At 42.2% G+C, this 72,089-nt stretch overlaps 2 protein-coding genes across 2 annotated transcripts; both read left to right on the top strand.

The window, feature by feature from the left end:
• Positions 1–28,624: 28,624 nt before the first annotated feature.
• On the top strand, positions 28,625–52,826 carry LOC134638845 (glutathione hydrolase 5 proenzyme-like). The gene is made up of 12 exons (XM_063489766.1): positions 28,625–28,880; positions 41,415–41,542; positions 41,622–41,729; positions 44,688–44,865; positions 44,954–45,114; positions 45,342–45,488; positions 45,621–45,751; positions 47,405–47,589; positions 47,755–47,846; positions 52,150–52,256; positions 52,433–52,543; positions 52,629–52,826. Exons 1-12 carry the CDS (start codon positions 28,642–28,644, stop codon positions 52,764–52,766), a joined length of 1,725 nt encoding a protein of 574 aa, XP_063345836.1. The 5' UTR covers positions 28,625–28,641; the 3' UTR covers positions 52,767–52,826.
• On the top strand, positions 31,017–33,910 carry LOC134639169 (uncharacterized). Its single transcript, XM_063490262.1, has 10 exons — positions 31,017–31,098; positions 31,438–31,578; positions 31,719–31,858; positions 31,975–32,111; positions 32,217–32,310; positions 32,468–32,567; positions 32,689–32,942; positions 33,030–33,216; positions 33,380–33,507; positions 33,593–33,910. The coding sequence occupies exons 1-10, from the start codon at positions 31,017–31,019 to the stop codon at positions 33,908–33,910; spliced, it is 1,581 nt and encodes a 526-aa protein (XP_063346332.1).
• Positions 52,827–72,089: the final 19,263 nt, after the last annotated feature.

Below are 72,089 nucleotides of genomic sequence, written 5' to 3'. Positions count from 1 at the left end.
CATTGGAGATAAGGATTTTTGGGCACAAAGGCCAGATTTGGCCTGAGTGTGACTCTAGAGTTATCCCGCGTGAATTGGGTGCACTCTTTGTGTACTGACAGCGCATGAATATCACTGACACGCTTCGCAGATGCGAGAGCCAGGAGCAATGCAGTCTTCAAAGACAGGATTTTTCCACATGGTCTAGTGGTTCAAATGGTGGCTGTGAAACTGCCCCCAGCACCAGGGATAAATCCCACGTGGGAACTAGAGGTTTAGACACCGGGTGGAGCCGTCGTGCCCCTTTCATGAAACGGCAGACTAGCGGGTGATGGCTCACTGGGCCACCCACGAAGCCCACATGGCAGGCTGAAATGGCTGCTAGATATACTTTAATCGTGGAAAAGGCCTTTCATTTATCTAACAGTTCTTGGAGAAAGGAGAGAATTGTTGACACAGCGCACTGAAAGGAGAGAGTGTGAGACTTTCCACACCACTCCTCAAATACCCTCCACTTGTTCTCATACAAAGATCTTGTGGAGGGGGCTCTAGCACTCTGAATAGTGGCTATAACACCCTGGGGAAGTCCTGCCGTACTCAGATTCAACCTCTCACGGGCCAAGCCCACAGGGCGAGGCGCTCGGGGTGAGGGTGAAAAATCTCCCCCCTGGCTTGGGAGACTAGGTCTCGTCGGAGAGGGAGAGGCCAAGGTTCGCTCCACAAGAGGGGCATGATCTCCACTAACCAATGGGACCTCGTCCACCTTGGAGCGATCAATATCATTGTTAGCCCTCTCTCTCTCACTCTGGTTAGAGTGGGAGAAATTAAGGCCAGTGGAGGGAACGCATAAAGCAGAGCATGTGGCCAGTTGTGAGCTAATGCGTCTACCACTAGCGGAGCCTCCTGGTCCCTCAGGGAGAAATACAGTGGACACTGAGCGTTCTCTCTCGAGGCAAACAGATCGACCTGTGGGTGGCCAAAGCGGGTCCAGATTTGGGTCACCACATGTGGGTGCAGGGTCCAGTCCCCATACTGCGGGTTTCCCCTGGACATTAAGTCTGCTCCCAAGTTCAGAGCTCCTGGAATGTGAGTAGCTCTCAGTGACAACAGATTGATGCTGCTCCACATGATCAGTCTGCGAGCCAGCATGTGCAAAGGACGGGACCCTAACCCGCCCTGTCTGTTGATGTACGCCACAACAGTGGTGTTGTCTGTTCTGATCAGAACATGGTGGTTTCTCAACAGGGGAAGGAAGTGTCTCAGTGCTAGAAATGCTGCTAGCAATTCTAGCCAGTTTATGTGAGCACCCCTCTGTCGTGAATCCCAGCTGCCGCTCACTGCTCTGCCCTCATGAGTGGCACCCCAGCCCGTGAGACTCTCTCCGTGGTCACCACCTTTCTGGCTGTGACAGCCCCCAGTGACACCCCCTGAGTGAGAAATGTGGGATTTTTCCAACAGTGGAGTGCTGCAGCGCAGTCTGCTGTCACTCTGATATGGCGGTGGGTATGGCGCTTTCGATTCAGTCTCAGTGATGCAACCCATCGCTGAAATTCCCTCATATGCAGTCTGCCTAGTGGAATGACCGCCAGTGAAGATGCCATTAATCCCAGCATCTGCAGGCATTTTCTGAATGGGAGATATCTTCCCACCTGAAAAATGCCAGCATGTGATAGCATTTTTTTTACTCTGTCCACAGAGAGACACGTTCTGTACGAGGCGGAGTTCAGAGCTATTCCTATGAAAGAGATGGCCTGAGCTGGCTGCAGGACACTCTTTTCATAGTTAATGGTGAAACCCAGAGCCATCAGATGATCCGCTGTCAACCTGGTGTGCTCTCTTCCCATTATTTCTGACTCTGATAGCAGCAGCCAATCGTCTATGTACGTTGCTATGCGGATGCCCCGCCTCTTCAGTGGGGCTACGGCTGCCTCTGTGCACTTCACAAATACCCGAGGGCTCAGTGAGAGACCAAACGGCAGGACCTGGTACTCGTACATTCTGCCCTGAAACGCAAAGCGCAGGAATTTCCTGTGAGGCGGATAAATAGGGATGTGAAAATATGCGTCCTTCAGGTCTATTGATGTAAACCAGTCGCCTGGGCGCACTACATGCAGCAGAGTAGAGGTCGTCAACATTCTGAATTTGTATGACCTCAGATGCTGATTCAGAGCCCGTAGGTCCAGTATCGGACGCAGTCCCCCTCCCTTCTTGGGCACGAGAAAATACTTCGAGTAAAAGCCGCATTGGTCCTGGGGTATTTCTGGGGTATTTCTCGTACTGCTCCCTTTGATAGCAAGGTAGTTATTTCTTCTTGCAGGATCCTGGCTGATTCGCCTTTTGCAAGAGAGAAAATCACTCTGTGAAATCTGGGAGGGGTGGTTGCGAATTGCGAACAATAGCCTCTCTCTAATGTCCTCACAACCCATTCTGGCGCAGCAAGAGCTCGCCATCTCTCTATTCTTGCTGACAGCGGCCTCAAAGACAGGCACTCCACAGTAGACGGAGCTTTGGCTCCCTCTTGTGGCCGAAACTGGTCCTGCGGGCCAGACCCGACTGCGCACGCGCGGGCGGTCCGCGCTTGACCAGCGCTCATGGGGCCGGACACCACTGAGGGAATCAACCCCGGTGGTGTCTGGGTGCGTGGGGGCATTATGTTTTTCAACATACTTTCTGTGTTTTTCACACATTTTTCCCGTGCCCTCGGCAACATGCCTGGATGCAGCGGGTGTGTTTTTAATAAACAGTGTGTTTTTGTGAGACTGTGACATGCTTGATTCAGCTGAACAGTGTCTCGTCGTCTATTTTTTGAAATGCGCTCTGTGGGATCCAACTCGAGTCCCAGGCGCTGAAAGGTGGAGGCAGAACACACTTCTCTGAACAGGCTCCGGAACTGAGCCCTGGAGTGAACTTGGAGCCCGGGCTGATCCGGCTCCAATCTCCCCGCGGGGGATGTTAGGCAGCCCGCTTCTTCTTGCGGTCCGACTGCTTGGCTGGTGGTGGGGCACCCTGAGCGGCAGCAGGTGGGACATGTTTCCTGGGCCAGTGGGTCTTAGGGTTCTTCGATCCTAGGGGACCCTGGGCCGCGACCTGCAGGGCTGGGCGGCGAGGGATTTTAAACATCGGCACGCCGGCTGGACGGCTGGTGACCTGAGCGAACGTGCGGCGACTGGGTGGAGGCGGGGGTGCAGCCTGGGTCTCCCTAGGGAGACACAGCTGCAGGGCCTCTCCCTCTTTCTTTTTCTCCTTGCACCGTCTTTGCATGGTGGCAACGGCGGTCACAAAAAGGCCAGCGGGGTCGATGCTTTCATCCAGAATGTCACGTTTTTCTCTGTCCGAAAGCCCCGACAAGTTCAGCCATCTTGCCCTCTCCTGTAGGACGATGATGCTGAGAGCTCTGCCCGCCGCTTGTACTGCTGCTCTAGTGAGGTGGAGACACTGGTCCGTAACAACGCCCAGCTCTTCCCACAGCTCGCTAGCCTCCGGGTTCACAGCAGTCTGGTCCTGGAGCTTCGCCGAGTAGGCTAGCAGGAGCGATGAGGCGTTCAATGCCTGCACGGTGGTGGCAACTGATTTATACGCCTTGTCAGCCAGGGAGGACTGCAGGCGTTCGGCCTTGGAGGGCAGGGACGGACCAGATGACATGGAAAGTTTCTGGTTTGGGTGGAGATGAGAAGCCACCAGATTCTCCACTGTGGGAATTTGGTAGATGCCCTTCTCCTTCATTCCAGCGCAGTCAAACGCCGCCGCTCCCTGCACGGGGTTGGGTGACGAAAATGGCTTTGCCCAGCAGCGTGTGACCTCGTCCACGCATTTGGGGAAAAGCGGCAGTACCTGCTTAGTAGTGCGCTTTGCTTTGGGGACCCTTTTACCCTCGTATCGTGAGGTGGAGGTCTCCGTTGTCACCGCGGGCCATGGGATTGCCAGCTTTTCAGCTGCCCATTTTGCAACATCAAATAGCTCCATGCCGCGGGACTGTGTGCCGGGGTTATCACAATCGGCCCCTTGTGTCGAAGAATTCCGATCAGAGGGGGCAAAGAAAACGTCGTCATCCTCGTCCGAGACGAGATGTTCCGACGCTCCCTTGGAGGATTCACTGAGTAGCTCGTCATTAGCCTCGAGGGAATCAGACAACATAGCTTCGCAGCTGACCTCGGCATCATCCACCAGCGGGAGGACGATGTCCATCTCGTCGCCCCAGCTGGTGCCTGGTGTGGCGGACTCAATGTGCTCCATCGGTGGGCCGATTGGAGACAGCATTGGATCCTTCTTCGACAGGCTAGCCTGGCGGGCTAGCCTTCGGCGAAGGCTTTTTAGGGTGAAGCGAGCGCAGTGTTCGCATGAACCCGGTGTGGAGATAGCCGCTTGGGCGTGTTGCAGCCCGAGGCACATCACACACGCGTCATGTGTATCTGAACCTGAGATTTTGCAACCGCAGGGGCAAATTCTGGGCAGCGGTTTGCAGTCTGCCATATTAAGGAAGCTTAGTGTAGCTAGCTTGGAATGGCTGGACGGCTAACGCTGATCTTTTTTTTTTTTTTTTCCTCGGTCGGGTAGCTATGGTGAGCTAGTATGACCTAGCTAGTGTGGTGGCTAGCGCTTGTGCTACTTGGCTGTTGTGCTAGGTGCGTGGTGGCAGCTAACACACTCTCCGACCTGGCTCTGTGGTGAAGAGCAGGCGACTCGAAACGCGAACCGTGCTAGCGCCCGGTGACCAAGGTGTTAGCTTGCTCGCGTGGACAGTTAAGCTAGCACTCACGTTCACAGTCGGGAGAGATGAGGTTTCTAAGAAGCGAGAAGAGGAAATTGAATGACGGGTGACGCTGCGTCACACCCTTTTATAGGGATGAGGGTGGCCCCTCCCTGACGCAAGCGTCACGACTGCCAGCCAATGCTGGCTGGAGTAATGATATAGAGGCTTCTGAGGACAACGTTGAGAGAGCGTTCCCCATAGTGAGACACCGAAACGAATGTTTAAAAGAGAACTACAGAGTCCGACATTGTTTTGCCAAAGTTACACACCGATTCAATATTGATTTTAGTGACCTCCGATTGGCATAACCGGGTGTCATTACTGCCGATGGGAATTATGATTTTACTGTATTTACGTTTACCCTTAGCCAGCAGTTTTAAATTTCCTTCAATGTCGCCTGCTCTGGCCCCTGGAAGACAATTGACTATGGTTGCCGGTGTCTCTAGCTTCACATGTCTGAGAACAGAATCACCAATTACCAGAGTTTGACCCCCGGCGGGTGTGTCGCCGAGTGGGGAAAAACGGTTAGACACATGAACAGGTTGGTGGTGTACCTGGGGCTTCTGTTTAGGACTATGCTTCCTCCTCACTGTCACTCAGCCGCCTTCTTTCCCCAGCTGCTTGGGGTCTGCCGGGGAACAGCTAGCGGGGCCTACGCTATCTTCGGCTGCACCAGCTACAGGGGCCTGGCTAGCTACGGGTGAATGAAGGGTGCGAAGCCGAGTCTCCAATTCAGTAATCCTGGCCTCCAGAGCTGCAAATATGCTACATTTGTTACAGGTATCATGACTGCTAAAGGAGGCCGAGGAGTAGCTAAACATCTGACACAATGAGCAGGAAAGTGCAGGAGGGACAGGTGAAGTAGTCATGGTGCTAATGAGTCAGCTATGAGCTAAGCTAAGCTAGCGAAACAGTACAGAGACAGTGAGTGAATACTTTGGCTATAAATTAGGTAGTGAGTACACAGAAAGTGTGCTTCGGATGAAGCACGTGAAGATTATACTATGAAGAAAGAAAGTATTTAGAAGTTTTTAATTAAATTGCTAAGCAGATAAGCTACTCAGAAACACCACTGTGTTTGAGCAGGAACAGGAAGTGATACTCTACCGCAGAGCGAGCGAACACCAAGTGACGACAGCCACCAACAACTACAAACATGTTTAATGAATCATATTTCGTAACTTTAAATGCAAATATAAATTGTCATTTTTAAAATCCTATGCACAAGTTTTGCAAACAACAAAGTTATTTGCATCCATTTACCTTTTACCTTGATTTTTTAAATAACCATTTCAAACTATTTACAGAACAATCAGCTGTTCTGCATTCAATACGATGCCACACAAATTATTTGTGCCACTCCAAAAAAATAATTTCTGTCCACTATAAAGGAGAACATCACAGCCTGATACCTGCAGGTCTGACAGCAGCAGGTGTCACTCCTGTTTCTACCTGGAGACAGCAGTCGCCTCATTGTTCTAACACACAACACAAAACACAACACTACACACTAACTACACAAGATAACACATTAACTACACACTCCAAACACGCTAAACGTCACAAATCTCTCACATCTCAAAACTCGCTCTCTCTCTCTCGCTCTCTTGCCGTGACTCCTAAAACTTCCCCTGTTTTGTTTTGTTTTTGCTCATAAGCAGAGAGTGCTTGCTGGCGCTGTCCTTAGACAGTAAACGTGACGAAACTATTGAGGAAAAAACGGCGCCTATATATTGTTTATCATGACTCTGGTTTTACGTGGCCTATCAACACAATTTATAAACTGGTATATATCACCTTGTTGCTTTGTCTTTAAGTGGTCATGTGAATGGCTTACCACGACTACTTTATTCTTCCTCGGTCAAACAGCAGCACTCATGCGATTGTTTTGCCCCTTAGCTCCAGGTGTTGTGCTAGAAAGTGATCGTGATTATCGTCCGCGGTAGCGCGCGCAGCTGCTTAAAGCTGTAGCGTCCAGATTACTTACAGCTACTTCCGTGCAACTGATATGAGGTGCGGTAAGCTGAACACAGCTTCAACCGTCTGTTTGTTGAAAAATAGTAACGGACCGCGTTTCCTTGTTAGTAACTGTAACGGCGTTGTAACGATAGGAATAGTAATTAGTTAGATTACTCGTTACTGAAAAAAGTAACGCCGTTACTTTTAATGCCGTTATTCCCATCACTGACAAGCATTAACAAAATGAAAGAGATAGCAAATGGTTTTAATGAATTCTTCGTAAATATGGGGCCAAAACTGGCAGAGGAAATAAAGGTCGATGGAATAGAAAGGGACACTGGTGAAAATATTAAAAGGAATAGAAGCTCAGTATTTCTAAGAGCAGTGGAAGAGAATGAAATATATGACATCGTTAGAGGACTTAAGAACAAAACCAGTACAGATTGGAATGACATTGATATTGTAACAGTAAGAGAGTTACTGATTATTGATGGTATTGGAAAACCGTTAAAATACGTTTTCAACTTGTCTTTTCAAAAAGGTTTTTTTCCTCAAAAAATGAAAGTTGCTCAAGTTATTCCCATTTACAAAACAGGTGAAAAGCATCACTTTACAAATTACAGACCAGTGACTTTTTATAAAAAGTTAATAAAGATTTATAAAAAGATTTGACAGTTTTGTGGACAAATGTGAATTGCTGACAAATAGTCAGTAGGGGTTCAGAAACAACATACGTACATAATAAGAAGTACACACTTGGAGTTAAAAAAAAAAAAAAAAAAAAAACCTCTTTGATACTGTCAATCATGAAATTCTAATTAAAAAAAAGGAAAGTATGGGTTTAGGGGAGTGGTTTTGGACTGGATAAAAAGCTATGTAGTAAATATGCAACAATATGTACAAATAAATGAGTAGAAATCTAAATTGATGGATGTTGCTTGTGACTTACCTCAAAGATCAGTATTACGTCCAAAAGGATTCAAGGATTCTTTATTGTCATTCGCATCACGTTTACATGAGGTGGAATGAAATTACGTGCACATTGTCCAGGAGCAAAAGAAACAGAGTAACGAAGAAACAGAATAAAAAGAAAACAGAATAACAAGTAATAAGTATTACAAATAAATTAGGTGCAACAACCTGAGTATTATAAATGCAAGTATTAAAGTAATACAAATAAAATAAATAGAGTGCAACAACCTGAGTACCAGTATGGAGTATAGATATAGAAATGTAGGTATAAATACTTTAGCAGCAAACGGCATGATGTCTAGCATAGATAAAGTGACGGTGTCAGTAGTGATTAGGTGCTACAATAATAGTTCTTGTCCATTATTGACTGAGAAGTCTCACAGTTTCTGGAATGAAGCTGTTTCTCATTCTGGTGGTTTTGCATTTAATGCTCCTCAGCCTCCTGCCTGAGGGGCAGGAGGTTTATTATGTATATAAATGATATTTGCCAAGTATCGAAGATTCTAAAGTTTGTAATATTTGCAGATGACACAAATATATTTGTGCGCCAACGTTTTCGGTGACGTCCGTTACCCACCAGCTCCATAGCAGACCGGGAGGTCAAAGGTCACTAGTGCCTGGCGAGAACAGCAAACTCCCGGCATATCGTTTTCAACCCCCCCCCCCCCCCCCCCCCCCCCCCCGTGGTCTTTCGCTACTCAGGTTAAACATGATATATAAGTCTCCTAAATAACTTCGAAATGTTAATGTTTGGTTTATTTCAGTGTTTTATTTGTTCCTGAGTAAATCGGTTTGGCTGAGATATATTTCAATTCAGGAGGAAACATTTTCACCGGGAACAAAAACAGCATGTGGAGATTCTGAAGGCTGTTTCAAAATGATAGATTATATTTTAAATATTTGTTCGGTTCTCTTCCAAACCCCAGCAGCTGTCTATTGTAATTTTTGAGTGTCTACTAAAATAAAAGTAAAAGCGTTCTAACATCTCACCTCCTTGTTTTTATTAAGGCATACATGTACACTATTTTTATTAATAGAGATTTCGCTACTGAGGTTAAACATGATATATAAGTCACTTACATAACTTCTAAATGTTAATGTTTGGTTTATTTCAGTGTTGTATTTGTTCCTGAGTAAATCGGTTTGGCTGAGTTTAAAGTTAAGCTTTATTACTCAAAACTTTAAACTCGGCAACTCAAGTACGGACTTGTGTCCTTGAGAATTGAGAAAGGGCGCAGACCCATCCTTCAAATTCGGGGAAATGAAGGACGCATTTGGAGCAGCCATTAAATTGGGACAGCCTTCGTCGCGTCGCTGTGATGTTATCGGCCTTCAAATGCGGCCTTGAAGGATGCAGACCCCTGTGTTAAATAATCAATCCTATTTTATCACTGTACCATATCACCCCATTAGAGCACTTCATTCTCAGACTGCAGGCTTACTTGGGATTCCTACTTTTAAAAATATGGCTTAAAACCTATATTTTATAGTTAGGGCTGGATCAGGTCACCTTGAACCCTCTCTTATAATGATAATTATTTAAGATTTGTACATTTGATACATTAACACATCTCTGAGCACCCGGTGCTTAAAATATAGAAAAACAAAACCAAAATACTTCAAGCTGTTTCAAGTTGCATAACAAAAACCTTTTGCATTAGCGTCATGACAGTTTTTAAAAAGAAAATTCAGAGTTCTGGATAAAATAATGGAGTTTCAGTTATCATAAACATCTGTCAAACATCTTAGTCTGCTTATAAAATTTGGGAAAGTCTGCAGTCAGCTGAGAATGAAGAAGTTACTTGAATAAGCGAAAAAACATTTCTCCCACTGAAAATGCTACGTCATGAACAGAGTCAACTTGCTGGGATTTCCTTACCTGGATGATTGAGCATGCATTATGCGATTCTAATTCAGTGTTTTGAAAACTATGAATAGTAATTAAAAGGAAACAATGATAATAATTTTGTTATTAGCAGTACTATCAATATTTTGTTTAAAGACATGTTTAAACTTTCTAAGACAATGATTTGTTTGAATGCATGGTGAGAGGTAAACTTGTTCTTAGAGTACAGATGCATTTGAAACATTCATAGACATGATTTACGCACAGCTCTGCGTGTACACTCTGCTTGCAAAGGAGTTCCAATAATGTTCTTCTCATTCTTCTCACATCAATGATGTGTGGGTTGTATTTCTTTTTTCTGTCACTCAAGGCTTTTGTTGTATTTCACACTGGATTCCTCCTTCCTGTTTGGCCCAAGCTGTCCTGAAACATTTGTGCACATGACTTATGCACAGATTTGTGTGTGCGTCCTTTTTATGAATGAGGTCCAATCATTTTTTTCTTGTTCTTCTCACACTGATGAGTCTGAATTGTACTTTTGTCCTGTCATTCAAGGCTTTTATTGTATTTTCTCTCTGACACAAAAACTTATTTAACCATGAAGTGACTGTGGACTACTGCATGCTGAGAATTCAGGGTTGAAAAGTGGAGTGATTTCCAATTATGCATACATATTGATAAATATAAAATTATTTATAAAATGTGGTGTAGGAACAGTTCATTACTGGTTAACTGAATGACCGCTATTGTTGTGTACAGTTTGTCACGGTCTGTGTTGGCAGACCGTGGGGAGGTGGGGAAACAGGACCCAAACGCCGGACTCTTCAGTGCAACAGTGTTTATTTACAAGGTGGTGAAGTAAACAACAATAAATCCCCTAGTGTCCCAGACTCCGTGTCGTGTCTTCTTCCCAAAAAGTCCCAGTGAAGTGCTCTCTGCTCCTGTGTCTCTGCACTCCCCGTGCTCACTGCTCTCTCTCGTCCCACATTCCTCCTGAGGGAAAACAATAGAGGCAGTCGTAAACACACTTATCTCAGCAGGCATACACTCACAGACGTTCCAACTATACTAGAAGACTCACGTGAAGTCAAACGCAATAATCCAGCGTCGGTGGAAGCTCCATCGCTCATCTAAATAGCTCCCCCGACGAGCCCAGATGAGGAGCAGGTATGCGACAAGGACTTCAGGTGTGGCCAGCCCTCAAGTCAGGCCACGCCCCCAGGGCTGAAGGTGCCTGTAACTTGGCCACAGAAGAAAGGCAACACACACACACATACCTGCCTACAAAAAGATGCGCACAGGGGCAGTGCAGAGAACACACCAAATAATAATAGTAATGACAATAATAATAATAATGATAATACTAATAACAATAATAGTCATAGTCCCCACTGCCCACGGACCCCGAGTCCCCAGAGCCGGATCCGTGACACAGTTATTGGATCAAGCAATTCAAAAAAAAAAATTCAGACACTTATGCACAGTGCCTAGAAAACTGTGCCATACCCCTTATTAGACAATAATGCATGTATACAATATTCTGAACAGAAAAAGCAAATAAATGCAATGAAATAAATAAAAATAAAAAGCAAAGGCAAGTATAATATGCAAAATGTTTAACTAGCTATGAATGGACAAGATTTAAAAATTACAATCTCCCTTTGAAATAAATTAGAATCGAAATAGATAGAAATTTTAATTATATAGCACATAATGTAACAAATGTCATCTCAGACCATTAAAGGTCAGGAAATTAGAGTATACTCAAAACATGAGTCAAGGTAGGAGTTACTTTCCAGAACTGACTGTCCATTATTCATTTGATCAGAAAGCAAATAGATTGAGCTTCCTGGGGAAATTTGAGGTTATGAAGAAGCACACTGACTTTATGGGAACTCTATAGCCAACCATCAAACTGGCCAGAGAAGGGTTTCCTATTCCTCAAGTTCCAGGTTAACACATCCCACAAGGGGCGGTTCTAGCCTGTTTGGTGCCCTGGGTGAACAATCCCTGTTTATTTATTTTTTATTTTGCGAGCTGGTTATTAGATGCTGCTCCAGCCAGCCAGAGAATCCCCTGCCGTCCCGCTCCTCTCCACCCTGTGCAGCAAGCAGCAGGTGCACCTCGTAAATGAAGGGCACCCTTACGCCTCGCAAATGGGCAATAGAAAACTGTTTGGTGCCTATGCAATCCCCAAAATGCGCTGGCATGATGTCGGGGCAACATGAGTGTGAGCAACTTTTTTTTTTGCTGATGCCATGATGCCGCCCTGGGCAACTGCCCATGTCACCAATATGGAAAATCACTACTGCATCCAATGCATTGCTTAAATGTCGCTGTGAAATAATGATGAGTTTGTCTTTTACAGAGTTATATATTAATATTATAGATAAAAATGGAAACCTGCTTAAAACCGGTGATAATGTGAAATTTGAGAAACTGGCTGACACTTAGAAGATGATTGCAGAGCAGGGACCAGCTGTGTTTTACAAAATAATTTGCAAGTGATCCCAAAACTTTAACAAGTAGTGTTTTTATATAGGTTGTATATGACAGGTTGTCAACTCGTAGCTGCACTGAATAGTAGCTGTCAGAGGTGGAACTGAGGTGGAACACAACTTCAGTGCTCAAAGTGCTCTCACCACCAACCTCTCTCTCCAAAGATAAGAATAAAAACAGCATTAGCTTGGAGTGAGTTAAGCAGCAAAAGGCAAGGAGCCAGGCTTCACTAACTGAAACTAGTTCAACAATCCAGCAAAGACCGAAGGTTAACCACTACCTTACGTAGTAATGGTAACGAGGTCATCAGCAACAGGTGCACAAATTACAGAAAAGCAAAAAGAAAAAAAAAGGAAAAAAAGAAAAAAAAACATGAGCCTAATGCAGGGAGAAGTGACGGACCATGACAAGAACGCCGCTTAATACCATAAGTTAAATATGATGGATCCAACATAATGGTCTGGAGGTGCTTTGGAGGTGTTAAAATGGGCTATTTGTATGTAATGGAAGGTAACTTAAGTTAGGAAAGTCATCACTAAATTTTGCAACACCATGTGGACAGCACTTGATTGGGCCCAATTTCATCTTACAGCAAGATAATGACCTAAAACAAACCTCAGCAATATTTAAAAAAATAATCAGATGGCTACAATTCTGATTGTAATGGAGTGGCCAGCACAGTCTCCGGATTTAAATCCTATTAAGGCATTGGAACAGCTCGAACTGTATGGCAGGGAGGAAGACTCCATCATGCCAATCCATCTTGCGGAATTTACTCCAGGAAGCATGGGGTGAAATCTCATCAGATTACCTTGAAAAATTGACACTTAGAATGCCTAAAGTCTGCCAGGCTGTAATTACTGAAAGAGGTGTTTGTTTTGATGACGGCAAAGTTGGAAGAACACATTCATGATTTGATTTCCATTCAAATCATTATTTCTAACTCTGACAATGTCAGCATTTCCTGCGAATTTGCTAAATTTCCTATTCAGACAAACTTCATGTTTGATCCCAAACATATGACCAGTAGTATCTATATATCTCTATCTCTTTAGATAGAAACTAAATAGAAAAAAGTCTTTATTATACTTCATTGCGGATGCAGACACAGACAACTGGAGACACAAACACTGAGAAACTGTTCTTGGTTCACCAACTGTGGTGCTCGTGTAGTTGGTGCGCTTCCCCACAACATCCCTCATGTTTAACATTTACACAGGGCCTGATAACTCCCTGGAACTTAGCTTCTGGCAAAAGCGTGGTGATACAGAACTTTAGGATTTGTGAATGCACAAATATTTTACAACTTTACTCTTAAAAAACAGCTATTCACAAGGTCAAGGAATTTGTCTTCATGACATGCTGTTCTTTAATCTCCTACTCTTGCCATCCATCCTTTCCTTTAGTAGCTGTTGTGTGATAGCTTCACAAGTCTTGACTAAAAAAATGTTTGACGTCCACGCAGACCAGTTGGGCCTCTCAAATGAACATTCAGAAGAAACACAACTTTGAGTGTGTTAATGCATGAACTTCACATCAACTTCTTTGAATACACAGAATTCAAAGAAATATAACAGAGTGACTACACAGCTGTGTTGTCTCCAGTCATCTATGTCTGCAACAATGCTGATTTACTAGTTGATTGTATCGCACCTTTTTCTTTCCTCTACATGAGCTGTGGGCAGTAGTTGTAGTCGTGCACTGTGCTCAGTGTACCTTTTAGAGGAAGTAGCTTGTGTGTGTCAAAAAAGGTGTAGGTATGCATATTGTGCGCATTGATATTGGTCGCTATGGTTATTGTAACTGTGGGTGTTCTTGTAGGGCTGCTTGTGAGCATGCACAAATGTGCCATTGGTACTTCCTCAAAAGCTGCAGTTGCTGCAGCCTCTGAGAAATGTTCAGAGATTGGACAGTACATTACAGAGCCTCGCAAGGGACGTTGAAGAAAAAAAAAATTGAACATGTATTTTGCGAAATGAAGATAGTACTTAGTGGAAGGGAAAAAACTCGTGGCAAGGTATACGTCCATCTGGTGGTCTTGGTTGCATTCATTAACAACCATCTGCAGCACTCTGGACAGCTTTACAGGTACCGATGGAAGCATGATAAATGCAAAGAAAAAGTTTTTCTCAAGATCTTGCAAAACTTTTATGGGATCTTGCTAAAGTAAGTTTTGACATAATTTGTTTTGTTTAGTGTGGTGCACAATAGCAATGTTCTAAGATCATACTTAATACATACTAAAATGACTTAGAGAAGTCCTTCACCAGTCCTATTGTCATGGATGTATCCTATTATCTTTTTTTTCTCTACAGGGTGGACCCACGTCCCTTTTTTGGGCTGTGCCCGGGTGGACCACATGGAGTAAGGCCCGTTAACAAACACTGAAACCCAATTAAACCAGACTAGGAACAGATGTTTTTAACAAACTAAAATAGTAAGGCACATCAGCTCCTTTGCTGGCAACTCCCAATATACCAGCAGTCTAGTGGATCAGAAGGTTAACATTGACTTACAATGTCTAGTGATTTAAGCTACATTTGGAGGGTGCTCAAGCCTGGTCTAAACTTGCCTATGACTTGCAGGATCACCTTACCCTGCAGGATCCTTTTGGGATCTCAGTCCTCCTTCTGTGCCTGATTGAAGAAATCAAGCTCATCTGTTTTTCATTTGCAGATTAGCTGGCCACTGTTTATGCTGAAAACAAACCTTCAGTCGTTCCCTGAGTGTTGAACTAACTGTTGAAGTGAAACCTTCTGGAATCAACAAGACTGTTTTCCCATTGTTGCCTTAATGATTACTTAACTTTAACTGTTTTCTCCTCTGTGCATATCCCACGAAGGCTGGAAACAACAATACTGCAAGAGCATATAGGAAAAGAGACAACACATAACAACAATGCTCAGTGGCTCATGGAGATAAGAGTAAGCTACAGCAGCTCCCCTGAACAAACTCCAGTGATCATCACAGTGACAGACATCCAAGAAAGACTCTCAAGCATGAAGAGCTGGACAGCACCAGGCCCTGACATGATTCACGCCTAGTGGCTAAAGAAGCCAACTGCACTCCATGAGCACCTGGCTGAACAAATAAACCAGCTGCTGTTGGATAAGACAAAGGGGACAGGCCTGATCCCCAATAATCCCCAGAAGGAACTGCTTCCATCCAGCAGCCAGCCAATAAACTGCCTCAGCACAGCTGGAAGCTCCAATCAGGTATCATAGCAGCTAAGATGCACAGGCACATGGTTCAATACATGAGCAGGGCCCAGAAAGGAATTCTCAGAAACATGAGATGGGCTAAACACCAGCTCCTGGTAGATAGAGCAGTCACTTACTATAACTGTAAGACCAAACTGACTAACCTGTGCACCACCTGGATTGATTTCACAAAGGATTATGACTCTATTATTGACTCTGTTATTATTGATTATTATTGATTTACTGATCAGAGAGAGGGAAGGGAGTCAGAACTGAGGGGATTGCACTACTAGAAGGCAACATTGTCGCTATCAAGGATAGTTATGAGTTTGAATCCCCCAGGCAAATGACAAATATGAAGAGGCCACCAGGAAAGCCGGAACCACCAAATACCTGCAGAGAGTGAGGCAAGTGAGGAGTAGTCTGCTGAATAGGAAAAACAAGATGAAACAGGATGAAAGGGTTTCACTCCAAATCCAGCACCCTGAGACTGTAGGCTAAGGAGGAGGAAGGAGGCCGAGGACTAGTGAGTGTCAGAAACATCATCCAAGATGAAACAACAGAGATCCATGAGTACATCAGGAAGATGGCTAAAACTGATCATGTGCTTAGTTTATACTTCAGCCAGTAGAAACTTGAGGAAGAGAGGAGCCATCATGGAAGGACAGGCCCCTCTACTTCATGTAACACAGGCAGATAGGAGATGTGGCTGACATTCAGAAAATTTACCAATGGCTGGATAAACCTGGTCTGAAAGACAACACAGAGGCATGAATCATGGGAGCACGGGAAAAAGCCTGAGCACAAGATCAATAGAGGCTGGCGTCTAGCACACCAGGCAAGACCTCAGGTGCAGGCTGTGTGATCCCAGGAATGACATCTGAGATCTCTGTACAGAAGAACACAGTCCTACAAACAGCGATGATACTGCGCTGGACCCTCAAGTTCCCAGGCCTCTGGGACAGGACCTGGGCTTGAAGGAGAAAAGGCCACCTACAGGGTGAATGGGGAATATTTATATATGACAGTGAAGAAAAGATTATTCCAGATGTGTTGAAATATGATGCTGATAAATAGTTATTTAGCCCAAATATTTTTCCATTCTCAGACAATCACATGTCCCTGATGCTATCCACACTTTGAGCAAACCAGTTGTCCTATTATCATAAACATGCATATTTGTGAACACTATGCATTGCATATTTCTATTTATTTAGTTTATATATACAACACATTTACAACACATATAGATATAATATGCTCTGAAAGATAAAGAAAATATATTAAAATACCGCACTTTGAATGGAGTTCATGATGGTTGTGTTGGCAAATCTGAAGCTAACAAAATACATTTAAGCTAAATACAGCTCACATAGGTTTCATCTTAAATACAAAATATTGTTTCAGTTTTTATTTTTCCTAAAGTTTAGTTTTAAATTTCAGCTAACTGCATTTTTCACCCTTGAGTTTTAATTTCAGTTTTAGATCACTATAAATAATTCATATTTAAGCAGTCCTGACAGATACCCGAACATTCAGCTGCACTTGATATTAGCCCAACTGAAGATCTTAATTTGCTGTGGTAACGTGTCTGCCCTCGCTCCCTTCCACAGACGGATTTACAAAGATCTCGGTCAGACAGTGAACCAACATCACTGCCCTGAGACTAGGTCGTGAGGCAAAGTGCTTTACGGTTTGGGTGAGGAAGATCAGCGCGTGGCTCATGAACATCGCATAGAGAACAGCAGGAAGTCGCTAAAGCAGCGATATGGGCCGTCGATGCTGCATTTTTTTCAGTTGGAAAACGATGTGCACACAGTCCCTGTTGGGATCACGTACAGGGAGGAAAAAGCTGAGTTAAGCGAGGCCCAGCCAACATTTATATGTGGGGCCCATATGGTTTGGAAATGGGCTGAAAAATGGGCCCCATATAGGATTGTCCGCGGGTTCCGTAATGGCCCCATATTAAATGCCCAACTCGGTGTTATATTGGTAAAATCTGGGAACTAAATGTGCCCCAAATGGGCAAAGTACACAGAAACCCACCCGGGCCCCATCTTTCAAGTTTTTGTGGGTACCATGTGGGTACCACAAAGGCTAAAAAGTGGGTTTTAAGTGGGATTGTCCGCGGGTTCCATAATGGCCCCATTTTATAAGCCCATCTCGGTGTTATATTGGTAAAATCTGGGAACTAAATGTGCCCCAACTAGGCAAAGTACACAGAAACCCACCTGGGCCCCATCTTTCAAGTTTTTGTGGGTACCATGTGGGTACCACAAAGGCTAAAAAGTGGGTTTTAAGTGGGATTGTCCGCGGGTTCCATAATGGCCCCATATTAAATGCCCATCTCGGTGTTATATTGGTAAAATCTGGGAACTAAATGTGCCCCAACTGGGCAAAGTACACAGAAACCCACCCGGGCCCCATCTTTCAAGTTTTTGTGGGTACCATGTGGGTACCACAAAGGCTAAAAAGTGGGTTTTAAGTGGGATTGTCCGCGGGTTCCATAATGGCCCCATTTTATAAGCCCATCTCGGTGTTATATTGGTAAAATCTGGGAACTAAATGTGCCCCAACTGGGCAAAGTACACAGAAACCCACCTGGGCCCCATCTTTCAAGTTTTTGTGGGTACCATGTGGGTACCACAAAGGCTAAAAAGTGGGTTTTAAGTGGGATTGTCCGCGGGTTCCATAATGGCCCCATTTTATAAGCCCATCTCGGTGTTATATTGGTAAAATCTGGGAACTAAATGTGCCCCAACTGGGCAAAGTACACAGAAACCCACCTGGGCCCCATCTTTCAAGTTTTTGTGGGTACCATGTGGGTACCACAAAGGCTAAAAAGTGGGTTTTAAGTGGGATTGTCCGCGGGTTCCATAATGGCCCCATTTTATAAGCCCATCTCGGTGTTATATTGGTAAAATCTGGGAACTAAATGTGCCCCAACTGGGCAAAGTACACAGAAACCCACCCGGGCCCCATTTTTCAAGTTCTTAGTGGGTACAACATGAGGAAAACATGAGCTAAAAAGTTGGAATGGCATTATCAGTGGGTTCTGTAGTTGCATCTTACTTCTAGTTTGAATTGGCTAATTTCTGGCACTGAATGGGCCCCATGTAGTAAAACAGTCACAAAATCAATTTTTCAGACGGCTAATATGGGTTCTGTGACACAAAGACACCAAATATATTAAAGCTGACCGCAAACAAAAACTAGTTTGTAAATAAAACCATTTCAAAAATCACGAGGGTACACAAAACAACAGTTTTCACATTTATTTTGTCCAACAACTGTGATTTTACGTAACTGTATTCCAAAGTGCGTAAACTTTAAAAAAAACTAGAAATGTCAAACTACATCAAAATTCCTTAGATATTCAGAACTGTTGCAACAGTGAGAAAAAGTCAGATGGAAAACTCAAAAGCTTATCTTAAATCAGCAGGGTTTCTTTTTTGTTTTTTTACAGAGCCGTAAGTCTATTTTGTACCCTTGCAGCCCTCGGTCCTCCTCTGTCTTTAGCTCCAGTGAACCACTTGGACAGAGCCTTCTCTGCTTCTTGCAAGTTGACTTCTGATGTTAAATAATTCTTCTTCAGTGCCTCTGAAAATGAAGAAGAAAAATGGGCAAGCCAAAGTAAAGTTAATCTTAGTTTACTTAATTTGGTGATGATTTGCAAAGAACAATGTTTATTTCACTTTATTGCCTCAATAAAATATATATAAATTGCATGATAACCAATCTCAGTTACACTTTCAAATACTTTATTAAAAAAGTTTAGTTTTCTAAAGTTCAAATGTCTCAAGTGAAACTAACTTACCATACACAACATTAAAAAGACGCAAATCTCTGAACTTTTTTTTCCCATGTCGGCCAAGCATACTGTACTCCACAGCCAGCTCAGGTGATATGAGGAATTTCATCATCCTTCTTGTGGCATCGTCTACACTTGTTCCCCCTGTATCTGCTACCATGGCAACCTGAGGGGAACATACAAAAAGGACAGATTAGATACTAGCATCTGGTTAGGATGCCTCCCTGGTGAGGTGTTTTGGGCACGTCCCACCAGGAAGAGACCCAGAACAACCAGGACATGCTGGAGGGACAATGTTTTTCGGCTGGCCTGGGAATGCCTTGGGCCAAGTGCCTGGAGAGAGCGAAGTCTGGGCCTCTCTACTTAGTACCGGATTGGGTCGAGTGGCAGCAGCCTAAGCTTAAGATAATGGACCGGAATGGAGGATAAATGGACGCTTTACATATTGCTTAATGTTTACTGTGTTGTGATAACAAAAAAACATATGGTAGTAAACACAAGCTAAACTAAAAAAATTAATTGCGGTTCCTTAACCCTTTATCCCCAATAATGTTACGCAGGATAACCGGAATTATATATTGTTTTAGCTGTAAAAGTGTCATCAAATCAGCTGTGAGTGTGTGTGCTTTTGTCCCTTTTTTTCAGTATTACTACTACTTTACACATCTGGTAGGTTTTTTCCTCTACTGTATACTATATGAATGTAATCAAGGATTAATAACAGGAAAAAAAAAAGAAATTGAAATTTTGCCATTTTTACTGAAGGCAATCAAAATGTACATGAATAAAATATTTAAATTAGTCAATTCAAATTAATAACTCTAAAACACTGAATAAAATCAAGTATTTGACCCTATGGTTTATTTCTCTTTTCTTCTAAAAGTCCAGGCTTGACGAGACAGGTTTTCCCAAACCTGTCGCTGGCGACTTTTTGGGGGCTAAAGGGTTAAAATAAATAGGAATTGGCCAAAATTTGTATAAACTATCGTAGCAGAACAAAAGTGAAAAAAAAAATCTTTATCTGTTATCAGAATCAAATATTTGATTAGAATAAAAAATTTAACTTTCTGGAAGATTTCTCGTTACATCTGTCATAAAAGTAACAACATCTCAGAAAAGAAACATGATACCAACAGAAAAATATGATAGCAGTGTGATGTGATGGTCCCTGGCCAGATTTTTACACATATTATAAGCCCTGTGACACAAAAACCACTGAACTCTGACACGCACAGACTGTTTTCCTTCGTGGTAATGAAGAAAAATGCTGGTCTGGTATGTAAAAGGGAATTTATTCTTCCAGGACCTGAAGCTCCGTAATGCAGCCCTCCAACAGCCAAACCTATCTGTTCTCTGATTGTCTTGATGCATGATCAATCATCCAGGTAAGTAAATCTCCAAAAGTTGATTCTGTTCATCTGGACGTAGCGCTTTTTCTCCCACTGAAAACGCTACGTCCAGATGAACAGAATCAACTTCTGGAGATGTTCTCTGATTGGATTGTTTAATTGGTGATTGACATGAAATTGACCAATCAGCTGAAAGGAAGAAAAATAGGGTCAAAATTTGGATGTGTAAGTATAAATCCACACACAGCCAGGAAAGCCGAGCGCAGAGTTGTTTGTAGCACCAATTCAGCCAGAGTGGAGCCAGATGGATTTTCCATCCATCCACACTGTAAAGTCTATAAACCAGCAAGTGATAAATTAACAGTGTTGTTGGTATTTTCTAAAACAGTTGTATGCAATAGGAATTGCTGTTTATAGTCCTCCTGTATATCTGCATGTTGCCTCCCAATTAAAACCTGTGATAATGGAGATTCAAATTCATGTCATACCTATACCAACAGTTATCAAGTATCCGGATCGACCTTTACTGATGTGCTTAAAGAAAAAATTGTTATTTCCATGTATTTTCCTGTTCTGCCTTCAATTTTGAGGACTTCCCCCCACATTTCTAGTTGTGACAGTGCACTACAACAAAAAAATCTGCTGTGATTTACATTTGTTGAATGAGCAATTTTGTAAAATAGTATATTTTTGTATGCACAGTTTACAAATCTGTCCTGTACAGCATGGACTGATTGCATGCTAAAAAGTTGTTGCTTAAAAATAAAACAATAAATTTTTAATTAATTAATTAATTAATTAATTAATATCAGCACAAAGCCTTGTTATTAATTAGATGTACAATTTCTATAGAAGATAAAAAAACTCAGTTCATTTTTGATCATATCAATACCAGCATATTACACAACTAGTGATGGGATTTCTGGCTCTTTTTAGAGAACCGGCTCTTTCGGCTCCGAACCGGCACTTCAGGTTGTTTTGTTGCTTTAATTAATTTACTATTAACAACAATATAAAATTACGCACAAAAGGAATTACTAATGTAAAAAAAGAAATGTGGTTGTATTTTTATATGTTTATATATAAATATATATGGTGGCCCCTAGAGACAAAGCATGTACAAATCCTAAAACACATTTCTAGCGTTAACTGAACTTCCAAAACAGAGCTACCTAGATAACTTAAATTACGCAATTGAAAGCATATGTGTATTATTTGTGTATTTATACACAAGCACTCATATATATTCAAATAATTCCAAAAACTGTTCATTTACCTGTTACTACCACACACCAAATCTGGTCGTTGGTACTTCCTGGCTTGTGTAGCCACTAGGTAACAAAAGCGCAACACTGTCCCCTAGCATCCTGGAGCACTTCTGTTGTGTTTTGTATGTGCTTCGGAGTTTGCACGTGCTTTGTCTCTAGTGGGCACCGTATATATACTTTTTTTATTCTCTCCACATAAAATGTAATAAATAAATCATATAATACAAAAAACAACTATTTACATTTCAACTTTTAACTATTTAAATTTTCAGCTTTTTCCTTTTAAACAAATTTAAAGTGAAACAACACAAAACACTGCAAACCACAACACAATTAAATATAAATTAAAATATGAAAACAAAAAGAAGATGCACATTCTCTGTCATATAGGCCTGCATGAATAAACTTTCTGAATCCTTTATCATCCGCAATTGAAAATAGTTGTGGATGATTACTATACCTTTCTAATGTGACATTGTTGTCCCTGGCTCTCTTTCTCTCTCTCTCCCTCCTGCTCTGTTACTGTGCTACTGCAAGTGTAACTACCGCCCCTCCCCCTTCTTCCCAGCGCAAAGCACAAGGCTCGTGTGCGGAGTGAAGCGGAAAAAAAGTGCGAGAGAGAGAGAAAAAAAAAAACACGCTCGCGTCGTTCACTTCAAAGAGTCGGCTCTAACAGCTGTTTCGTTTCGACCAACACATCACCAACAACCATGATGAAAAACGCTCATCTGCTTCCATCACGATCAGCTGATTAACATTGAGCTGCTGCAGTCAACACCATCAAACTAACTTAGTGTTTAATGTTATGTTATTTAATGCTTTTATTTTTAAATCTTTACCAGAGCTTAAAACTGTAGATGTTCACACCTGGTGTTAGAAAACCGAGCTCACAGCAAATTTAAATTTTTATTGGTTACCGTGTTTATTACCACTTTTATCAGGCATGTACTTCCTATAAAATATAGATTTGATAAGTTACCGGTTTATTGAAATCAGCTAGTGAACACATCGATCACTTTATTGAACTACACGCCTTGCACTCTTGTGAGCTCTGGTTACTAACAGCAGGTGTGAATGTTTGGAGTCCAAAACGCAGATAAAGAGTAGAATAACAAGGCAATGTAAAATCAGTTTAATGCAGTTTGCAGTAGCAGCTCAGATGGAAATCAGCCAATTGTGAGGAGAGCAGAAGACCAAAACTGTCAGAGTTGTGGGACAAGTGAAGAGAACACTGTTGGCATTATTGTTAGCATAAAAGATGGAAATTTAAATAAATGTTAAATTTTAAAATTGATCATTGCCTCCTGTGCCTATATATATATATATATATATATATATATATATATATATATATATATATATATATATATATATATACACATATACTGAACACCAGTAAAAAAAAAAAAATGAAGTAATGCACTCCTTTCAAGGATGCCCCAAAGACCATCACTTTTCAAAAACAATAATAATCATAAGTAATACAAATAATATGAAAGTTACTTACATGCCAAAGATGGTGCTTGTGATCTTGAAGAATCTAAACGTGATAAGGAAATGAAAGAAAGTGCATGAGAAAAAAAAATACAAACATTTTCGTTTTTTCCCAGGATAATTCTATATAAAAGATTCTCTTACTAATGCACAAAATGAACAGTGTAATTAGAAGTTTGAAAGGCACTGCATGTGTTTATATGGTAAACTGACTAATTCAAGCAGCAAACACTAGCAGTGCAAAAATATATCTAACTAGCTGACAGACTTTAAAGTCACAGGAAGATATATCAAAATGGTGACTTATGCCAGAACAAATGACTTGACAGACATAAATCCTAAATTCCTTTAAGTAAAAAAATGGTGACATAGTAATAAGTGGTCCCTAGTGGTTTTCAAATTATTACATGGTTTGTTAATTTTTTATTAAATTATTAAGAAGCCAGATGACTTCAAAACATTTCCAAATTACTATAAAGCACTATCCAAACTTCAAAACAAGTGGCAAAATCTCCAAATTAAAAGTACTCGCAAACTATAAAAATTTGATTATACTTAAAAATATGCAAAAACTAATTTAGTGGAATTTTTACCTGCTCAAGAATACATTAAACATGCAATATTTAACTGAAAAGAACAAAATTTGTGTACTTTTAGAAAGGATTATTAAATATTTGGGGATACTAGCCATAAAGAGGGTCTCATACATTTACGGGCATCTAATTTCCTGGATTTAATGGTTTAAAAGTTTAATAGGTCTTTGAACTTGATAATAAAATTGAGTCCATTATTAGCAAAAAGAATAAAAAAAGAGCAAAAAAATGCTTAATGTATAATAATTGTTTTAAACTTAAGCTTTGTAATTGTAGCAGATTTCATTATGTCTGTAATTTTTTATTTAGCCCCACAGTAGTAAAAGCCATCAATGGGAGTTAGATTTATTACTAGTATTTTACACAGCATTCAGCTATAGTAACATGTTCTGCATTTTCCTACTTCACCATCTGATCTGAACAGCTGCACTCTCTTAATTAATTAATTAATAACCTAACATTTCTCAGTAACAACTAACTAGATAGAACAGCACAGTATCTAAGAGAGTGATCAGACAGTGTTTGAGCTAAAGAAGCTGTGTGTTTCTTTTGGGGGCTTTTTGCACACTGATCCACCACCGCTTTCCTATAGTACAATGCATATCTGGTAAAATTACCGTAAACGTGACCAGTAGGTTCATGTTCAGATCAGAAAACTGTTTCAGCTGCAGGCATCTACTCCTGTAATTTAAACAATCACCTCATACACCTCATCTTTTACACCCCTATAAGGTGAGCTTGCTACACTGCACATGAATATTACCTAACATGGTATGACTAGCTGTTCAAACATTTAAGATACTGTTCAGCCATTTTGTTTACTGGGTAGTGCATAATGGCCGAGTTAGCTGAGCGGGAATCCACTAAAGCCAAAAAAATAATATATATTTTTTTAATTAATTACAAAAACCTTATAGGAAAACCTAAGAAACAGTTGCAGAAGCACAGGAAAAAAAACTGCCGTGTACGTTATAGTATGTAAATTCAAAAACTGTATAGAGAGAATGGCGCAATGAAAACAGAATAAGATAAGCTGAACTTTATTGAGTAGAATATAGGCAGTAAGAGTTTTGTAATTAACTTTAAATTATGTTTGCCAAAGACAATGCAGTAAATTAACCCAGTTCTACCTGCTAGCTAAAGATGTTATGCTTCTCCCCCTTATACCGTTTAGGACGACTATAGAAAGTTACTAAAATAACCATTGATGAAAACTTAGAAAACTTTAAGTATTTACCTTTGTCATAGTTTTCGATTCTTTGGTATCCTTTTGTCTTCCACATTCTCAAACACCAGGGAGAGAAAAGGCCGCAACTGACGAAAGACCGCGAAGACTAGACGCTAGGCGGTGCAATCTGCTCCTCCCTCTTTTTAAACGAGCCAATAGGAGCTGCTCACATTAAAAACAACTTTATTTAAAAAGTCATTTTACACCTGATACAAAAATTTTAAAAGTCAAACAATGCACAAGTTTAAAAGAACAATTTTATTTTAAAAAGTTATTTAAGCATAGGGATGGTTAATATGTTTAAAAAAAATAATATATAATATTTATCAAATAATTGTCACCCAAATCAACATCATAATAAAAATATAATTAATAAAATATAATGATAAGAAGAACAATAACAGTTTACCTAAAAGCTCTTCTAACATTAGACTGCTTTTGTAAAGTTTCAATAGTGTCAATACACCATAAGGACAAGGGAGTTTCACAGTTGAAGTGTGACTGCTTGAAAGACCCCATTCCCTCTCCTTTCCAGTAGTTCAAAGAAAATATAAATTATTTCTGGTTATATAATTTGAGGTCACAAGTTTGAAGAGTAACATTTTAACAGATCGGTAATATACTTCAGGAGCTTTACTGGATCTGATTAACCAAAACTTCCAACTTCCATGTAGCTAACTGTCTTTTCTCTAATACAGTAGAGTGTCTCTGATCTACTAAAAATCCTCAATTGCATGTTTGCTCAAGTAAATAGTCTTAATTGTTTGAACAACCAGTAATCCTTAATTTGCAAATGCCAAATCTGGATTTTGTCTGTGTAATTCACTTTTATCTTAGGTTTTTTATTTGTATTTTATACTTTTTTTTCTACTCTTGTGTCCGTTTTAATCACTTATTATTGCTGCTGTGACAAGTGAATTTACCTAAGAAGAGTCATGAAGTCGTTATTTTATCTTATCTGAGCCTCACCATGCAGCCTACCATGCAGATTGCAGATTACTTAAAATGAAATCTAAAATTAAAAAGTAACTGTTTCAAACCAGTTATTTGGAATAGTGTGCAGAGTGTTTTGAGTAACATTGAATGTTCAAAAACATCAAAGTTCCTATAGTCTCACTTAACAGCTGGGTTGTAGTGTCTGATAACACATAACATCTTGAGGTCTCAACGTGGACTTTAAGTACATTCGCTAGCCAAGGCTAAATACTGAGAGGGCCAAAAATGAATGGTAAAGAACATCTGACTGTATGTAAGGATAGCAAAAGTGATAGACTGAGGTTGTGCCAAATATGTTAAAGTTTGGGTAATTCGTTAGTGAATGGTACCCCATGGGTGCCGTCTGCAGGTTATAAAAGAGAGTTATGTTCATACTTTCTTTTGAGATTCTTTTTACAATTTGACTTTCAGAACTCCCTGGGTTGTGTGCAATCTGTGGTGGGCTTTTTTGGAATAAATCCTCCTTTATTCAAATAACACTTTCTCAGGCTCTTCACAGAAGAAGAATCCTCACATAAGCATGTGCTACCATTTTGAACCAATGTACACATTTACCATCACTGACCCAACTAGGACCTACATTGGATGCCCACCCATTTGGATTTAATGTTAGAAACCCACGTGGGTCCCATATATTCTAAACAATCTTGAGCCCATGTAAAATATATGCCCATATTAACTTAACATGACCCATTTGGGGCCCACATAGACATGTTTTCAGGGTCTGACTTGTATTTGCCTATGTGTGAACCATATAGTTTGACCAGGTAGGCCCCACCTGTGTCATCAGTACTAAAGAAATATACTGATTACCTAACTTTGCCCCACCTGGGGCACACAGCAAATGCTTTTCTTTAAATGACTGTGTTTTCCCATGTCTAACCCAGGTGAAAAACCCAAGTGGGTCCTACGTGTGTTTCCCATTTTGAACCAACTGAAGTGTTTCCCATGTTTGACCCAGCCAGGACCTACTATATGTTTCCACTTGGTTTTGCCCATATGGCTTTCATGTGAGAAGCCCAAGTGGGTCCCATATATACTAAACAATCTTGAGCCCACGTAAAATATATGCCCATATTAACTTAACATAACCCATATGGGGCCCACATAGACATGTTTTCAGGGTCTGACTTGCATTTGCCCATGTGCGACCCATATAGTTTGTCCAGGTGGGCCCCACCTGTGTTTTCAGTGCTAAAAAATATATTGATTACCTCACTTTTCCCCATATGGGGCCCACATAGACATGTTTTCAGGGTCTGACTTGCATTTGCCCATGTGCGACCCATATAGTTTGACCAGATGGGCCCCACCTATATCATCAGTGCTAAAAAAATATATTGATTACTTCACTTTGCCCCACCTGGGGCCCACATAGACATGTTTTCAGGGTCTGACTTGCATTTGCCCATGTGTGACCCATATAGTTTGACCAGGTGGGCCCCACCTGTGTCATCTATACTAAAACATATATTGATTACCTCACTTTGCCCCACCTGGGGCACACAACAAAAGCCTATCCTTAAATGACTGTGTTTGCCCATGTCTATCCCAGGTGGAAAACTTCACTTTGCCCCACCTGGGGCCCACATAGACATGTTTTCAGGGTCTGACTTGCATTTGCCCATGTGTGACCCATATAGTTTGACCAGGTGGGCCCCACCTGTGTTTTCAGTGCTAAAAAATATATTGATTACCTCACCTTTGCCCCACCTGGGGCCCACATAGACATGTTTTCAGGGTCTGACTTGCATTTGCCCATGTGTGACCCATATAGTTTGACCAGGCGGGCCCCACCTGTGTTTTCAGTGCTAAAAAATATATTGATTACCTCACTTTTCCCCATATGGGGCCCACATAGACATGTTTTCAGGGTCTGACTTGCATTTGCCCATGTGCGACCCATATAGTTTGACCAGGTGGGCCCCACCTATATCATCAGTGCTAAAAAAATATATTGATTACTTCACTTTGCCCCACCTGGGGCCCACATAGACATGTTTTCAGGGTCTGACTTGCATTTGCCCATGTGTGACCCATATAGTTTGACCAGGTGGGCCCCACCTGTGTCATCTATACTAAAACATATATTGATTACCTCACTTTACCCCACCTGGGGCACACAACAAAAGCCTATCCTTAAATGACTGTGTTTGCCCATGTCTATCCCAGGTGGAAAACCCAAGTGGGTCCTACATGTGTTTCCCATTTTGGACCAAGTTAAGTGTTTCCCATGTTTGACCCAGCTAGGACCTACTAAAAGTGCCCACTTGGGATTGCCCATATGGGTTTAATGTGAAGAACCCAAGTAGGCCCCATACAAAAAGCCCAGTTTGAGCCCATGCCCACATGGAACCCATCCAGCCCGAGCAAAAACCAGGTGGGGCCCATATATACATGTTGGCTGGGGGTTAACCCAGTATCTTGCAGAGATGAGTAAAAAATGTCAGCGCTACCGGACCCCTCTCTGTGTAGCGTGCGCAAAGAGAGGTAGGGGAAGCAGCATTAAACGACGTAGCAGCTACTCTGCTTACCAATGAACAAACACACGTCTCCGCTAGTACTACGCTTCACCCACCATTACCCACACAGCGGATATATGTGCGCAATGCGTCGCTGTGCTATCTGGGGAATCAACAAGCTGTAAACTTTCAGAGGAAGTGAACTACCGACGGTTACGCAGAGAAAAAAGCAGCAATGTTTGCGTACGAGGACTTAGAGGGGGCAAATACGAGTCGTTCTCGCTCCCCCAAAGTTCCCATATTAGTAACAGTTTTGGTTTGTGTATTGGTAGGTGTAGCTGGTCTAATTATAGGTGATGTTATTGGGTATAGGAAAGATAAAAATATTTATGACCCGTCGCGCAAGGGCCCTGATTGCCCTTTCTCAAAAGCTGCAGTGGCCGCAGACTCCGAGAAATGTTCAGAGATTGGACGGTGAGTAACATTTTAAACTTCTGACACGTTTTCACATTACACATAATATTATGCACTGTCCCAAATGCAAACTTTAGCGATAAAAGATCTTTGAGAACTGCGTAACCAGCGTCTCACCATGGAAGTGTGCGATGCCCCACCGCCCGTCCCCTCCTCTACATCTATTTACAAAATGACTACTCATAACTAATGAGTAGTCGTTTGTCTTCTAATTTGTCGTTCTTTACGAAACCAATGTGCCATTTCATAAAAGGCAAAATTCGGTGTGATCTGCATGATATTAATTAAATTGTCTTGTCTTATTTACATAGAATCACACAAAAGCGTGAACTATATTTTTTTCTCCAACCACACACCCATATTTTGTTTTTAAACTCCATTGCGGTTTATTTCACACCTCAAACATTTAGTAAACAATTAAACAAATAAAAGTAAACCGCAATAAATCACAGGTATTAATAAAAGAAACTACTAACTCTTTTACGCTACGTCCACACCTACGCGGGTATTTTTGAAAACGCAGCTGTTTTTATGCGTTTGGACCTTTCGTTCACACGTAAACGACGTTTCGAATCACCGAAAATTGAGATTTTTTAAAACTCCGTTTTTGCGTTTACATGTGGACGAGGAATACAGAGTTCGTCAAGCAACGTCAAAGGTATGTGCCTTTTTTCACGTCAGGCTGTGCGCCACGTTATTGTTTACATGAGATGAATTTCTACAATCGCGGATAGAGACAAAATACTGTTACTGTTAATCTGACTATCTGCAGTTTTTACACGCTAACATACAAGGGCGGATCTAGAGAAGTTTTCTTGGGGTGGCATAAGGGTGGCAAAGAAATCAAATGGGGTGGCAAAATCGAAGCCTTTTTTTTCAAACACATATGAAGGTGCACAGTAAATTTCCCAGTGTTAAATCAGCAGTGTTAAAGTGTATTTACTCTAATAGAGTCATTATAACAACAGCTGGAGCAAAACACCCCCCAGTGTGGGTGATGATTCGTGGAGTTAAAAGAGGCAGTGTCAACGTTACTCTAGAAAGCTCCTCCCACCACAGACTCGTTTTCAAACCAAGAGGATTTTTCACGACGCCATTTTCTTCACATCAGTTGCAGGGTAAGTTGTTCATATTTACTTATTAAACCAACAATTCGACATTTTAAGCACAGGTAGCACGTTAAAATAAGGTTACATTCCTTTTGTCCATGTTTATTATATATTTCATTTTGTACCAGAAGCAAATGTGACACTGTCTGTATGCTAATGTACGGTTGTTAATTAGCTAAAAAAGTTGACTGATATCAGTGTTGGACTGTAAGGCTTGTTATCAAAATTTATTTCAGTGTGCAGTGGTGATTGTGTTGTGTTCTAGCATGTTCGAAATTCCATTAAATTAAACCCTCCATGTGTTGGGATCTACATGTTAACATTAGCTAGCTAACTAGCATTTTGGCTAACCTCAGTGCGCGGGCAATTCGTTAGTTATCATTAAATTTTAAATTAGGTAACCCAAGCATCAACTAATTAAAAGTTTACACTAAATGTTACATCTTTCTTTTTTTCTTTTTTTGATACCTAGGTACCAGATATAGCGGTCGTTTTCAGTAAGGTTATTGTCTTATTTTAACTCGGCTGTCTTTAGTGATTTTACAGTTACAGGATTACAACAAGCAGGTGTTATAAGCTTGATAAAGTATCCAAAATGTCCAGGAATCAGTTTTTAATGCTTTTGTTTTAATAGTTTGAACTTAGAATGACAGCATTTGTACTTATTGTGAGTTGATGGCATTGACAAAAGTTACCCCGCTCCTTTTTCCATTTTGGTTACCAGACTGTTCAGTATGTTAAACTAAAGATGAACAAACTACTGACTCCCTAGTGCTAAGTTAGATCAGACAAATGGTAAAAAGTAGTAGGAATTATTTTAGTTTTGTATTGAGGATTATATCTCTTGTAGATGAAATACTCATTTAGTATAGGGCTAAAAACTACCGCCAAAGAGCCGAAACACCTTGTTACACTGACATAAGGCTGTTTTGCTGGTATTTATGGGACTGTTTTAATATTCACATTTTCTGTTTACTGTAGTTCAATGAAGAGCACTGACTATAAGAAATTAATGTCTACAGGAAGCATGCTGCTTAAAGCAAAACTCGGAGGTGTGCAGAAATTTGTTAGAGTATCTGAGCCAAGCCTTAAGGAGTTTTTGATTGCCGGTAAGAAACCAACATTGTATTGTAAAAGATGTACAAGGGGCTTTGAGTTCTTTTTATTATTTAGTCTCTTCAAACTGCATTTTATGATTAATTGAAAATGATCTGTGTTTTGGAAGCATCTTAGTTATGAATGTCTATTTAGTGGGGAAAAAACTGCATAATGTGAGTGTCACCCATTTTAATCTACCACTTATCAAGCATGTTAGTGGCACTTAATAATTTAGCTTTTATTTATCTGACTCACTTTTGAAAAAGTATCTTGAAATGATCTTCATTTTAAGCTACAAAACATTGTCAGATAATCTTTTTGTTTACACAAAGTTGTGTGCTTGTTTCCAGCATTTGCAAAGTTTGGTGTGCCAGCCGTAACAGAAGGAGTGAAAGTTTTTGATAGTTCAGGGACTGAGTTGGATGAGGATGTATTTGAGGATATAGTAACAGATCCCTCAACCGGGGTACTAACCATCAAATATGAAACAGGTTTGTTTGAGTGATGTGTGTTTCATTGGATGTCTTTTTTTGTGTGTGTGTGTCATTATTACATTGTTTAATCAAAGAGTGTATAAAATGAGTCTATGGAGGGACCATGTAAACTGATTTGTTTTGCTCCTATTTTTGAGGTCTGGAAACATCTGCTGCAGAAGTGTCTCCTGAGCGATTCCAGTTATCATCGCCACATTCATCAGATTCACAGGATACGGCCATCCTTTCACACAGCCCTTTGAGGAAGCGTCAGAAGCTGGATGCAGAAGCTAAGCAAGTAAGAGTTAACAGATTTCCACATTCTTCTAATAGTGTCATTTTTGTTTGTAGTTTAAGTGTTCTGAACTGTAGTGGTTATATCAACATGTAGAATGTTTTTATTGTGTTTTCCAGTTGGTGGAATCGATTCTCACCAGCAAACCTGGTGGAGAACGTATAATAAATGAATACAATCGGACCAAGTCCCTGGTTGATGAAACCAGAAGAAAAATGGTCAACATACTGGTAGCTGACATGACAGAAAAAAATGGGTAATTTATTTCTGGCCCTGTGATTTTTACTATCATTTTCAAATTATTTTAAATTTCTATTAATTCCAGAGAAGCTGACTAGTTCTTTTCCTTTTGATCTTGCAGTACATCACCACCACGGCAGGTAAAAGAAATGTATGCCAGAGGAATTGTAACCTTTTTCCCTTACCTCAGTGACCCGTACTCAAAAAATGGCTATGTAAGTAGCTAACAGAAATAACTGATACAACTAAAATCAACTAAAATCAAAAATTTTAAATCCTGCCAAAATATATGTCCTTATCAACTGTTCAAGGTTACAGAACTTACTGATAAATTAATTTAAAAAAAAATGTCTGTATATGTCACTCTCCAAGGAACATTATTATGATGGAGAGAGTGGCACTGGGTACTTGGCCTGGAGGATTAAGACCATACAGAGATGCACTGCTAAAGAGAGGCGATTATCATCTGGAGGTAATTCATAATTCAGTGGAAATATATAATACAGTTCCAAATTGTGGTTCTGTATTAATAATGGTTATCAAATGTTGTTATTAGTTTTAATAAAGTTGTATTTCATATTGTCTCGCACCAGGAGATGGATCATCGGGTGAAGACCAGTGTGGTGGACCAACTGTCAGACGAGAGTTGCAGTTTGTTACAGAGAACGTGCTGAGTGAGGATGAGTGTAAGGAAGCAATCTCTCTGATGAAACATTCAGCTGATGAAGACACAGTCAAGAAGAAGATGAAGTTGACATTTGTTTATCGACACAACATGGTCCTTGACCCCCTGCTGTCAAGCAACATACTGTCTGTTTTTCCACGTTTCAAAGATATCAAAGGCTTGGTGAATATTTGTCATTACGTTGACAATGTAAACACTTTTTATTTTTTGCAGATAGCAGATATTCTTTATTCTCTATCCTTGTTACAGATCGAACAGGATTTTGTACTGATGTTTGGTGAGGATGTATCTGGCAGGTTGCTGGAGAGGTGGCCAACAACATTCAAAAGAAAGATTATCCAACAAGGCAGAAAGCTTCCTTCTACCAGTGACCTGGAAGAACTCTTGCTGGCAGCTGACTCTCCTGAGGATGCCACTGAAGTTAATGCTGACAGTGGTGAGCTGTTTCTTTGATTATCACATTCACAGGATGTTTGTCACAGAACAGCTGTCCTTTTGTATTTTGGGTCTACTCAAACATTTTGTCAATGCAGATGCATTGAAATTTGTTATTGATGATGATGATGATTCAACTTTATTAAAAAAAAAAAAATTTGCAGGCTGGGACAGTGACCTCTCAGCGATTCTATTGCTATTACATCTGATTCCACCATCTGGTCAGGGTCGGAAGAGACCAGGAAAGGTGTCAGCTTCTCAAGCAGAAAGGCATCTTGTGGTTTTCAAGAAGGTTTGTGTTTTTCTATTTTTATGGTATGAATTACCAGTTTAAGAAACACTTGATTCTTATTGCCTGTCTGTATTTGTCTTTTCAGACTGGAACAAATATCCAAGAGCACCTTGATGCCATCACTACCAGCACTCAACCCTACCTCCTGGCTGTTGGGGTGAAAAAGAATGACATCCACCGGTTCTTCATTATTCTTGACAAGAATGCCATACCATGCAAGTCTACCTCTTCACTTGGTGCTTTTGATGAACTGTTTAAAGCACATTTTGTGTTTGGCACATCTTACAACACCATGCTTCACAACATGTACACGTTCATCCAAACCACTGTGTACAATATAGATGTTGGCAAAGTCAAAGAAAGTCCCAGAGTTGCTGAAATAAGGACAAGGTTGCTTCGTTAGGGCTTGAAGGTTAATTCTCCATCATGAAGTGTTTTGTCTGTCAGGCAGAGTTTAGTGGTTCAAACATGCTTGTTAGGCATTTACGGTTAGTTCATGGTTACTTACCTGGAAGAAATCTTCGCCTTAAATGTGCCCAGCGTGACTGTGGCTGTGTGTTTGGCACTTTTTCAGGTTTTAGAAAACATTTAAATACCAAACACCTTAACTATTTCAACCAACAGGCTGACACTGATGTTAATTTACAGCCTGATGTGGCAGTTAGAGAAGTTAGCACTACAGGGGAGGTGGTGTCAACTAACGTAGAAGAAACACCCACAACATCTGAAATGTTGAAAAGTTCAAATAAGAGCACTTTGGATATGTGTGCCTCTACTGTTGCACAGCTCAGGGCAGCTGGATTAAGCCAATCTACTGTGAATAGTTTTGTCTCCTCAATGGAGGAAGTGTTTTTTGAGATTCATACTCAGGCTAAAGATGCAGCTTTACAGAGCTTACCTTCACAGGACACTACAAGTAAAAAAAAATTAGAGCAGTCATTCGAAAACTTTGAAAACCCATTCACACTGTTAAATTCAGAAGCTAAACGAAATAGGCACTTTAAACAAAAATGGGCAATTGTTGAACCTGTTGAAATGGTGCTTGGCACAAGATTTGACAGTAGAAGAAACAAGATCACAGGGACTTTTGATCAAGTCATTGTAACTGATAGGTTTGCATATGTTCCTATTTTGGAAACACTGAAAACTATCTTTCAAAACCACCATGTTCTTGACATGTTCAAGTCGAGGAATATGTCCAGAGAAGGTGTGTATGCAGACTTAATCGATGCTGCCTATGTTAAAAGATGTCCCCTATTTTCTGCAGAAAAAGATGCCTTACAAATTCAACTGTTTTATGATGACTTTGAAACTGCAAATCCCCTGGGATCTAAAAAGGGTGTACATAAATTAGGTGCAATATACTTTACACTAAGGAATTTTCCTCCAATCTTTAATTCGTTGTTGGTCAATATTCATTTATGTGCTCTTTTTCATGCACAAGACTCAAAGCGTTATGGCTTTAATTCAATCCTTGAGCCACTTGTCAATGATCTGAAAGTTCTTGAGACAGAGGGACTGAAACTTCCCATGTTTAAACACTTGGTTCATGGCACTGTAATCCAGGTCACTGGGGACAATCTTGGCTTGCATAGTCTGTTTGGGTTCGTGGAGTCATTTGCAGCTCGATATTGTTGTCGTTTTTGTCTGCTTGAGAAAGATTGTTTTCAAAGTGTGTTCTGTGAAGATGATTCTGGTGTTGTACTAAGAACTCTTGATATGCATAAGCAGCACTGTGAAAGTGTACAAAGAGATCCTACGCTACCTCATGTATGTGGTGTGAAACGCACTTGTCTCTTGAATTCACTTAAATATTTCAACACAGCCAACAATTTTTCTGTAGATATCATGCATGACATTTTGGAGGGAGTTGCTCAGTTAGAGGTGAAACTTGTGCTGCAGTACATTCAGGAAAACTTCCTAAGTGCTGAACAACTTGCTGGTAGAATACATGCCTTTGACTATGGCTTCAATCAGCAGCGAAATCGCCCACCAAGGGTAAAGTTGTTTGATGGCAGTAATGATTTAGGACTAAATGCAATTCAATGTTGGTGCTTATTGCGTAATGTACCTTTGATGTTTGGCGATTTAGTACAGGTGGGTGATAGCTACTGGCATCTTCTACTTCTGCTTCTACAAATTGTCAATATTGTGTTTTCACCAGTGCTGTCAGAAGGTATGACCATCTACCTCAAACATTTAATTATTGATCATCATAAGCTCTTTAAGCAGTTATTTCCTACACTCAGTCTCCTACCAAAGCATCACTTCATGATACATTACCCTCGCTGTATACGAAATATTGGCCCAATTCTGCACATGTGGTGCATGCGTTACGAAGCCAAACATAACTTCTTTAAGAAGCAATTAAAAAGCTTTAAAAACATTACAATGACATTGGCCAAGAAACACCAAAGTTGTATGGCCATGTATTGGGAGTCTTTTAGCCTTGAAAGATTAGCTTTAGGACCAGGAAAGATGGTGACACTTGGAGAGCTGAAAGAAGGTCCAGAAATTGCTTTAAAATTTGGAGCTGCGTTGTCTACCAGTGTTTTTTCAGCTAAGTGGATAAAACATCATGGTACAGAGTACCGCCCTGACTTTATCATCTGTACAGAGGTAGTGTCTGAGATTCCGGTGTTTTATAAGATCAAAAGTATTGTTGTGAAAGATGACATTGTATTGCTCTGTGGAAAACTGATGGAAACCCTGTGTTTTGATGACCATTATCATGCATTTAAGGTCAGAATGCATCCCAATATGGTGCTGAAGGTGTTGAACATAAAAGAGCTGTGTTACTTCAAACCATTTGATCTTCAAATGAAGTATGGCACTTCTGATTCCTCCCTGTATGTGGTTCCATATTGTCATTTTATGCCGAACTAAATTCATTGTTTTAAAGTGTTTTATGTTTTATGTGTTTTGTGTGTGTAGTGTTTTATGTACACTACATGAGATGTTTTAATATTTTGAGCCTGACATCAAAATAAAGCTGTTAAATGTATTATCTAGTTGTGGTTTTTGCTTACTTGTTTTATATGTAAACGCATTATTAAAAACCAGGTTTTCATGCTGTAAAACAGTAAATTGAGTGTAAAGGTAACACTACAGGAAGAGTTTTAGTAACACTACTTGGTGTAAAATGAATTTAAAATTTTACTCTATGAGAGCTAATTTTTCACAAGAGATTAGTGTATGAATAACACAGTACAGAGTAACATCAACTCTCATCAGAGTTGTTTGAGCCCCCAGTGTTAATTTAAAATAACTCAATTCAGTGTTAAAAATCTGTGGAATTTTACTCAAATAGAGTTCATTTATCACTATGATAGAGTAAATAATATGACACTACTAGTAGTGTTAGGTTCATTTAACACTCCGCGGTGTTACTCAGTGTTAAATTTTTACTCTATTGAGAGTTAATTTTACTCTAAAATTTTAACACTATAGAAAGAGTTGATTTAACACCAATTCCGAATGGGACCAAATAGACTCGGGACCAGTGTTAAATTTAACTCTTTAAGTGTTATTTTAACACTTCGAATTTTACTGTGTGGTTACATATGGTTAAAATAATTCAAATGCAGTAAGTATACACGTTTTTCATATAAATATAGTTAGGGCTGGGCGATATATCGAGTTTTTTAAAAATATCAATATATTTTTATACGAGATATAAAATGTGACAATATCCTTTATATCGATATAGTATATGTTACGTTATAATTATAGTTGTGGAGCCACAAGTTTGCCTCTCTTTCGTCCACTTTTGTCTCTACTCAACGTTACTCTGCCTCGTCTCCCACCTTTACTGAACACAACTCCCCCTCCTCCCCTATTGCTTCACCTGCAGATACACCTGCATGTGCATCTACGCTGTATGTTAATAAAAGTGCCTGTGTGACATCTGGGACACCGCTTTGACCAAGAACTCTCTTTTTGTTCTTACTTTATGGCTTAAAAATAAATATGGAGATATATATCGTATATCGCCATCCAGCTAAAAAATATCGAGATATGAATTTTGCGTCATATCGCCCAGTCCTAAATATAGTCTATAACTTAATTATTGTCTGTATTAGTAACACATTAGTAACACATTAGTAACACTTTAGTTACATAAAACATGTGAGTTTTGAATCTATGTACTGCATAGCCTGTATAATAAATAAATATGTAGCCCAATAAGTATAAAATCCAGAAAGCTACACAACATGGGGCGGTTCATTTACAAACACAAGTCTAACTTTAGTTTCACACTGTTTTTTGTTAGAAAACAATCGTATTGTTACATGCAATATAACATTTACATGCAATACATTAGTGTAATTTAAATTACACAAAATGTCAGAAATCTGCACTGTCATGAACAAAAATTTAAACCTAATTTTTCATGATTTGTTGGATTAACCCACTGAGGTCTGAAATACAACCGACCATTTTTGACTCCTTTTGAGTTTACATTTGTACTTCACCCTCAAATTGTTTAATTAAATTTTGTCCCCCTTGCCTTGTTTGGTATCATTCTTTTCAGCTCAACTGAATTTAGTTGTTTTTTTCACTGACATACTGCATTAGTACTACAGATCTGAAATATCACAAAGAACTTAAAATCCTAGTAGTATTTTTCACAGTAGAAAAAAACACAGACATATTGAGTAAATTTTTATAGCTTGAAATGCAAATATAAAATGTACATTTTGTAAACATATACAACCATTTACCTATAAATGCAGCCAATATACCTGCTGTTTTGTTCATTTTGTACAACAATTTAAAAATATTACTAAAACTAAAATGAGAGAACAATCAGGTGTCGCAATAAGATGCCCCACAAATGATGTGTGCCAGTAAAAAAAACAGTTTGTCCACCAAAAGACAGAGGAGAACAGCACAGGGATAAACCTGCAGGCCTGACAACAGGAGATGTATCACTCTGCTGGTTTTCTACTTAGTGACAGCGTTTACACTGCAAATGTGCCTTAGTGACATTCATTAGTGCCCTCACTGACACACAAATCAGAACAACGACTACACAACAGAACAACTACACAAGACAACACAATACACTAAGTATACACTCCACACTAAACGTCACAAATCTCCAACATCTAAAAAACTAAAAACTCTCTCTCTCTCTCTCTCTCTCTCTCTCTCACTCGCTCGCTCTGTCTCGCTGCCGTTACCGTCACTCCCAAAACTCTCCCTCTTCCTAAACAACCGAATCCCACGTGTTGACTTTTTTTTAATTGTTCGAGATGGTACATTTTTCCACCGATAGGAAAGAGGTGGCTTTTTTCCTTTCTGTCCTTAGAAAACGCTTAAAACACACACACACACAACACACACACAAACATGAGGACAGTATTTAGAAAAAAGCGTGGCTTATATATATTATCATAACTCTGGATTTACTGGCCTGTAATTAAAATTTAAAAACTTTGAAGTCCGAACTTTCAATGTGGGCTGAAACAGAGACTCAGCGTGGCTGCAGCTTGTTGCTATGTCAGCTTACATCAGTCATGTGATTTGGCGGTGCAGCGTGTCCGTGGACCACGGAGGGTTAATAACACTCACCTTCCTTCCATTTCCAGACTGTAACATCCAACCACCTGTGTAAAATCCGAAATTCCCATGGTGTTGTTCAAAATGTGCTCTGGCACAATCATAAGCATTGCTTGCTACTGAACACAAGAAAAAAGCCGGTCCTGCTATGGGCTGAACCATTTGTTAATGATGGAGGGGGGAAACAATCTGCAATATATTCAGTTTTAGCATTTATATTCACTGTTGACTGTAACTGCGCTCAAACTGTTAATGCTATCTTATTTTAATAAACAACACTGTCATATGCAAAACTGGGGTGGCACGGGATTATTTTAGGTTGGCACTTGCCACCCCATGCCACCCTTCTAGATCCGCCCCTGCTAACATATACACATGCAGTTACTGTCCCTCCATTCAACATGGAATTTGTAAGTGTTTTGGGGTTTTGTACGTGTTTTGGAGTTTGTACGAACCCAGCGCGTGTTCCAGACCCAGGGCAGACCTACCTTGGCACTTGTGCAGGTGAAGCCAAAGGGAAGATATTGCGTCCCAATATTTTCTAGTCTTTGGCTTGGAAGGAAGTTGGTTTGGAAACATATTCAGCGATGCTTCATCTCCTGCTTTGCGTTTGTGTTTGCGTTTTTGCGTTTGCTAGCAGTGTCCAAGCAAACTTTTTTTTTCTTTTCATACCCCCCACCTCAATGGCTCGTGGCAGGCAACACACTTTGACTTGTAATGGTGCACAGTGCGGTCATATTAATTGATTAATTTATCTATTAAAAATGTCCTTCATCCATCAAGGTCTCCAAGGTCAATCTAAATTATTTATTGGTCGAAAATGGAGAAAAAGCCTTATAACCTAGAAACTATGATTCTTACAATGTGGTGTGTATTGTCAACAGAAAGTACGGTATAAAGATTAAAAATATTTGACCTCTGACCTCTTCTTCGAGGTCAATGAATTGATCTGAAGGTCATAATGCTAGTAATGCTATTTAGAACTATTTAAAAACTATGTTTCTTACTACTGATTGGAATTCAAACTCTTTTAAGAGAGCTGGTTCTTACGGCTCAGTTCACTGAAAAGAGTTAGGGGACCTTGCTTCTATCGGATATTTATATAGAGATCCTCTAGCTTCAAACTGTATTACCCTTCGAGGACCTGTAGTTCAAAAAGCGCCCCTCCGACAGCCAAACCCATCTGTTCTCTAATTGGATTGTTAAATTTGTGATTGACATGACATTGACCAATCAGATGAAAGGAAGAAAAATAGGGTCATAATTCATACTTGTAACTTGAAACTTGAGTGCAGAGTTTCACACGTATTTTTTGGCTAAGTCCACACACAAATCCTTTTTTACGCACACACAAATTCTTTTTACACATACAAAACTTTTTTACACGCACACAAAATCTTTTTACACATACAAATCTTGATTTACAAGTACAAAAAATTTATGACCACAATTTGAGCTTAAATTCAGTTAATTTAAACCTCGTAATTTCCCATCTTATTTTACGTCTTTTTCCTTCAACTTTCTGCTGGAATATTTTTCTGTTTATTTGTTCGAAACAGTATGTAAACATTTTACTTCCACTTTTTTAACTTGCCAACACAATGCAACCGTCTTTTCAGCTTTGTTGCATACAAACTTTAGCTTTCCCACTAATGTATAAATCTTTGGATCAAAATAAGGTTGGTCCTCCTTATTCACTTAAATTCAGTGCAGGTTCAGTGCAATTAACAAAACCTAACACAGGATTAAATCCACAGAGCACTGCTTTCACTTTTAAATTGTTGTTTGAATTGCTTTTCTACTGAAACTGAGCACTCAAAGTGCATAGTTCCTCTCCAGCATCAAACCCTATGCAAAAAAGCTTTGTGTGATATTTGACATATTTAACTTAGTGGTTAAACACAGCTCCATCTCTGCTCCATATCGAACTGAGGCCTTTTCTTTCCGTGAGAGATGGTGAAATTGTAATTCATGCACTCATTTCCTCCCACTTGGACTGTTTCTGTTGACTTTACACTGGTCTCAGTCAGTCCTCTCTGCCCTGTCTCCAACTTGTCCACAGTCCTGATGCTATCCTCCTCACAGACACCTGAAAAAGTGGTTTTATACATTTCAAGATCAGGTTAATTTAATTTGGGACATGATTGAGATTAAGATTCAATGAACTGTGCATCCTTAGCACATGCAATAACAACAAAGACAACACATCGCTGTATTATTCAGTCATGGCAATTTAATTGTGGGACATTATAATTTTAATAAAGATTAAAATTAAATTAATTGTGCACCCCGAACACACATGATAACAATAACACTAAAGTGATAACGATGAACTCTTTCAGGGACATTCTCCAAAAAGGCGGCTCTGCAGTAGATGCTGCAATTGCTGCGCTGCTGTGCACCTCCATCATCAACCCACAGAGTGCGGGGATCGGAGGCGGGGTCATATTCACTGTGATGGACAGCTCCGGTAACAAGACACCCTCGCTCATCTTAGCTCAGCCCTGCTGGGGAATAACATAATACTGTAATATGTCATCTTTTCAAAGGTAAAGTGAAAATCATCACCTCCAGAGAGACTGTCCCCAGCAACGTGACCTCTGACCTGCTTAAGTCGTGTCCTAACACCACAGAGTGGACCGTGGAGTGGAAGCAAGGTGGGCTGTTTTTCTGCCATAATGCTAATATTTATAATATAATAGTCTAATCTGCTCTTGGACTCACCTTTATGCCACAGTTCATTTATTCTGTACAGGTGACTGCTAATGCACACTGTGAGTCATGTCTTTCCTCAAGAAAGCAAAACTGGGATAATAAAAAAGAAAAGAAAAAAGAGATCAAGCAAACCACTACAGAGGGTTTGGCTGTCAGCAGTTATTAAAGACAATGAGTCAGTTTCATATGTGACACTATCAGAATAATCTTACATAAATTAACAACATGACATATATTGCTCCTTAGTTTCAGAAACAGCCAGAGAGATTGAATCAGCCAGGTCTTTTTTCAAATGATGCACAAGATGTAACACAAAAGTTTTAAAGGTGTAGTCAGTTGTCTGTAGAGGTTTTTTTTTTATTTTTATTCTACACATTAGTCTGCAAGACAAACTCAAGACATGAAGGATCATACCTACGTTTCATCATATGAGATAGGGCTCTGCTTACCAAAGAAGGGAAGGAAAGAGACAGCATGACTGGTATCTTATTAAAATGTCACCCTCCTCCTCACCTCTATCCTCATCTCCTGAACTAAAGTCGGGACTCTAACACACTAAGTGCATAACCATTCTTATGTAATTACTGTAAGCTAATTGGACATGGAGCGCTCCCAGCTGCAGGCAGTCAGACAGCTGGTTATAAGCTAACATTATAGCAGGCTTGAGCTTCCTAAAAATCACATTTTCCTTCTGATAAACAGTTTGATTGAATTTTCATTTTCTATGAGAATTTATGAAAGTTTAGTTCACACTTAAATTAGGACAAAACAATTGGACAAAAGAATGAAACCCCCAAACACTAAAGACAGGACCTGGAGATGAGACAGAGAGAGACTGGACACAAAGGAAACATAATCAAACTCAAAAGCACAAGAAAATAATTTACTCAGGAACAAAAACATAAATTATCTTATACCTCTTCAAAGAAATAATTAACAAGTCCAGACAAATTCAAATACTGGGTAAAAAAAACCTCACATTTTTGTTTGCCAAAGGATTCTAGCTGCTCCACAATCTTGTTTGTCATATCTTTCGCTTCATGAAGCACCCAATGTGTTTTTTCTTGGTCAAAGGTTTTAACTGCAGGCAGGCCATTTTAACACCCAGGTACTTCTACTGTGAAGAGATGCTATTGTAATAGATGCAGTATGCGGTTTAGCTTGGTCTTGCTGATGTCAGCTTGATGGGAGCATAAGTTACTCTAAGACCTGTGTACACCTTTCAGCAGTGATGGTGCATTGCCAGATGTGCAAGTAGCCAATTCCATAGGCAGTAATGTAATTACATACCTTCAGAGGTTTTGAATTGAGTGGTGATAACAAGCTGCAAAAACAGCAGCACTTAACAGTTTTAATTTCTGGATGGAACACTGAACTATGACTGTTGTGGAGAGGTGGTCAGGGGGTGTTATGACTAAAATGCAACAGTGCCACCTAGGGGAATTTCACCCCTAGGAAATATAAAGAGAGTGTTTTCAGGCTAAACAAAAGATTACATAGCTTTGAAGATACATTACTGAGGCAAATTGTTTTATTTTTTACTTTACTTTTTTTTTTTACTTTACTTTATTAAATACATTTGTTAAAAGACAAAAAACAAGAAAGAGAAATATACCCAGCTTTTCGCCCTAAAGGCAGCTGTGATAGGGTCGAGCTACCCCCTGCAACCCTGAATTGTCCTGCAGAATGTATGAATGGATGGTCAGTAGGATACATACTGGACTTTAAGGATAGAAACAAATTCAAATTTAATCCAGTTGTGTTAGGATCGATCTGATACCGATACCAGTGATGGTAACGATACTATCAATATTTGGATCGATCTGTCCAACTCTAATAGAATTATCAATGCGAGTCTGCAGAGAAGTCCACACATAAAGTCTTCATACAGTAAAAGATATCATCATCACATTAAACAGCTTCTAAGAGAAAGATCCGTTTCTGAATGGGCTGTTCAACAATAGACAGCTTGCCAGAATGCTGTCCTATCTTTCCCATTTTCTGGTCTCTAGATAATATAAATTTGTCCCCAGGATGAATCTTAACTTTCCTCACAAGTCCATTTTTATCAGTCATTGTTTCTACATCTTTGGCTTATCTCCCCTCGTTCCCTGGCAGATTATCTGTCTGTGGAGGCGAAGCTGGAAATTTTGTGAGATGCTAAAGCGGGGATGCACATGTCCCTGCCTCTTATGTTCCTGTCAGCAGAGTACAAATGACCTTCCTGCATTATTTCCTGATCGTCTATAGTGTGTTGACTTTGTAGCGAAGCTGTGGATCCATATGTAGAATGAGCATAGTCTCTGTTAAGAAGCGCCTTTTGAGTATGGGATGGAGCGCAATAAGAACTGGGAGTATTTCTTGGAGCAGTTCAGTTGTGGCAGACATAGAAAAATAAAGAAAATAGAAATTAGAATATGTGTAAGAAAGACGGATCAAGAAAAGAAAGGGGGCTACAGACACCATTTATTTATGGGGCCCAGAGTTCTGTGCTACACTCCTGCACACAGGCTGCATAAATAGTAAGAAAAGTAAATATAAGATAAGATAAGATGAGATAACCTTTATTAGTCCCACACGTGGGAAATTTGTTTTGTATGCTAAATGTTTCTTTGAGCCAGAAATAGTGTAAATATGTAAATATAGTGAAATAATCTAAAAGTAAATGTAAGATGCAAAATGTTATCTCTAACATAATCAGTTACAAACAGAAACACATTTAAAAATTACAGTGTTTCTCTCTGAAATGGAGCAGAATACAATAGAGTATTTCCAAAGCAACAATTTATAAGAAAAGTCATCTCAGATCATTAAAGGTCAGGACCTTACAGTTTACTCAAAACACGAGCAAATGTATGTGTGACTTTCCAGCACTGACTATCCATTATCTGTCTAACCAGATAACAAATGGATTGGGGTTCCTGGGGAAATTCGAGGTTATGAAGCGGCACACCGGCTTTATGGGAAGTTGCCGTGGGCCGACCTCTTTCAGCTGACCATCAAATTAGCCAGAGAAGGATTCCCCATTCCTTACTACCAAGGTCATTACATCCCACGCATTAATAATACGTCAATAAGGTATGAAAAACACCCACAATGTGATTTCATAATTACAAAGAGCAAACAATGAATGTTTCAGCTTCATTTCACTGTCTTTGTCTTTTAGGGAGTTATATTTAGATAAAAATGGGAACCTGCTTAAGACCGGTGATACTGTGAAATTTGAGAAACTGGCTGACACTTTGGAGACGATCGCAAACGAGGGACCAGATGTGTTTTACAACGGAACAATAGCAAAGAATTTAATCAGTGACATACAGAAAGCAGGTATTATCAGACGGGCTTCATGCTGCTCTCTTTCTGACAATTTTCTATGTTTGCCAGGCACAATGATCTAATTACAAATTAACAAATCGATTGGTTCTATAAAAATCTATCATGATCCCTCACAGGCTACACTGTGATCTGTCTAGATCCTTTCAAACTCTTGATTATGAAATGCATTGGGTTCATTTTTGCTCAGCAGAATCTTTTGTTTCACTGTTTTTGCTCAGGAGGAACACTCACACTGGAGGACTTGGCATCGTATGAAGCTAATGTGACTGATGCGTGGAATATTTCTTTGGGAGAGTATAAGCTGTACTTCCCTCCACCCCCTTCAGGAGGAGCCATCCTCAGCTTCATCCTCAACATCATGAAAGGTTCCTGATTGTTGCTTCTAGCATGTAGAGTTTGTTTCATATAAGAAAATGATCCTTATCAATCGTTACAAATGTGATACACTAAGAAATGATGTTTTAAATAAAAGAAATAACAATTATTTATATTTTCAGGATACAAAATGAATTCAGAACCTAAGACGACTGATGAAAAGATTTTGTTTTATCACCGTTATATTGAAGCTTTAAAATTTGCCAATGGATTAAAGAAATATATCAGAGATCCAAACTTCAGCTCAGACAAAGTAAGTATCTCAAAATCCTACAGATTTGCACCTACTTTATTGCATATAGTATGATTCTATTTAAGTGACGAAACGGGTAAAAGTAGCAATATCACATCACAAAACACAAAATATATAGTGTAAAATATTTAAAAGGGAATGCGTTAGTTTTATTTTGATTATAATAGCAAATTATATATAGCAAATTTTACTTATAATTATAAATGTACCTATTTACTTTATAATTATCAGTATATTTGAAAAATCCAGCTGCATCCACTCTCCTCCAGGCAGAGGTGGGAAGTAACGAAGTACAAATATTTAGTTACTGTACTTAAGCAGAATTTTCAGGTATCTGTACTTTGAGTATTTATTGTTTTACTTTTACTCCCTACGTTTATAAACAAACATCTGTCCTTTCAACTCCTTACACTTTAAAAATAGGCTCAGTACTTTTGCTTTAAAGCATTTGAAGGAAGTTATTATTTTGTCACTGCGAGCCTTTATACATCAAACCCATTTAAGTCGACACAGTAACACACATTTATTAATCACAAGAGGCTGTGCAAGGTTTCTGTCTGCTCAACAAACATCAGCAAACACACAGACTGTTTGTGTGCAGCTTGTGTCACGGTGTGTTGCCAGCTAAAAGTCCAGCTGCTGTTTTTCACAGGGAGAGATAAGAAAGAGAGCCAACTTCACTCAGATTCACACAAATTTTTAACATTAGTATCTTTACTACTACTTGCCACCTCTGCCTCCAGGCCCCGACGTGTTACTAAAAAGGGGGGACATGATGAAAATAATGAGCCTCTGCTCTGCCTGAACCCACTGCTCCACCCCTTGCCTGCAGTAATCAACAAACTACACCCAACCACAGTCAGTTTATGCACATTGATAATGAGTTGAGGTGAGAAGATATCTGAGGTTTTTTGTAATATCTCTGAGCTTTGCACAGTTGGACTTTGGGTTAATTTGCTGGGTGAGATTGTGACTTTGTGTTTACAAAGTGCTTTTACAGAGGTGTTCACCCTTCATAATTATCAGCTAATCAGGGGCATTTGATTATCAGTACCTGGTTGCTACTTACAATTAAAGTTCTTATAGAAGCACTAAGGGTGTACTTTACAGGTCTGTTTAGAGTACTGTGAAAAATTTCCAGTAACTTTGCATTTTCCTTTCAGCATAATTCTGATGAAACTTTTGAAACATTTAAGTATGAATAAAAGTTTTCAAAGCACATAAACCTAAATTGCTTTAATATTTGTCTCTAAGTATTTTAATGTGTATTATTATCATTTTAGGATTTGTCCATTTTGTGTAATGTGATGTTTTCCAATGCTCTGTTGTTCACACAGACGGCAAAGCATTTCAGAGAATATATCTTTGCCAGTTACATATGGAGCTTGATCACTAAACAGTGTCATAACCCCCTACTGTTAATTACACCTTCACCTCATATCTGGACAGCATCAGTAACCACACATTGGTCTGTGCTGGCTGAAGATGCTCCTGCTGTGTCTGTCACCAGCAGCATCAGTGATGCATCAGTGATCAAAATTCTGTTAACATTTGCCTGTTACTGGTTAATTTTCTTGATGGCAATGTATTTTCTGTAATGTGCTTATTTAATTAGTTTTAATTCATTTCATTAATTCTCTGTATTTCACACAGATGGCAAAGAATTTGACAGAGGATAGTTTTGCAGACAGCAAACTGAGCTTGATCAGCAGCGAAAAGACTCATGATCCCCAGTATTACGGCGACACCTCACATATGGACAGCATCGGCACCACACATGTATCTGTAGTGGCTGAAGATGGATCTGCTGTGTCTGTCACCAGCAGCATCAACGACGAGTCAGTACCTGCATCATTCTGTTTCACTGTTAGAAACCAGCTATCAGATTTTTTTTTCTTGAAACTGAAGATTTAAGACATTATGGAGGAACTTGTTTTTAGACTATTTCTGTACTACAAAGAGTGTCTTGGTGTTGTAGTTAATTTAATGTTTATTCTTTACAGATTTGGCTCCAAGGTCCTCTCTCCAAGCACTGGAATCATCCTCAACAACCAGCTGACTGACTTCTGTAATAGAACTAATAGCACCTCTCCCGGTAGGAGATCAGCAGGATGCTTTTTACATTTATTTTTTTGTGAAATACAAGTAATTAGACGAGGAAGGCGGATTATTTAAAAACTAATACCACAAACAGTTTAATTTTTTTCTTGACATTATTTTCCTGAGAGGACATATTTTTTAAGTAATTTCTAATAATAGCAAAATAGTACCATTGAGGAAATCAGAAGAGAAAATGGCATTTCATAATTTATTGTGACGCATCATCTGACCATTCATGAAAACAATCAACAAATCTGCCAAATTGAAGCACATCATATAAATTTGGATTAAAATTGCATTTTCTATTTAATGTCATAGCCTGCTAAAATGTCTTGAATGTTTAATAACAGGCACAGTTGAGCTCTGAGTGACCTTCTATAAACACAAATTACATAAGCTCTAAATCTGTGTTAGTGAGCACTTCTCCTTTGCCGAGGTAATCCATTCCACCTCACAGGTGTGGCATATCAAAGTGCTGATTAGACAGCATGAATATTGCAAAGGTGTGCCTTAGACTGCCTGCAATAAAAGGCCACTCTGAAATGTGCAGTTTGATCACACAGCACAATGCAGCTGTCACATGCGGTTGCGGGGACTGAAGCGCAGAGTGGGTTTATTTACAAACACCAAGTGCAGAATATATACAGTGGGGGAAATCCTATAGGCTCAAATTGTGGTCATAATTTTTTTGTACTTGTAAATCAAGATTTGTATGTGTAAAAAGAATTTGTGTGTGCGTTAAAAAGATTTGTGTGTGGACTTAGCCAAAAAATACATGTGAAACTCTGTACTCAAGTTTCAAGTTACAAGTATGAATTTTGACCCTATTTTTCTTCCTTTCATCTGATTGGTCAATGTCATGCCAATCACAAATTTAACAATCCAATCAGAGAGCAGATGGGTTCTCTGATTGGACACACATAAATCTTTCTTACGCACACACAAATTCATTTTACACATACAAATCCTGATTTACAAGTACAAAATATGTATGACCACAATTTGAGCCCATAAAAATTTCCGAGGGTCCAAGGGAAAGGTCCAAAGGAAAACTCTCTTGCACTTGTTCTCTTCTCCTATACTCCAACACACACACGTCCACCCATCAGGAAGGTCACGGGTCTGGGGAGGAAAACTATCACACAGGAAAGGCAGGTTACACAAAGTCACGAATCTTACACAAGGTAACATTCACAAGAGCTAGAGAGGATCACTAACGTGTCTCGCACAATCATCCAGCGACGAGAAGGTCTGCGTTCCAGCCTTAAATGGTAGACACATAATGGCAACATAATAGCGAACAGGTGTGTGGACCAAGGTTATTATCGTTAACGAAAACTAACGAAATAACGAAAACTGGAAGTGAAAAAACATTTTCGTTAACGGAAATAAAAATAAAAACAAGACTTTGCGAAAAAAGGAAAACTAACTAAAACTGTAATGAGTGTTCACAAACTAACTAAAATTAACTGAATTAATAGCAAAAAATGTGTTTAGTTTTTGTTGATGTGTGCGTGTCATACAATAGTCAAGGGTGAAAATGAAGTTTAGTTTCCAGGTTTTTTTCTTGCTTTGTCTCATTATGCCAGCAGGTGGCAAGGACGTTAGTCGAGTCGTCTGTGTTGCTGCTCCGTCCACGCGCAGAATCATGTCAGGAAAAGTCAGGAGAAAGCGCCAGAGTCCAATTTGGGATTACTTTGAATATGACTTTGTTTTGGATAAAGCAAGTGTCTTGTAGTGGAAAGAGACAAATTATGAGAGACATTTCTAAAGGGAAAGAAATCCCACAAACCTTAAAGTGCACTTGAAAAGCTCACACAAGAAGGCTAAGCTAGCTTACCTTGAGAAGGTAAGGGAGCACACTCAACCCTCATCCCCAGAAACAGAAGCTAACCCCAGGCAAGGCAGCGTGCTGCATCCCGAGACAACAAGACTGGGATATCTACACAACTGTGTGAGTCAGTTGCCTTCAGAAAGCTTATCAATTCACTTGAACCAAAATTACGAACACCCGGTGCTGCAAGAGTTAATAGTCTCATTGGGGCCAAGATATACCTTTTATAGTTGCCTGGTGTCAATGGTTGTTCATCTGCCCTAATTTATTTATTTATTTATTTAAAGAACCCATATGTGGGAATGTGAGTTGTCTGTCTCTGCGTGTTAGCCCTGCGACAGACAGGCGACCTGTCCAGGGTGCAGGGTATGGTAGCTGGAATAGCAACATACCCAAGGATAAGCAGAAGAGCATGACCGATATGATGAAACTGGGATTTTGTTACACTTAATTATTGCAAACACAACTAAAACTATAACTGAAACTAATCAAAACTAAACTGAAACTAAGGATTTTCAAAAAAATAAAAACTAAACTAAACTAGCAAACAATTGGTAAAAACTAATTAAAACTGATATAAAATTAAAAATCTGAAGTCAAAACTAAATAAAAATAAAAACTAATGAAAATTGCAAAACTATTAACCCTTTAAGACCTACCATAGAACCAAGTCCGCCAGAGCTTATATTATATTTTTACATGCTGTAGTGCCATTTTTGGGAGCATTTCAAGTTGCTATACATCAATACAACCATTATAGCCCAAATTTTAATAATATGTATGCATTAAGTGCATAGCAATTACATAAATTGCAAAAAAGTGCAATAAACTACAAAAAAATTGAAAATCGTTTTTATTTTTTTTAACATATATTTCTAGTTAGAAAAATTTAAGAGGCTTATCCCTCAAAACTGTAAATACAAAAAAGTTGCACAAAATAGTTTCCCACCACAGGAAATTTATTTTGAGTGTCTTCATAGTTTTATTTTTGAAATACACCAATTTTTATATACTGCAGGAAAAACGAAAATAAATATTATAGTGCAAATTTGCAAAAGAAACTGCATATGCATCAAAATAAACTATTTCCAGCAGTGCAATATGAGTCCAAAGCATCCCAGAAACAACACAGAAAGTTATAAAGTCAAACATAACTTTTAAAAATACCAGTATAGGCTTACAAGGCCATGATGGTAAAAAAAAAAAAACTACATTTCCGCGAATATGACATCACTTCCGGTTTCGGGCAGGTAATGGCGGACATGCGATAGTTCGCGCTGACGTCTTTTCCAGCATAGGAAGTGTTATGAACAGCTGATCGGATCGGGAAAGCGTGTTTCTGGAATATTATGTTTTTGTTGCTTCAAGCGCTTTTTATGGAATGTTTGCAAAGCTATATGTGGAAGAAAAAAGCGACCTAGGGAAAGCTGATGGCATAAGATGTAAGTACAACTCCTCCGGTTTCATATGCAAAAAAAATTATTGCGCTAGCTTATGTGGTTGCAGTGCTACCGGGATTTAAAAATAGTTACGCAAAACGGAGCGTGCCCGCTCCGACCGGCTTTAAAGGGTTAAAACCCTGGTGTAGACCAAGAGCAGGAACCTGCAGTGAGCTCCGCCCAGGCAGAGCGGTGAAGGAAAGAGAGAGAGAGAGAGCAAAACAAAAACACATGTAGCCTTGCGGGCCGGCTGGGCAGACACGGGGACCATGACAGACACAGATGTCCCATCCTTTGAGGGAGTGTGCAATTGGCATCCTCACTGCAGGAATGTCTACCAGAGCTGTTGCCCATGAAATTAATGTTCATTTCTCTACCATAAACCGTCTCCAAAGGTGTTTCAGATAATTTGGCAGTACATCCAACTGGCTTCACAACCGTAGTCATGTGTAACCACACCAGCCCAGGACCTCCACATCCAGCATGTTCACCTCCAGGATGGTCTGAGACCAGCCACCCGGACAGCTGCAGCAACAATCAGTTTGCATAACCGAAGAATTTCTGCACGAACTGTCAGAAACCGTCTCAGGGAAACTCATCTGCATGCTCATAGTCCTCATCAGGGTCTGGACCTGACTGCAGTTTGTTGTCGTAACCAACTTATGCTCACATTTGATGGCGTCTGGCATGCTGGAGTGGCGTTCTGTTCACGGATGAGTCTTGATTTTCACTGTTCAGGGCAGATGGCAGACAGCGCGTGTGGCCTCGTGTGGGTGACCGGTTTGCTGACGTCAACGTTGTGGATCGAGCGGCCCATGGTGGCGGTGGAGTTCTGGTATGGGCAGCTGTATGTGCAACTTTGCACAGCTATTGTAGAGTGGACCAACATTCTACAGCCCACAATCAACAACCCGATCAATGCGACGGAGATGTGTTGCACTGCGTGAGGCAAATGGTGGCCACACCAGATACTGACTGCTTTCTACTTTTGTCCTGCAATTCAAGGTCTTTGTTGTATTTCTCAGGGGAGCGGCCTCCCTCCAATACAGCCCCATCTGTGCTGAAGTCTCCGTCAAAGACGCTGGTGATTGGAGGGTCTGGTTCTGAAATGATTCCACCGGCAGTGGCCTCGGTACGTATGCATGGTAAACACACAAAAGTGCCATTACATATTAAATAAAATAAATTGATGCAGACTGATGCCCGTCTTTGCTGTTTAAGCTTGGCCCATAGTAACAAGATTCTTCACACTAATTTATCCTGTAATAATCACTTTCTCATCTCATAGAATTATTTTTTCTCTTCAAGGCGGTCATGAACCACCTTTGGTTTGGAAAGAGCCTTGAGGAGGCTATTGTTACTCCTGTTGTTTTTGTTGACTGTCAAAGTGAAGTAAAACTTGAATCAAAGCTTGACAAGGTAATATATTCAGTGTATTCAAATGATAAAAGCCTTGTTCTATTTCTCTTGTTCCATCTGAGTCTCTCTCCTCTTTGCCCTGCAGGATGTAGTTGATGGTCTTGAAGCTAAGGGACATAAAGTAGCAAAATTCTACAACACAGTTAACGCTGTGGAAAAGGCGGACAGCTGTATCTCTGCATGGTCTGATGAAAGGAAAAAAGGCAAAGCAGCTGGTTACTGAGATGAAGAATCAGTGATGTTAGTTATACAGCATGGTCTGAAGGTTATGGACACTGCTGTAGCTACAGCATTGGTAAATCTATATTCGTCTGTTAACTGATAGTACATTCATGCTTTACACATGTGTCTAAAAAAGTTTGTAATATTGAAAACATAATGCGATAATCAGATTATTTAAATCCAATGTCACATGCAAAATAGTGCAAAGACAGCACTGTAAAAACTATGTTATTGGGTTTGTTTGTTTTTTTAATTTCAGGGGTTGCTGTTGATATCCGTCTTTTTAAAATAAAAATAAAAAAATCAATATGACCTTTTAAATATTTGTTCATTTTGGTTTTTGATACACAGAATAGGCTAAACAAGGTCATAGCTTTCAGGTTGAAATGTGAAGCCCATGACTACGTTTCTTCAACCTGCATTCTTTCTAAGCAGCAGGCCAGCAGGACGAGACTGACTGCAAAGATGTTTGGTTATATAAAAGACTGTTGGAAAAAGAACTACAGAGTTCATGTTCCATTCCACCAGTAAACAATTCATATTTTCAAGTCTTATCAAATTCATGTTTACTTTATAAATTTTAGCCCACTGGATTGTCCAGAAGGGAGATAAAATAGGGCTGTCCTAAAGTGTACCCTAAGTTATCCATCAATTAATTTGTAATTTAAAAAAAAAAAAGACCAGCATAACCTGCAGTTACTGTTACAGGGATGTCAGCATCAACAAAGCTGGAACTCACAGACTGTTAGAGCCAAATAGAAAGGTCAGTATATTATCTGAATACTACTAGCTACATTTAAATGCTTTTTAGTATTATTTTTTTTTATTCAGTTTGCGTATTAAGATTTTTTTTTGTTGCTTTATTAGTTCATCCTGCTATTGTTGTGCTGTTATAAAGTGTGGGTAATTCTGCTGATGTGGTCAGGGTAAAAGTTAATCAGGCAAGCAGTTTGCAAAACAACAGTTTGCTTTTATAGTTGTTTAATGTGTTTTACTGATAGATATAGATAACCCAGACTTGAACGGATATGTTTTGTTTTGAAACTCTCAGTTTTGTGTACAATAAAGTCATTTCTTCAGTGTTTAATGTCTGCCTTGTTTTCATTATTGGATTACATCCAAGCTGCCTTTTGGAAATCACGATTCAAAAACTTTGTTTCAAATCTTGCATGAAAATACTGAGTAGTCTTGTCCAGTGCATTAAAGCACTGTGTGTGACTGTGGTGTCTATAGTCAGCCTGCAATCCACAGCCACGACACTCTCTCTCCACGCTGCACCATAGCCTCCGTTAAACGTCCTGACACCCTTTCCCCACCTAATGCTTTTATTCATGAGCACGTTCAGAGACAAATGAGAAGACTCCACTTAGGCAAGTCTGCTAAACCAGATGGGGTGAGTCCCCATGTCCCCAAGGCCTGTGCCCCGAAGCTTTTTGGAGACTTTCATAAACTCTTCATAAAGAACCTGAGTCTGCAGAGGGTCCCAGTGCTGTGGAAGACATCATGCCTCGGTCCTGTACCAAAGACGCCATGTTCCGGTGGCCCCCAGGATTACAGGCTTGTGGCACCGACTTCTCACATAATGAAGACACTGGAAAGATTTATCCATGACCAGCTTTAGCCTATTCTCATGCGACAACAGGATCCCCTTCAGTTCTCCCACAAGCCCTGTCTTGGAGATGAGGATGCCATCATCTACCTGCTCAATCGTGTCTATGTCCATCTGGACCAGCTCTCTACATCACAGACTTCAGCTGCTGCACAGAGACCTGGCATCTTCATGATGACTCAGCATCAGTGTTAAGCAGTGTTGGGACTAACGCGTTATTAAGTAACGCGTTACAGTAACTACGTTATTATTGTGGTAACGAGCACGGTAACTAGTTATTATGCCAAAACCAGGAATGCGTACTCGTTACTGGCATTTAGATAGGCTCGTTACTCGTTACTTCGTGTGGTGGCTATCGCGGAGCTTCCACAGATTCAATAACATTAGCAAGTAGTGGAAGCCAGCAGGTGGATGAAGGAAAAGGGACGCAAGAGGAGAGACCCCAAGCGGCCGGCGGTCCGAGTGTCAGGTGAACTGAACTTCAGGTAAGAAGTTATGACCTGCAGTCTATCTGTGTCAGATATAAACCAAGTTTAGGTGGAGTTTATTTTCGTTATGCTGACATTTTCGTACTGCGTGCTAGCTAGCATGACGGAGTTTCTATACAGCTGGGTGGGTGCTATGTTACTGATGTTGAACTTTATTTTGTTCATACGGTTAATTATTAGAGTTGCCAACCGTCCGGTAAAAAACAGAATCGTCTCGAATTCAGAGAAAATATTACACGTTTCGTATTGAGGTGAAAAGGAACACAGTTTGTCCCGGACTTCAGCTACAATGAAAAAGACACAAAGCTGGAGTTATTGTGTCTTTGCTGTCAGCTGCCTCTTCTTCTCTCATTCTCTCCCCCTCCCTCTCCTGTTTCTACTTCAGTCATGAAACTGATCAATGATCAGCTGATCGGCTTTTCTCTCTTGTTTATTTATCGCCCACTTTGCGCCAGAAAGAGGAAACCGCCGGATGTCGCGCTAAACAACAGCAGCACGTTTAAGCTTGATCAGCTGTTGTTAGAATTTATTTAATATTAATTTCTAGTATCAGCTGATGTTTGCTGGAGCCACAGCTGTAAAAGCTGCTGGTCATGATATGGGTTTGGTTATCTGGTGAGAGGGAAACATGAAGATGAAACCAGGAGATGTCCTTACTGAATCATCAGAGCTGAACAGGTGATGGAGAAACAGGTTTACCTTTTAGGTGACATGAATGAGTTGAAGGGAAGTTATGAACTGTTTCTGACAGACAAATAACACCAGGATCCTTTTCTACGTAGCTGACAGCTGGTAACTGTGCAGGGGCGGGTCTAGCAAAGTTTTGCCAGGGGGCCAGGTAGGGCATTAACAGGGAGAGGGGGGCACAAAGAAATACTTTTCTTTCTTATTCTCATTTAAAATGTCTAGCTTTAAAAAAAAATAATTATCTGAGTCTTACAACAAACAATTGATAGATTGATACATATATACCATCAGAACAGTATACATCACTGTCACAACAGTGTTTATTTTCATTCAAAGGCTTTATGATTTTTCCTATAATGGTGAGCAGGTCTCTAGTCAAAATGCCCGGGACGATTTTTTTGTCCCAGTCCAGCTCTGTATGCAGCTCATCTGCAGTCTGGTGTTGCCTACATCTTCCTATTCAGAAGGCAGAATTTCCGAGTTCTGAGTACAATCGAAAGCACCACGACTGCAGTTTTTGTGTTGGATGTAAAAAGCAGGCTAGAATCATGCAGCGGTCAGCGACAGTCCAAGCATAAGATTTCTCTCGTGGAAATGTGCACATTATTTTTTCCTTTCTATTGGTAGGTGGCACAGTGCACTTGTGGCAAGTAAGCAAGCTAGGAGACTGGCAATCTTGCTGGGTATCCAGTTACAGAAGCAACACATTAACAAGAGAATTTTGAGTAAAACCAAAGTTACTTTCCCTAGAAACTAGTTACTCTGAAAGTAATGAGTAACTTGAAGTAACTGAGTTACTTTTGATAGAAGTAACTAGTAATGTAACTAAGTTACTAATTTAAAGTAACTTACCCAACACTGGTGTTAAGTTACTTTAAATTAGTAAATTAGTTACATTACTAGTTACTTCTATCAAAAGTAACTCAGTTACTTCAAGTTACTCATTACTTTCAAAGTAACTAGTTACTAGAGAAAGTAACTTTGGTTTTACTCAGAATTCTCTTGTTAATGTGTTGCTTCCATAACTGGATAACCAGCAAGACTGCCAGTCTTCTAGCTTGCTTACTTGCCACAAGTGCACTGTGCCACCTACCAATAGAAAGGAAAAAATAATGTTTATAATAATAATATTTCCATGAGAGAAATCCCACGCCTGGACTGTCGTTGACCGACGCCATGATTCTAGCCTACGTCACAGCGTCATGTGCGCTTTTTACATCCAACACAAAAACTGCAGTCGTGGTGCTTTGATTGTACTCAGAACTCGGAAATTCTGCCTTCCGAATAGGAAGATGTAGGTAACTCCAGACTGCAGATGAGCTGCATACAGGGCTGGACTGGGATAAAAAATCAGCCCGGTCATTTTGACTAGAGACTGGCCCACCATTATAGGAAAAATCATAAAGGCTTTGAATGAAAACAAACACTGTTGTGACAGTGATGTACACTGTTTTGATGGTATATATTGTAAATGACCTCATTAATATTTTGTAAAGTAGTTTGTAAACTTTTGAGTGGCTATTATATTGTTGGAGCGGATGCTTTTATTTTGAAAGTCACAGAGCGACAAGATGCCGTAAATTAAGTGGCGTAAACTATATAGCAGAAGCGCGAGTTTTAATGCACAGAGAGAAGGTGTGCTCTATGGTTAACGGATGGGAATGGGAAAAAGAACGGCTATTAAGGTGCAATCCTGAGTTGTAAGCAGTTCCTAGCACCTGGTTGATGAGGGAACAAGGTTTGTAACAAAGTTTGTCCTGTGGATATGTACTTTGTTGTTTTACAGAGCATATAGCTGCTGACCGCTACTAAGGATAAAGGCTAAGTTTTCACCCACTAGAGGGTGCAAACGTACCTCGTCATGTTCAGGCAGCGATGCAACGATTTCACTGTTATATGTTATGTAAGTTAAAGATAATTACTTTGTGATTAATGAATAAGTCAAAAGGTTAAAGGTAACACACTGTTTGATTTACTAATAGTCTTTTATTCTGTACGTTGTAGCTGTTATGGTGTGTTCACATACATGGCTGATTAATAAAAGGATTGTGAACCATCAGTTTGAGAGACCATCTGTCAGGGGTGTCGTGTGTGGAGGCGAGGAAGTGACCCAAACGCAGGACTCGTGGATAGTGAAGAACTGAAGGTGGTTTATTATCAAGCGTGGATGAACAGGGCAGGAACGAAAGACTGACTGACTGGCTGAAAGACTGGATGGATGGCTGACTGACTGAACTGAACATACATACGGAGAGACAACATCAACATCACAGGAACATCAATGACACGACAGTGAACAAGTGGAAACAGAGGACTTAAATACACAGACTGATGAGGATGATGATGAGAGACCGGTGAGTACACAGCTGAACATAATCTGGCTAATGACACGAGCTGACATGGGAAAAAACAGGAAGTGGGAACATTAGTGTGGCAAACTAAACTGAAAATGAACAGAACTGAAAACACTGGGTCACCGACCCAGGAACCCTGACAGTACCCCCCCCTTCAAGGCCGGCACCCGACGGCCGAAAGAAAGAGAAAGACCAGAACAGGGCGGGCGGAGGGGGCCCAGGACGGAGGGACGGAGTCCAAGCAGAGAGTTCAGGTGGGTGGCCGCGAGGAAGACGGCGACGGCCACTGAGGAGTTCAGGTGGGCGGCCGCGAGGAAGGCGGCGGCGGCCACTGAGCAGTTCAGGTGGGCGGCCGCGAGGAAGGTGGCGGCGGCCACTGAGCAGGTCCGGTGGGCGGCCGCGAGGAAGGCGGCGGCGGCCACTGAACAGGTCCGGTGGACGGCCGCGAGGAAAGCGGCGGCGGCCACTGAACAGGTCCGGTGGACGGCCGCGAGGAAGGCGGCGGCGGCCACTGAGCAGGTCCGGTAGGCGGCCGCGAGGAAGACGGCGGTGGCCACTGAGAAGGTCCGGTGGGCGGCCGCGAGGAAGACTGCGCCGACGTTGACGTCCAGAACGTGGCTTGGGCGACGGCGTGGCAGAAGCTGGACCAGGCGAAGGCAAAGCTGAAGCCGAGGCCGGACCAGGCGACGCAGAAGCGGAGGCCGAGGCCGGACCAGGCGTAGCAGAAGCGGAGGCCGAGGCCAGACCAGGCGTAGCAGAAGCGGAGGCCGAGGCCGGACCAGGCGTAGCAGAAGCGGAGGCCGAGGCCGGACCAGGCGTAGCAGACGGCGAAGCAGAAGCAGAGGCTGGACCAGGCGACGGCGAAGCAACACCTGCAGGGCCAGGAGGCGCGGAGGCCTCTGGCTGGAGGCAGGCAGGGCCAGGAGGCGCGGAGGCCTCTGGCTGGAGGCAGGCAGGGCCAGGAGGCGCGGAGGCCTCTGGCTGGAGGCAGGCAGGGCCAGGAGGCGCGGAGGCCCCTGGCTGAGGTGCGGCCGGGCCAGCGGGTGCGGAAACCCCTGGCTGAGGTGCGGCCGGGCCAGCGGGTGCGGAAACCCCTGGCTGAGGTGCGGCCGGGCCAGCGGGTGCGGAAAAACCTGGCTGAGGTGCGGCCGGGCCAGCGGGTGCGGAAACCCCTGGCTGAGGAGCGGCCGGGCCAGCGGGTGCGGAAACCCCTGGCTGAGGAGCGGCCGGGCCAGCGGGTGCGGAAACCCCTGGCTGAGGACCAGGAGAGCTCACAGCTGGCTCTGGATGCTGTGGCTGCAGGTCCGGGAACAGAACAGGTTGGTGGATGAGTGATTGGGCGACAGAAGGCTGTGCTACAGGAGGCTGAGCTACAGACTGAACTGGCTGGGCTACGGAAGGCCGGAGGACAGACTGAACTGGCTGGGCTACGTAAGGCCGGAGGACAGACTGGACAGGCTGGAGGATGGGCGACTGGGGAACAGAAAAAGACTGGAGAGGACGAGACTGGGGGACAGGAGACGGAGCTATAGGGGCCTGAGGAACAGGACACTGGGCTACGGGAGACTGGAGGACGGGAGGAGACTGGGCTACGGGAGACTGGAGGACGGGAGGAGACTGGGCTACGGGAGACTGGAGGACGGGAGAGGACTGGACTACTGACTGGACAGGAGAGGACTGGACTACTGACTGGACAGGAGAGGACTGGACTACTGACTGGACAGGAGAGGACTGGACAGGAGAGGACTGGACAGGAGAGGACTGGAGTGGAGCTGACTGGAGTGGAGCTGACTGGAGTGGAGCTGACTGGAGTGGAGCAGCCTGCGCTACAGACTGAACAGGAGCAGGCTGGACTGACTGGACTGGAGCAGGCTGGACAACAGGAGCAGGCTGGACTGGAGCAGGCTGGACAGCAGGTGAGTGAACTGACTGGACCGGGAGCTGAACAGTAGGTGAGTGAACTGACTGGACCGGGAGCTGAACAGCAGGAGAGTGAACTGGCTGGACCGGGAGCTGAACAGCAGGAGAGTGAACTGGCTGGACCGGGAGCTGAACAGCAGGAGAGGGAGCTGACGGGACCGGGAGCTGAACAGCAGGAGAGGGAGCTGACGGGACCGGGAGCTGAACAGCAGGAGAGGGAGCTGACTGGACCGGGGATGCTAAGGAATGAACAGAGGTGGGTGTGGCTAACGACGGAGCTGAGGTGAGCGTGGCTAATGGCTGAGCTACAGACTGAGCTAGTGACGGAGATAAAGCTACAGCCTGGGCTAGTAAAGCTGGTGCCTGAGCAGGAGAAACCTCAGCTAGCCTAACCAGTGATAATGCGAGGGCGTGAAAGGCTGGATCAGGAGGTGGATGAAGAGGTGAAGTAGCAGGTGGACCGGTTAGCTCTTCCAAGCCTCTAGGGAAGTCAGGCTGTGTTCTGGCTGCCCTCAGCCTGGGCGCTGGGACAGGCACGGGAGGTGGCTGGACACCAGTCACCCCCACCCGAGAGACAGGAGCGGGTGTGGAGGTAGACTGGATCGCAGCTGCCCTCCTCCTGGGAGCTGGCACTGGTGTGGGTGTAGGCTGGGCCCTAGTCATCTGAGGAGGTGAAACGGCTGAAGCGGAAGGCCGAATTCGGGACACCGTGCTGGTAGGAAAGGGCTGAGTGAAGGGTGTGGAAATAGTGACTGGGTGTGTGATACTGGCAGTTGTATCAGGGATTGTTCTTGTCTTTCTGCCACCACTATTTACAGTCTTTGACTGAACAGTCTCTGGGGGAGCAGAGCAGAAAAGATATTCCCAGTCTACATCATCATCCAGGAGGGAAACTCCCCATGAATCGGAGGTGAGTCTGTTATTTGTTTTATGTGAGGAATCAGATGAAGAGTGCGAAAAATAGTCACTAGAACACCTCACCGGGAGTTGTTTAAAATGGTCCACATTATGGCGGCGTGTGCGCCGCTTTCTCCGGGAGGAGGAAGCGGGCGGTGTACACATCCGAGCCTCTGGCGCGGGAGCCTCTGTTGAGCCGAGGTGGGAGGCGGAGCCGCTGTGCCGTGGCGAGGTTGAAGGTCCGGTGAATGAGGCAGATGGCGTGTGAGCGAGGAGCGGACCCGCGAGAGAGGGAACGGCCGCAGCGCGGCGTGAAACGTCCACTCTCCGCGGCGAATGCTCCGGTGCAGGTGAGGCAGCAGGTGGGGGAACGCGGCGTCTCCGAGGCCCGCCCAGAGCCAGGCGAGTTCCCTCGAAGATGTGCTCTTGCTCCGCGAAGAGCCGCTGTTTCCCCTTGAGCTTCTCCGTCCAAATGGAGAGCGCTGCCTCCTGCCGCTCAAAAAGGTCCGAGTCCGCTGGGTCCAAAGCGGGTCGTGTCATTCTGTCAGGGGTGTCGTGTGTGGAGGCGAGGAAGTGACCCAAACGCAGGACTCGTGGATAGTGAAGAACTGAAGGTGGTTTATTATCAAGCGTGGATGAACAGGGCAGGAACGAAAGACTGACTGACTGGCTGAAAGACTGGATGGATGGCTGACTGACTGAACTGAACATACATACGGAGAGACAACATCAACATCACAGTGAACAAGTGGAAACAGAGGACTTAAATACACAGACTGATGAGGATGATGATGAGAGACCGGTGAGTACACAGCTGAACATAATCTGGCTAATGACACGAGCTGACATGGGAAAAAACAGGAAGTGGGAACATTAGTGTGGCAAACTAAACTGAAAATGAACAGAACTGAAAACACTGGGTCACCGACCCAGGAACCCTGACACCATCTTTTCAACCGGGGATGCTACATATATGCATCAATCTATCAAACGTTTGTTGCAGGATTCAGAAAATTATTTTTTAAAAGCTAGACATTTTAAATGAGAATAAGAAAGTATTTCTTTGTGCCCCCCCCTCTCCCTGTTAATGCCCTACCTGGCCCCCCTGGCAAAACTTTGCTAGACCCGCCCCTGCACAGTTACCAGCTGTCAGCATAAAAAACGGATCCTGGTGTTATTTGTCTGTCAGAAACAGTTCATAACTTCCCTTCAACTCATTCACGTCACCTAAAAGGTAAACCTGTTTCTCCATCACCTGTTCAGCTCTGATGATTCAGTAAGGATATCTCCTGGTTTCATCTTCATGTTTCCCTCTCACCAGATAACCAAATCGATATCATGACCAGCAGCTTTTACAGCTGTGGCTCCAGCAAACATCAGCTGATACTAGAAATTAATATTAAATAAATTCTAACAACAGCTGATCAAGCTTAAACGTGCTGCTGTTGTTTAGCGCGAAATCCGCTGGTTTCCTCTTTCTGGCGCAAAGTGGGCGATAAACAAACAAGAGAGAAAAGCCGACCAGCTGATCATTGATCAGTTTCATGATTGAAATAGAAACAGGAGAGGGAGGGGAGAGAATGAGAGAAGAGGCAGCTGCAGCGTAACAACAGAATAACTCCAGCTTTGTGTCGCGTTCTTTTTCTCTGAATATGAGACGATTCCGTTTTTTAGGGGACGGTTGGCAACTACTAACTAACCTTATGAACAAAATAAAGTTCAACACCAGTAACATCATAGCATCTGCCCAGCTGTATAGAAAGTTCGTCATGCTGGCTAGTACCCAGCAGTGGCGGTCCTAGCCTGTTTGGCGCCCTATTTTTTACCATTTCTTCTTGGAGCAACTGTAACCACATAATTTCCTTAAGGATTAATAAAGTATTCTGATTCTGATTGTTTCAGGATACATGAAATGCCAAATGACACATCTGCTTTTCTGTATCTTTTGCTCGTTTCTCCTCCTCTTCTTTTCTCTTTTTTCTAAACTGAGCACCTGATGGTTTTGAACTTTTCTTGTCTATCTTCCACTGGTTTTAATTTTGCACTCCAGTATGAACACCCATCCCCCAACCTGAGGATTACCACAACATAACCTAATAGACCTACGCCTTAGTTCACAGATTCACTTTGTCTAAGGTGTATTTCTGGGATTTCGCACAACCCAGGATTCAAAACATGAATACATAATGGGCTTGGATTTACAACATTATAAATGAAATGTGCTCTACTTGGAAGCAGCCGGCCCCTCCCCTTTCAACAGATTGTGTGTGAGACTTTAAATCATCAAACTGTAAATTATAAATTTCAAATTGTTATTGATCCCTTTACCCTAAGTCCTAAAGTGTATATTTATTTTCTTACTCTTCCTATGTGTATTGTTTGTTTACTTGCACTGCTGTAACTGGAGCCTCGTCGTCTCGTCTCTCTATATACTGTACTGTATGTAGCGGAGATGACAATAAAGTTTACTTTGACTTCAGCAGCAAGCATGCGCAACGAGAGCTCTCGCGCTCACTTTTCGTGTATATCGAAAAAACATCAGTGCAAATTATAAGTCTGTATCCATCGTGCAGTTGGTACGTAGGCTGCCCGCGGAGCGCTAATTTCAAGTTTTTTCTGTGCAGCGTTTCCCTTTGCATTTTGGAATGGACTCCAAACCGAAGCGAGCAAAGCAGAAATTTTCTGTTTGCCCCTGTCCTCAGGGATGCAGTTTCTCTTTGCACGACAGCGACAAGCACGATGCCTGCCCTGTTTGCCGGGGGATCGTCCACGCTAGGAGAGCGTTGACGGAGCCCAAAGCCTGTGCGTTTTGTCGCCAGCCCCGGCGCTCAACCCTGGAAAGACGGGTGACGTTTGTGGAAAAAGTGCTGGGACGCTCGGCTGTGACACAGCATGACCCTCTCTTTTCCGAGTCTGGAGTCCCGGCTTCGCCCGAGTCCGAAAACGAGGATTATCCGTTCGATGTCCCCGCAATTAGCTGGGCTGACCACATCGAATATGTTGACGGGTTAGCCGATGACGAGCCGGAACCATGCAGGAGCGCTGACGGGCTTCAGCCTGGGTTGAAGCCTGCCAGCGCTCCCCAGGAAGACGATGACGTGCTGGACATCGGCCTGGACATCCATGGTTTGTCGGGGATGAGCAGGAGAGCTCATTGTCGGCCCAATGTGCCGCCGCTGCTGCGCCGGTCGGCCACGATGACACCTCTCTTTTCTCCCTGTTTCACCGTGCTGCTGACAAGCTGCAGGTGGACTGGCCTTCTCCTCCGCAAGCTCAGAAGCCGTCGTCGTTCGCGGGTTTTTTCCTCCCACAACAGCCAAAAACTGCCTTCCCATGTTCCCAGACTTTCTCTGCGAGCTAACAGCGTCATGGGACAAACCTCTGTCTACCCGCGTCACTGTGCCCGGCTATTGTACATGGAATTGGATGGCGCCGAGGGGGCTGGCTTAGCTAACCCACCCCCTATGGAGCCGTCTCTGGCTGCTTATCTGGCCCCGTCCCATAACCGGCACTGCTCGCGCCATGAGCTCCGTCACCATGCTCCAGAAGTACCAGGCAATGTGCCTGGCGGAGCTCGGATCGCTGGTTCCCGATGACAGCCCGCTGGCACCCCTTCTTAACGAGGTCAGAGTCGCCACAGATTACATCCTCCGTGCGTCTCGCTGTGCAGCGCTCTCCCTGGGCAGAGGGATGGCTTCGACAGTAGTGGTGCAGAGGCACCTGTGGCTGACCCTCTCTGACGTCCCGGATAGGGACAGAGCTGTATATCTGGACGCACCGGTGTCTGGGGCTGGGTTATTCGGACATTCACGTGAAGCCATTCAGGCTAGATTCGATCTGAGGAAGAAGCAGACAGAAGCTCTGCGCGACATCATCCCCAGATGTCAGCCCAAGCCCGCAACTAGCTCTCACAGGCCCACCGCTCCTCTGCCGACTGGCAAGAGACCGGCACCCACTGCTGAAGTGGGTGTGCCGCCAGCGAGAGCACATCCTCCGGCCCAAGCTCCACGGCAGTTGGCCTGGAGCAAAGGCCCACCCTCGGGCCCCCGGCGGGATACAACGCCCAGGAGGAAGAAGCCTCCTAGCCCTCCTAGCTGTGGTTTCATTACTCATTACATTACCTCCTAGCAGTGGAGAAGGGGTCCAGCAGCAGGGAGACACTGCTTTTACCCCTCTGTTGCCGCCCAAGAGGTGCCGCTTAAGTTCTGTTCAGGTTGTCAGCCCCAGAAGGCGCTGCACTTTCCTAACACTGTCTCCCAAGCACAAAACCCCTGCACACAAAATGCCTCAGGTAACTCCCTGTTGAGATTTGTTAAATGTTCAGGTGACCACATCAAGTGTTCCTGCTGTTTTTCATTGTTATGCCCCAGAAAAGGTGCCTCCTACAAAATGTATGAATGTACATGTTCCCATGTTACAATCAATAAAGAGTGTTGTTTATTCTCAAACAATCACAAATGCTCAGCCTGCAGGCAGAATGAGCCAGGTCAGGCAGGTGATGCAGTCCCCTGCAGACACACTGGGGGGCAACAACGCCCTGCCGATGGTGCTGCAGGTCAGCCGGCTGGCTCTTGGGGGGACTGGCTGCTCACTTCCCTCAGTGGCGCGCTTTTCAATTCAATTCAATTTTATTTATATAGCGCCAAATCACAACAAAAGTCGCCTCAAGGCGCTTCATAGGTACAGAGAAAAACCCAACAATCATATGACCCCCTGTGAGCAAGCACTTTGGCGACAGTGGGAAGGAAAAACTCCCTTTTAACAGGAAGAAACCTCCGGCAGAACCAGGCTCAGGGAGGGGCGGCCATCTGCTGCGACCGGTTGGGGTGCTTGCGCCCCCTCTCCGTGGGTGCTGCGAACCGTTGCCATGGGTTACCAGTTGCAGTTCCGGGTCAAGCCACCTCTTTTCCAAAGAGTCGTAAACACGACTGTCAACACCGAGGCTGCCATGACACTCAGAGAGGAAATAAAGGCGCTATTGCAAAAAGAGCAATACGAGTGGTCCCTGCTTCAGAGCGAGACAAAGGTTGGTACAGCCGTTATTTTGTTGTTCCGAAAAAAGGGGGAGGGCTTCGTCCCATCCTCGACCTGCGAGTCTTGAACACGTATCTACGAACGTACAGGTTCAAAATACTAACACTCAGACAGCTGTTGAATGCAGTCGGACCGGGAGATTGGTTTGCAACAATCGATCTAGGGCTGCCACGATTAGTCAACTAGTCACGATTACGTCGACGATCGTCGGCGACTAATTTAATAGTCGACGCGTCATTTGAAGCTTTGTAAGATCCCAAAAGACGCAGGAATAAGTAGTAGGATTTAAGAGTGTAATAATGGACTGAAACAGAAGATGGCAGCACTGCATGCACAAGGATGCCAGCTGCTGTTAAACCCCGAAGAAGAAGAAGCTGTGTCCCAGAATTCATAGTGCGGCCCTGCTCAGTTTTCAACAATGGCGGCAGCTAGTTAGTTTTAATATTACTCTTATTATTCTTTCTGGGTCACAAAATAAACTTTTAACATATTTTCAGGCGAGAATGTAGGTGTGTAAACCTCAAATATCTGCTCAGTTTATCAAGACACCACATATTTTCAAAAGTGCTCCGACGTTTTCGGAGACGTCTGTTACCCACCAGCTCGATAGCTAACCGGGGTTCAAGGCTCACTAGAGCCGTTGAGAACACCGGACTCCCGGCAAATCGTTTTCAAACCCACCGCCGTCTTTCGCTACTCAGGTTAAACATGATATATGGTGACTTGGATAACTTAAAAATTATATTGTTTGGCTTTTTTTTAGTATTTCATCTGTTCCTGAGTAAATCGGTTTGGCTGAGATTAAAGTTATCGTTTTTACACAGCTGCGCAAGTTTGTCGGAGCACAGAGTGGCCGCGTTTCATCGTTGCCTTGCTCAGTTGGGATGCAGATTGCGTTTCCAGACGATATTACGTTTGTTGGGCATGATGGCATCTATGATCGCCGTAGTGCCACTTGGACTGTTAAAAAATGAGAGCGTTTCAACGCTGGACTCTCTCTCACCGTTTGTGTGCATCACGTCACCTCCGGAGGAGGCTGCCGATAACCGCGTCTTGCATGCTAGCTCTCCGTCCTTGGAGGGAGGGAGCCCAGGCTGCTGTATCAGGGCTCTCGGATTGGGAGGGTGTTGTATCGCAAGGTGGTGTCCACAGATGCTTCCTTAAGAGGGTGGGGAGCGCTGTGTGAGGGTGCATCAGTAAGAGGGATCTGGTCTGCAACCTAGCGCGAACTGTACATCAACCACTTAGAGCTGTTAGCAGTGTTCTTAGCTCTAAAGCATTTCCGTCCAGTCTTGGAGGGCCAGCATGTCTTAGTCAGGACGGTCAATTCAACAGTGGTGTCTTACATAAACAGGCAGGGAGGAACATGCTCTCTTCCCCTGTTGAAGCTGTCTCGCGCTCTGCTGTTATGGTGCAGTGTTCATTTTCTGCCTCTAAGAGCCACCCATGTCCCGGGCCACCTGAACCTGGGACCGGACCTTCTCTCCAGGGGGGGGGGGTCCTCTGGTGAGAGAATGGAGGTTACACCCTTTAATAGTGGCTCAGATTTGGGATCTAATTGGCAAGGCACAAATAGATCTTTTTGCTTCCAGGGTAAATACTCACTGCCCCCTGTTCTTCTCCATAATCGACCACGATGCACACTTGGGCTTGGACGCGCTGGCGCACCAATGGCCAGACGTGCTCCTGTATGCATTTCTCCCAGTGGAAATGATATCTCCAGTTAGGGATGGGTATCGAAAACCGGTTCTTGTTGAGAACCGGTTCCCACTGTTTCAATTCCTTGGAATTGTTTGCCATTTTTGCAAACGATTCCCTTATCGATTCCAGTCGCCCCGAATGACGTCACCACGTTGCGGAGCGTCATTTACCTGACAGGAAACACGGCGCCTAAGCAGCTCAAACGCGCAAAAGTTTGGTTATACTTTACGAGAACGGATGACAACAGGGCTACTTGCAATACTTGCAAAGTAGCTATTTCATTTAACGGAGGAAACACCACGAATATGCAAAAGCATTTGCTCACAAAACACGCGATAACCTTAAATGAATGTCGTGTTTTTAATTCCGCTCCGGACTCGTGAATCTCAACCCAGCAGCAGCGGTAACGTTTGCACGTCCTCTCCCGTTAATGCGGCAGGTAAATAAACAACTAACAGTGCATATTATGTTAGCGCGATCTGCCTTATTACAAAACCTGCCATTACTGTGCGTCGCATTTAGGTGACCATGATGAGAGAGACAGACAGAGTCTGGCTGGCGCTCCCTGGCAGTTGTCGCTGCAGTCATTTTTGCCCGCCCCCTTTTGTGAGTGTGGACGCTTCCTCTCTTTGCTCTTCAAATGCTTTGCTTCTTTTATTGATTTTTATTGATTTTTATGCTGATTTTTTCCCTTTTTTCTGTATGAGCCTACCTGCGAGAGCTTCTGGACACTTATAGATCATTAGGACTAAAGTGTTCTTAACAGAAACAGCAACATTTTTAGTTACCTTATCCTCAGCGCTCCGTGTGTCTGTGGCCTAGACACAGCTGAAGCCTGATTACAGCGTCTGGACTCCGAACAGCCTCAATAGCCTGGAAAGGTGCTAACTGCTAGGCTAACTAGGCTAACTAGCTAGGCTAACTAGCAACAAGATGCCTTCCCTCTCCACAGATGACTACCACAAACTCCTGCAGAAGATTGCAGTACTGGAGACAAAAATTCATCGCTTAGAAGTAAATGTGGAGGTAAATGGACTGTGTGGAAATGAAACAACCTTGCCTTTGATTCAAAGCAATGGCGATGAGCAAGCTAGTACACAGCTAAGGAGCACAGATAACATGACCAAGAAAGTAGACTCTGTGCATTACTATAAATTATCAAGCGATAATCCCCCCTTGGACTGTCCTGGTGCAAAACCAAGACACAAATCATGTCTCCTAGAAGGGGGAGGACGTATCACAGGCAGAACACAGCGAGCTGAAATCTCTGAAACCGACTGGCCTTCACTTCCTACGAGACAGAGAAGCTCTTCTACCCCTGTATACGGGAGGAAACAGGACTGGACACCCGTGAATAGAAAGGTTAACAACAAACCTCCAAAACAACTGAATGTGAAACTGCAGAACAGATTTGCTCCACTATCAAAGGACCCTGGATCTATATCGGACAACCATCCATCTAAAAGTAGCGAAGTAAGGTCTGAAAATCTGTTGAAAAGTAAAAGGCCACAGGGAAAGCTAAAGGCTAGGCCTGAAACCCTGATTGTGGGTGACTCTGCCGTAAAGGATGTACAAAGGATGTGCGGTAAGAACACTAAAGTCCTATGCTTTCCTAAGGATATGGTCAACAACCTGAAGGAGAGAATTCTTCAGATTGCAGATGAATATCCAACTGTGACAAATATTGTTCTGCATACAGGGTCAAACGATGTGTCCAAACAACAGTCGGAGGTTCTGAAACGGGACTTTACTGGATTATTAAATACTGTAAACTCTCTGAATGCAGCTGTATTCATCAGTGGGCCTGTACCGCCCGTCAGAGGAGGAGACGAGAGATTCAGCAGATTGTTTGCACTGAATAAATGGCTTATATCAGCATGTACTGACCACTCAGTGCATTTTATCAACAACTTTAATATTTTTTGGGAACGCAGGCATCTGTTTAAAGCAAATGGATTTAATTTTAACAAGTCAGGGGTGAAACTGTTCACCTCCAACTTGTTTTATTCCATACGTCATCCATCTGTGCTTGGTGCCAAGGCTGAGATAAACGAGGAGTTATCTAATAAAGAGGAACAAACAGTACTCCAAGAACAAACAAAGCCCAGCAGAAACCTTGAGGAGGAGCTCCATCTGCCCCCACCCGGGAAGAGCCTCAGAAAGGAGAGACATCTGAGGCAAGAAGAGGGGTCCCTATTTGCCTCCACCTCTCTCAACAACACCAACGACCAGGACCAGGGACCACGACCTTCCCCAGTCCCCCAAACCCCTGACAGGCCATCACCCTCCTCCCCCTCCCTTTCTCCCTCCTCCCCACACCTGAAATTCACTGAGGAGATGATGGAGCGGGTCAATGCTGGGCTCAGATCTACCCCCCGGCCAAATCCCTTTTTGTCCCCCATTAACCCCCCACCAGAGCAGCCAAAGGTTCGCCATCGAGCCCCGCCCTCAACAGAGCAATCAAAGTTACACTGCGCAGCCTCGCCGCCCTTAGTTCCTCCTTACCACCTTCATGCTCTGTCTCCGCAGTCTGATGTGTGATGTGTGGAGGGTCCGGGCTGCGAGGATTATGACAGTGGTGACTTTTCCCAGGAGAAGCTGGGACCCTGTTTATTAGAAGGTTTCAAAATTTCTGTACTTTTAGGTGACAGAAGGAGACATGTGGCCTGGTCAAAACACAAAGAGCTGCACTCTAAAAGATCTTTAAATGTAGTAAACATACCTTGTGTGCCACAGACTGCTCCCAAACACGAGGGGGCAAATAATACCTCTAAAACACTTAAGTTGGCTTTATTAAACGTTAGATCTTTAGCTGGGAAAACATTTTTAATTAATGATTTAATCACTGAGCACAGCCTTGATTTTATGTTTTTAACTGAAACTTGGTTGGACCAAAGTAACAGTGGAGCTGTTCTCATCGAGACGACCCCTCCTAACTACAGTTTTATCAGTGAGGCCAGGGTGAGCAGGAGAGGAGGAGGGGTTGCCGTCTTATTTAATGAATCATTTCAATGTAAGCAGCTATCTCCTGGAAGCTTTCAGTCTTTTGAATATGTGGAGTTACAGCTGAAGGCTCCATCCAAAGTTGTGTTTCTTAATGTTTACAGGCCTCCCAAATACTGCACAGACTTTTTTAATGACCTCAGTGAACTGCTGTCTGTGATCTGTGTTGATTTCGACTGTGTAATTATTGTTGGGGATTTTAACATCCATGTGGACAACCCTCAGGACAAAGGGACTAAAGACCTGAGTAACACTCTGGGCAACTTTGGGCTGACTCAGCATGTAACAGAGGCCACACATAATAGAGGACACACTCTTGACCTACTGATCTCCAAGGGCCTGAGCATTTCAAAGGTTACTGTGTCTGATGTGGGCCTGTCTGATCATTACTGTGTTTTCTTTGAAAGTAAAATCTCAGCCCACACAAATATATCAACAGCAGTGATCACAAAACGGTGTATAACTGAACACAGTAGTGAGATCTTTAACCAGGTCTTCCCATTAACACCTGACCTGTCCAGAGGTTCAGTCAATGAGCTCGTCACTAGCTTCAATGCTAAAATGTTAAATGTAATGGACACTATTGCTCCCATTAAGGTGAAGGTTATCTCTGGAAGGAAAAAGTCTCCATGGAGAAACTCCACACTGGTGAAAAATGAAAAAAGAGAGTGTAGGAAAGCTGAGCGCAGATGGAGAAAAACAAACCTCCAGGTTCATTATGACATCTATAAAGAGAAACTTCACAATTATAATTTACAACTGAGGAGTGCAAGGAGGTCCTACTTCTCTGACATCATCACCAAAAACAGTCATAACGCTCGGGTCCTATTTTCTACAGTTGACAGGCTAACAAACCCTCCTGTGTCAGTGGCAGCTGAACTTCATTCGACCATGGCCTGCAATGACTTTGCCAAATTCTTCACAGAAAAAATCCAAAAGATTAGACAAGCAATTGGTACATCAACAGCAGATCCAGGACATGTACTGTGTCCACCAAAAAACTGTTTAAACACCATCAAACAGTTTCACCCTATTAACAACAAAGACCTGGAGGACATCTTAGGTCAACTGAACTCCTCCTCTTGCTGTTTAGATGTCCTGCCAACAAGTTTTTTCAAAAAGGTCTCAAAGACTTTGGAGTCAGACCTGTTACAGATAATAAACTTTTCTTTAACGTCAGGTGTGTTTCCAGAATCACTAAAAACTGCTGTAATTAAACCTATACTGAAAAAGGACAATCTTGACAAGACACAAATGAATAACTACAGGCCGATCTCAAACCTCCCATTTTTAAGTAAGATCATTGAAAAAGCAGTTTCTCAACAGCTCAATTACTTCTTAACACAGAATAACTGCTATGATGCCTTCCAGTCAGGTTTTAGACAGAACCACAGCACTGAAACCGCTCTGACCAAAGTGTTTAATGACATATGTCTGAATACAGACAGTGGAAAAATGTCAGTCTTAGTTTTACTGGATCTCAGTGCAGCATTTGATACAGTTGACCACAACATATTACTCAAACGACTGGAGAACTGGGCAGGTCTTTCAGGAACTGTACTAAACTGGTTCAAAACATACTTAGAAAACAGGAAATACTTTGTATCAATAGGTAACTTCACATCTGAGCA

This window comes from Pelmatolapia mariae, linkage group LG12, assembly GCF_036321145.2.
Source record: "Pelmatolapia mariae isolate MD_Pm_ZW linkage group LG12, Pm_UMD_F_2, whole genome shotgun sequence".
Taxonomy (NCBI): Eukaryota; Metazoa; Chordata; class Actinopteri; order Cichliformes; family Cichlidae; genus Pelmatolapia; species Pelmatolapia mariae.
Note: the sequence above shows the minus strand (reverse complement) of the source record. Positions and strands in the feature narration are given on the sequence as shown.

What these genes read in the sequence shown, in the direction of transcription:
- LOC134638845 (XM_063489766.1), top strand. Translation starts at nt 28,642, where the DNA reads ATGTTTGCGTACGAGGACTTAGAGGGGGCAAATACGAGTCGTTCTCGC. An exon ending in GACCGTGGAGTGGAAGCAAG is followed by an intron (nt 41,730 to 44,687) that starts GTGGGCTGTTTT and finishes CTGTCTAACCAG; the next exon opens with ATAACAAATGGATTGGGGTT. An exon ending in ATTAATAATACGTCAATAAG is followed by an intron (nt 44,866 to 44,953) that starts GTATGAAAAACA and finishes TTTGTCTTTTAG; the next exon opens with GGAGTTATATTTAGATAAAA.
- LOC134639169 (XM_063490262.1), top strand. Translation starts at nt 31,017, where the DNA reads ATGCTGCTTAAAGCAAAACTCGGAGGTGTGCAGAAATTTGTTAGAGTA. An exon ending in CGTACTCAAAAAATGGCTAT is followed by an intron (nt 32,311 to 32,467) that starts GTAAGTAGCTAA and finishes TCACTCTCCAAG; the next exon opens with GAACATTATTATGATGGAGA. An exon ending in TGAAGTTAATGCTGACAGTG is followed by an intron (nt 33,217 to 33,379) that starts GTGAGCTGTTTC and finishes AAAAATTTGCAG; the next exon opens with GCTGGGACAGTGACCTCTCA.